The sequence below is a fragment of the Toxorhynchites rutilus genome, chromosome 3 (assembly GCF_029784135.1).
Source record: "Toxorhynchites rutilus septentrionalis strain SRP chromosome 3, ASM2978413v1, whole genome shotgun sequence".
NCBI lineage: Eukaryota > Metazoa > Arthropoda > Insecta > Diptera > Culicidae > Toxorhynchites > Toxorhynchites rutilus.
This window is the reverse complement of record NC_073746.1, coordinates 299768377-299838872: the sequence shown is the minus strand read 5'-3', so window position 1 is coordinate 299838872 and position 70496 is coordinate 299768377. Positions and strand designations below refer to the sequence as shown.

Sequence of the window (70496 nt, the reverse complement as noted above, 5' to 3'; positions counted from 1 at the left end):
GGAAATATCCTTGTAATTCGCAAAATGTGATAAGAGCAAATTGCTCTCGGGTTCTGATTTGTGCAATTGTTTATGGCTGACATGCCGATTGGACTTGAACAAAAATTGTCATCGCTGATATCAGCCGGAGACCACTCTGAAGATTTGAAGATATCTAGGTGGTCTAATGGCTGCTATTGTCCCTTTTCAAAACAAATGGTCAATATGAAGACATATTTCGCTATGTTCAATTAGTGTCATTGTCAAATAACTTGAAAAAAAAAAGGCCGCTGAACCTATTATAAATAGCACCCATTGAGTAAAATCATTCGAGGAAATCACATCAAAGGTTGGCCGATAATACCGATCGCGGTTAGTTTGTTTGTCGATCCCCCGATACTTGTGTTTGCATGTTCTTGTGTTATTAATATATTTTCAACTCAGCTTCAGTTCCATGTTTTATGATCACCATGGTCGCCGGTGCAGCACAGACCGTGCAGTTGCACTTCGTGGTTGACTAACAACATCCTCATTCCGAATGGCGCTCGAATCCGTGATCTTTGTTCGATAGGGTTCGATTCGGGCAATGTCGGAAAAAATTATGAAGATCACCGTCAAGCGAAAATGTACTTCTAATCAAGCCTATTTTTTAACCCTTCACAATGAAGACAAATTTACGCGAATTTTTGCGAACCTTTTTCGCCAACCAATTGGAACGAAGCGCGGAAGCACTCGCGAAAGAGCGAAAAAAGATGGAACTTCCCAAGCTTTTGCTTGAATTCGCGTTACTTTGACAGTAGCCTCTGTCCACATCAGAAAGCTGGTACAAGATAATCAAGATAGGCGCAACAAGATATAAAAATTTGCCTCGGCTTCACATCATTGGAATATTCGAGCTTGCTGCAGAATAATAAATATTTTTTCGAATTTCTGTTTATACCCTACTGAGTTTTCTAATATGGAATTGTATCCATATCGAGGTATACCGTTTTGTCTCAAATTCCGAACACTTCATTTTTAAATGTAAATTTACTCTACTCTAATATTTTAAATAATTGAACAATAAAAACCCTGACATTCTTTGTGGTATAGGCTTCATTTTAACATCATTCACAGGTATCGATACTACCTACAGCTTATAATAATAAGCATTTGCATAAAAGTGACTGTCAAAACCAGCGATAGAATGTGTGCGTTAGCAAATTCGAAATTTGAATCAAGTTTCGAAGCACAAAATCCACTTCTTTAGGAGTGTTATATTTTTCAAAGGAAGAATAGCTAATTCGCTTCAATTTCTGATTTCTTAATTTCTGAATCGGTCTAGTAGCTCAAAAGTTATGATTGAAAAAAACATACTTTTAGTTTTTCACAATGAACATGAATCTGTAAATTAATTCTATGGTGCCCAAATGAAATAAAAGGCTCTACTGTATCCAAAAACCACATTAATTTCGTGAAAAAGTACCATTTTGGGTAATGAGACACTGTTTAATGACCAACAAAGGAATTTGAGACAAAACGGTACCTGAACTCACATTTGTGAGTAATATGAATTTATTTCACCAATCTCGTACAACTTGTTTTCGTTGTAGGAACGATAGTTTTACAGATTCGCATGATTTCCTAATTCAATGTGAATGACTTTAGCGAAAACATTTCGCAGGAATCAATTCCACACCTGAAATAGTCGCTCATTCTGAAACAAACTTTATGAGAATGAGTGAGCTCGTCACGATATACACGCACATGCTGGTCAAATTGGCGATTTGAAATTTGAGCAGTCAGTGCAGAAAAATAGCCCATCTTGAACGCAAAAAGATGTAGAATCGGATATCTAAATGGCACTGAATTTTATAAACAAAGTCAGAGTTGAGACTCGCATGGAGACCAGAATATTCACAATTTATTTCGTAAAGTAAAGGAATGTCTAATCAGTTCTAAATTCAAGAATGTTGAAAGAACATTCAGCTAAGATGGTGTTGAATCCTAATCTAGTGAATGTTCCGAACTCGTTACACAATCACAAGTGATCCATTCTACTATTGGAAGTCTCCCGACTGTCCCGGAAAATACTTTAAAAGACATTGCGGATGGAAAAGCATCTTCTTTGGACAAATCGTGTGATAACTTTGCACATCCGTTGTTGAGATGTTAACTGAATACTGCTTTCTCCTAAATAAAACAATACTTCTCATATTGAGTAACATGAAACAAAAAAAAACTTCATTCTTTATACATTTCACATTCTCACAAAAACTCAATTAGAAAATTCCATCATTCTTTTGAATAGCATCAAACTAATAACAATAGTAAACTTAGTTCAAGTAGAAATAAAACTCCACCAACCAATGATAAGTGGAGTACTTTGCTTAGTGCTGGGAGCTTCAAGATCAATTTCTCATTGCACTTGGCACTTGAAATACACCCAAAGCGTGTTGTTTTGCTATCAAAATATCAACGAAGCACTAATGAAAACGACATAATGAAGGGCCATTCGAGGGAAGAGTCAATTTGAACATGATGAAAATTACAGAATTGAGCTTCTTGAGGAGGAGGACTGAAATTATAACACAAACAAGTGACAGTGTAAAAACTCAAATCTTGCCGACGAATGCTGGATCAAACGCATGAACGCATACTCAGGGCAATAATTCCGATCTGCTGGTATCAGGTCGGCCCAAAAACATCTTCGTTGTCCACCAAAGTCCTGCCCCGTTAGCTTACAACGGTTCTCTCAATCAGGAGAGACATGTAGATATTCAAATAATAATTTCCGTAAAAAATCATCGACATCGACTTCGGGGCTTTGATGAGTCCAATATTATATAACACTTAAAAACTACAGTGTGTAAAAAAAGTTGTTTATGAAATCGATTCCGCACTTGTTGAGGTTTCACATGGATGGAAAACTCATTCTGTGTTTGTTTCAATATTTTAGAACATGATAAACTATCGAGGTTCAATATGCTTTGTTTTCAATATGCTCTGTCAATTCGAGTAGTCGTCTTTGTCGGACGATTTGCCGGTGGCATGTTATATTACAGGACGGACTCGATCATATACAGAGAAAAAAAATCCGAGACTTTATATAATCGAGTCGAGAAAAAAAAATCATTCGTTTTTAATGCATCTACATTTCGTTTCTCTCACGTACGTATAACTCATCATCACGGGAGAACGGCTGATCAGATCTACGTCGTCCATATATTCTGTAAGTTTGTCTTCACCCAAATCAGAATGATAGTGTACTTTGGAAAATATTTGAGATGATTAGAAAAATTCGAAAAAATTGGCTATCTTAAAATAAAAAGGGAAAATTCGAAAATAAGAGGTACGCATATATGTATGTTCCGGTGTGAAAAACATCATTTAGATCAATTTTACAGATCTGAACGACAACATACAAACTCTCTTGAAGTATATTCCTTATGTTTGCCAACCAAAATATTCTCTAGCAATACATTATATGGCAGGACAACGTTTGCCGGGTCAGCTAGTTGAATATAAAAAAAGAATTGAGAAAATTTAGTACAGGACATGCTAGTGGAACATCTAAATTAGTGGATTCAAATAACATTTTGGATGTGAAAAACATAAAAGTTACTTATTTTTTAATGAGTTATTATTAAGTTTAACCCAAAAAATTAGATTAAACTTGATTGTTTCTATCAATCAAATTAAAGCTCTCTAATCGCTCTACAATTTGTTCTTTGACTCCCATCTTTTATCTTTCTAAATTTCGCTATAATATCGATATAAACAATTCCTGGTGAAAATTCAGGCAAAATTTCCAAAAATCATTATTTTTACCCCACCTGTTATTATAATAACCACTTAAACTTCACCTTAACGATGAAAGGCTACACTTTTTTTTTCTTAAAATAAGTAATATTTGAATATCAAGGAAAAAATTTCGAATTGAATCCAAAATTGTATGTAATCGAGTCCGATGTGCATCAGTTTTCCTACATTCAGGATGTACATTTAGACGTTAAATCGGGATTAATATGGTTCTCAGGTCAACGGGAGAATCTTTTTACATATGTTTTAACGCTGTACCACACAATAATTCAGTTCCCCCTTTTTTAGCCGCATAAAATTTGGGGTCTCCGTGGCCGTTATTCAATCCCAGAATTCTCCAATGATAGATCTTCTAATACGCCCTTTTCAAGGCATCGATTCAAAAATCAAACAATGTGCACAGAAATAATTTAAAAATTTTTAAACTATAAGGAAAACTCGATTGTGTTTTATTGTCTCTAGTGTTTGATTACATCTTTCTTCTTTCAAATTCATTGATACAAATGAACAAAACTTTTTTCTTGGGGTAATATATTCGTTCAGCCGCATGTTCAGTTGTAGCCTAAATATGTTGTCATATTGTCGTTCAGCTGTATAAACCAGTTCGGCTAAGAACTCGCAAAGGTTTCCTATGGTATTGGAATCTAAACTGCAAGTTGACCTCTCGAATCGAATAATAACGAATCCTTTGATCGCTTACAAATGTGAATCTCGTCATTGTCCAAAATCTCGCGCTGGCCTCACCCCGTCCTTCTGATTCAGATCATGCCAATAGATCTGAAGCAGTCCGAGTCAACCAGATTGATCTTATTTTCGTCAGAAAATACTACATTCCGCTATTTTGCCCTTCAACTTCTCCCGGTTCTGCTCCTGGTTGTTTGTAAACTTTGTCTTTCCTTGCGAATTTTTTCTCTTGGTGTTGGGTGGATTGTTCAAAATGTGTGCAATGTGTCTGATTGTTACTAAAACATCTTGTTTTGTTTTCATTTACTAGCAGTGTAGCCGATAATTTCATGTTGTCTTGTCTTATTTGGCCTTTCAATCGCAAGGATATTTTAGTGCGACCATTTGTTGAGGGTTTGATGCGATGTTTTGATATTGTTTGATATTTTTTAGACGAAAATTTCAATAGACTTTCACCAATCTTTCAGCTTTTGATGCGAAACTTTTCTTCATAAAGCGATGTTTTTATGCCTAGTCCCAGCTTTTAAAAAACAACATCAAGCCCAATTGTCCCATGTTGATATTCTATTCATAACTTTCCCACCATATATTTTTTGTAGATCCATATCAAAGAAATCGGTTGAAGCTCAAGCATGTCACGCTTTCAGCAGGGCTTATGAACTCATTTCTAGTTTGGAAGAACGAGCTAATTATCAAACAAATAAAAAAAAGTTTAACAGAACACGTGTACACCTTGTTAGCGAATGCCTAATAACAACGAGATTTATATTCTGCAAAGACTGCAGATCCCTTCTTCATAAAACGATGTTTTTATGCATAATCTTTCGGATAAACACAAAAAAAAACTTATTGTTTGTTCCCAGTATTTAAAAAAAACATCAAGTCCAATTGTCCCATGTTGATATTCCAGGCATAACTGTCCCGCCATGAATTTTTAAGTCTGTAACCAAGATTGATTGATTCAAATGAGGGGATCTTTTCACATTTCATTAAACAATAGTTCTTTGCTTATTAAAAAACCACGTATATTGCTAAACTGAAATGCTTAAAGCATCTGGTAGACAAATATTTTTTCGGAACATGGGACAACTATACGTAGAACGGCAGTCTAACCGCCACAAATTTCAGTTTCAATTTTATCTTCTGTTTCATCTTCAATTTTATCTACTGAGAAAAGCTGATTGCAAGAATTTTGTTTGATTTTTTGCTTCAGTTTTATTTTTTATGCATTCAACATTGTTTATTTTGCAATCAATTGTTGAATCAATCATCTCTCTCTTTAAAAAGTGTATTCTCGATAACATCGAAATCGGAAAAGTTAATTAGAACATTCGAAGAATTGTGTCTAGGACACGACCGTATTTTCAACGTAGGACTACGAAATTATTTTATTCAAAGCACGTGTTCATCACTCGGGATATAATCCCAAAAAGGAGCGAAACTTGATAATTATCTCTTGAATGAATATTCTTTTTGGACCTGGGAACGGCCGAAGCAACCCTCTCATTGCTTTTTACAAAAGCCAATATGAAAATTTTAAAACTAATTCTCAGCCTTAACGAACGCTGTTGACTTCTCGCTGGCTAGAGCGTTACTGAAATAGAAATCGCAAATGACATCCTTCATAATTTTGCCTCGTGAATTGATCCAGCTGGGAAAGGCACATGGAAGTTTCCTTTAGTTAATCATTCGATAGTTTGTTTCAGAAAATAAATACAGCGCGGACTCGATTATATACAGTTTTTGAATTCTTTTCACTGTATATAATCGAATCCTGTATATAATCGAGTCAAATTTTTTTTGCATGTGTTTTCCGTTTTTTGAAAATAAAAGAGGAAATTGATTTTTGATTCATCCCATTAAAGTCAGAAAACACCTTTCACACATGAAAAAAATATAATTTATCCAGATTCTCTCAGGAGGTGATAGGCGATCATATTTGATGAAAAAAATCCTCATTTCAACGATGGCAGAGTTATGGAACTTTTTTTTTTTTTTGTTTCGGTCCCTGGTGCCTCAAACTGGCTCTACATTAGAGAGTACGCTATGGAAGACGATTCTGATGCTTTCATTTGGAAGATGAGAAAATTTAGTGCAGGATATAGTAGTGGAACAACTAAATTAGTGGATTTAAATAACATTTTGGAAGTAAAAAACTTAAATGTTAATGATTTTTAATGTGTTTTTATTAATTTTATCCTAAAAAATTATATTAAACTAGATTGTTTCTATCAAATAAATTGAAGTTCTTTAACCACTCTACAATTTGTTCTTTGACTCCCAACTTCTATCTTTCCTAATTTGCCTGCAATATCGATATAAACAATTCCTGGTGAAAATTCAAGCAAAATTCTCAAAAATCACGATTTTTACCCCACTGTACATGTAAGAGCCACTTAAACTTTACCCTTACGTTGAAAGGTTACTTTCCTGCTTGAAATGAGCCATATTTGAATTAAAAAAAAATAATTTTTTTCCAAACTGTATATAATCGAGTCCAAAATTGTATATAATCGAATCACATATAATCGAGTCTGTATATAATCGAGTCCGACCTGTAATGTTCTTCATTACAATAGGTGCGTGGAAATATTTCCAATCGATTGGTGCAAACATCTATGTGATCTATCAAGTAATTTTCTAGTTATAAGCGTCCAAGATCTTTTATTTGTTTGTTACGTATTCATTTTTCAAGACTTTTATTTTACATCCTATACCTTCTTGTTGAACATAGTCTTTCATTGTAATTCGCACTGATTGATTTTTTTTCTATTACAGAGGCCTTAAACTTGAAAAAGACCTATTAGAAGATCAATCAATGGAGAGTCCTAGTATTGAAACCACGTTTGTTCGTTTAGTATGCGGACGCGTAGCCGTTATGGCTACGAAGACCCTCTATTCACACTGACCATAGGAAACATTATTATTTGTTCTTCTGTGTGGATAAGCGAATTTCATTCATTTTTATGCTTCAGGAATGTCGATCAACCGTTCTAACGTTGTAATCTGATGTTTCACAATGCGTTATTGAATTTCAAACTAATGATTCTCCCAGCTTTGAACAAACGCATCTATTGTATATCGATTTTTTTCCGATCAACACCGAAATTCGGAAACAGAATTGGAAGCATCACATAATTGTTTTCTTCTATATTTAGCCAGTTAAATTTTAGTGTTGAAGAATTTCCTAAGAATAAAACAGAGATTCAGAGTTGATCTGAAGCTTTGTCCTGACTGCAAGATACTAAAAGATGTTCTTAAGCGGGAAATCTAGATCCGCGCGATCACGACCGCGCAACGCGGTGTTATTACATGCAGCGCTACCTTCCGGTCGCCCTCCGATTCACCGTGTGTGTGTGTGTGTGTGTGTGTGTGTGTGTTACGAAAAATGTCAATTCCGCTGATTGACATATCAAGTTCGACCGCTGAGCCGCCGAGTAGAAATAACACCGATCGCACCGATTGATCGGGCCAAGACAGTGCGGCAGCGGTGGTGCAAAAGCCGGCGACGATCAGCACAGTGAAGAGAATAACACGAGAGAAAAGAGCTGTCCTGGCGTGAGATTCCCAGGGGTGAAATGGCAAGCAAAACAAACCCCAGTTTTGCTAACAATGGTAATCAGCAAACAAACAAAAAATGGGCGAAAAGAGAGCACACGGCGACGATATGTCAAACCGCTGGGTTAACGTGGATGCAATAATAATTGTCAGTGCACCAGTGGCCATCGGTAGGCGGCCAGGGATCGATGGAGGATCGCTGGAGACAGGGGTGCGTGTGTGTGTGTGTGTGGGTCGCTTCTGCTTTTGCGGCTTTAATTGCACAAACAAACGATTATATGTGGCAACAGAAAATGCGGCCGCTGGTGACTGGCGGCCACGCCGGCTAATCACTGATACAGAGAATGTATGTTTTGCACAAACAGAGCTGTCAAATTGAAAGTTTATCAGCACAGTGCACAGCGAAACAACAGCCAACAGGCACTTTACAGTTGTTTTATTAGTTGTCAATCGCCCGAGCGGTCCCCGGATCTTGTTACGTCTCCCTCGCATCGTCGCCTCCCCCACCCCCCGCACACACCCCACTGCTGATCCGGAGTGACATATTTGTTTCAGCGCGCTCTGTCTCTCTGCACTCGCGAGAGATAAGAGATGACGCCTCTTTTCAGCTTAAAGGGCATCGACAAAAAGCGGCTTATCGCGCTGGACGCGTTACGGCTGAATGCGAAAATAATAATTGAATTAAGTCCGGCGGGGCGATTATCAGCACTGGTGGTGACAGTTTCTGATGGCGAAAATCGCACACAGCACACACGATTGTGCCCGGTCGAGTGTGCAAAGTGTGCCGGTACATGATCTCATTAGTCCGAGCCAGCAGCTCGCTTCGCGGCGGCGTGCATTTGGACATAATTATAGACCAAGACCGGGTGGCGACCTTGCGGGCCGCCCTACCGTCACAAATCGTTCCCGCAAAGTTCCTTTCACACATTCTAAGCGCGCAAAGCCAGAGCGATACCGAATTGAACCGGGTACCCCCGCAGCAGCAACATATTTGAAAGTCGATCCGTACATACGCACAACCGGGTTCGATTAACCTGAACCAGTCACGACATTTTCGGTCAAATGTGAAGATGCCTAGATAAACAATAACATTCCCGCGATGATGTGACAGAAATATCCTCTCACATCTCAAACGCGGTCCAAAACGGCGGTGACAGCGCGAGAGAAGCAGACGCAGAAAAAAAATATGATGTAATGTTGTTTTGATTTGTCACCGAATGTGTGTTTCATTGTGTTTATTTACTCTTCGCTGCGTCGTCTCATCTCCCTTTCTATCTCCACTGGGCTCAGCGCAAGATATCCAACCGATTTGTTATTGTTATTACTGCTGATTTGTTATTGTTAGGGCCAGCTTTTTTTTTTCGTTGAGTCTCTACCTCTTTCTCACCTTCTATTGCTCTAGCTAAGTCCGCAAGGAGACGCGTTCTGTTGTCACGCACAAGGGGAAAAAATGTGTACTGTCATCTTCATCTGTTTACGAGACTCGAGGCGAAAAAGAAGGCCCCGATTTGTTAAGGTGCATTAAACGTTTTCGTTGATCTGTCGAACCCAACCCCGAGATCGGATCGGATTGGATTGGGCTGGCGTTTGGTGGTTCGCTGTCCGCGATCACCGCGGGTAGCGTTTTGGGCCGCTAAACGCACCACTCCTGAACCGCCGCGGATCGATCCCGGCCGGAATATGATTTGTCATTGCCGCTCGCTGACATTTCAGCTCTCGACTTATTCAGGTGCTCTCCCACCGAAGTTTTACGACAAACTCCCAGAAGCCCGGCTGTGGCTTCTGTGTGCTCCAGCGCGATGTTGTTTTTCGGGCGTCTTTTTTTACGATCTAGTCTCTTCGCGCCGTATTTGGGCAAACTGTGAAATAAAATTAACCAAAACCAGCGTGTTTTCGAGGTTTCTCTTTATCGCGCCCTGGAAAGCCGTGCGCGAGGGGTGGCGGGTGTCAAATGACACTGCCGAATCGACCTTGAAGCAGTGTCTCTGCGTCAAAACAGAGATCCGTCGTGATCCATCCGAAGGGGAAGGTGCGTAATTAAAACTCTTCAGAACCCATAACACATACGGATCAAATGTGAGCTCACATAAAACCGTGGAATAATTTGAATGTTGTGAGCCGCGCTTGGGATCGCGATTGAACCTAACCAAGGTTTCAAATCGATCGCGTGGAAGATCCCCCTCAGTTGGCGGATTGTTATTAATATTTTATTGAACGCGCAAGAAAGCGTCCGTCCGTCCTGCTAGGGACGGACCAGAACCCATCTCATCGTTTTTATTGCCCACCTTCGAGTCGCGTCCGGATGCGAGAGAATGTCGTCGTTTCCATTCCGTAAGCCTTTTATGACAGTTCTGCCATTGTCCCGAAACAGACGATTCATCACGAACAAAGGTTTCCCAAAGTTTGCGCTGTCGTTGTCCCCGCGCGCCGAGATGGGAAAGACACGACACAGAGACAAAAAAAAGTTGGTGACCAATCATAAAAGGACGGAACGACGCGACGGAGGAAAATAAATGATTATAACAAAACGTCGGAATTTTTAATTTATCCCTGCTCTCAGCGCTGTGTGTCACAGCTTCTGGGACTTTGGGCTGTTCTTGGGCAGCTTTTTTTTTAATTCCTGTCCGAGCCCCGATTCCACCGGTGGTCACCATAAAACGGTGATTTTTATTCCTTTATGGTTGCAAGCAGGGCGAGGGGACAAAGTTGCACTCACAAGGAACTGTGGGAAAAAAGAATCTTCGCTACCCCAAAGAACGAAAAGAAAAAGCCAAATCGCGCCGGTCATCATCAATTTATGACGTCGATAATAAGCGCGCTTCTTTCACTGCCCTGCTGTCAAACTTCCGCCGACGGCGGCCGATCGCCATTTTGGCTGGCCACAAAATGGTGTCCATCCGAACGCCACCCGGAGACAACAGCCGTAATCCCTGCGGCTTATCTCGTGTGGGGCGATCTGCTCTTTTCGGGTTTTGCTCTGTTAGGTGCTAGCAACAATTAATCTTTTTTGGACGTACACGACTTTGGGGATTGTCACGTTTATCGGCCGTGTTCGCACTCCTCTCGAGCGCGCACAACACCCCTCTTTGGAACCGGGTCCGAAAGACACAGCAAACAGAAAAACGGCGAGCGTCTTGATTAGTTGTCCGGTTACGGCGATTAGACAATTTATCAAATAATTAAGAGTGAACCATCGGATGACGAACGACAGCAAAGACGACGACAACGGCGCGTTGGTCACGACGCGGAACAACGTGGAAGAGATGAAAAAAAAACGCTGAAACATCATTATGGCGAGATACATATTTCGTTCTGTTCTTTTTTTTTATTATTATTTTTCATTAAAAATCCATCTTACAGTTCGGCAGTGTCAAGGCTGGCGGCAGCCGCACAGGGAATGACACACCAATTCATGGGCTCTTCCGCGTTCAATGTGCCCCCCGTCAATATGCCGTCTCACAGCCGCTGCCGTGTGGACCTCACCGCACCGATCCCATGACCAATTTCGATTGGCGACAAGATCTGATCCAACGCCACTCGCCATCGGGCGGGTTTATTGAATTACCTCCACAATGGTACGCTTCATTAATCTCGTATTAATCAAACAGACTATAGTTCTGCCACCACTCGACCGTAGGAAAACGACACCGCAAAGTCGCCTCCCCCTCCGTCCCGGAAAATTGCCCCGGTAGACGATGCCAAATTGAAATTCCAGCAAACACCATCATCCAACGAGATACGGTCACATTTTAATCATTACATGACTTAATCGACCCGAACGAATGGGAAAATGACGCTGTCAAAATGACACAACAGCCGGCGGGGTGACGCACAGCGCGAGGGGTCTCCCCGTCCTTTTCTAATAGGCATCCTCCCTCCCCCTCCACCGTTTTGCAGACACTTTTCGTTGTCACTTTTAGCGCGAGGACTTGGCGCTCTCGCATAAATATCCTATTAATTATTTTTTTTCCTTCTTCCTGCCTGCCTGCCTGCCTGCCCGTGTCCTCATCCCGTGTCCATCGTCGGCCCGATGCGATCGGCCCGGATCGGGTCGGACATTGTTTGATTACACCTCTGAAAGCGGCTCATTTGTCATAAAACAGAACCGGCTCGTAATTCATCTTTCTTGCTGCTCCTCGCCTTTCCGCCCCCGTTGCGCCTCTGCGCGGGCTCCAGAATAGGATTAAGTCAACACTGATTGAAATCGTTTACTCCAGTTTGGTTCGGACGATAGAGAGAGAGAGAGGGGGGGGGGGGCGCCGATAGGAGGACCGCCGTGGTCAGACGGCGCGCGTTTATATGTATGTGATTTATTCTTCGCGACCGTTTTCCCAGAACCCATAAAAGAACCCGCGACCACAGCCGGCTGTCCCCGGCCTGTTCGAAATCGAAAGTCGAAAGCTGTTCGTTGGTGCTCTTGGTCATCTTCTGCTGCTGCTGCTGTTGCTGCAAACCGATCGCGACACCGATAGCGCTCCTGAACTCTTGGAGCCGATTGACGACGCGGTGATGGGGTCGTAAAAATGCTCATCGAAATCGATCGAGTTTTAGTGTTTCTTTTGGGTCCCGCTGAAGACTGGGCTTTATTTCTGCTGTGCTCTCGGTTAAGTTGCTTGCATCGTGCATCCAAACCGTATGATGGGTGCTGATTGCAGATTTCAGCGAGACTCGATCCGCTGTTCCCGGGAATGGGCGCTCGTAAAGGCTGCCCAGCAGACGAAGTTTGCCCCGTTGACGCGAAATCAGTATGAGAGCTTTATATCTGCAAAATAAGTAACAAAGTAGGGGCTGTGATTTGTCAAATTCAACCATCCGTTGCCCTCTCCATTTCTAATCACTTCAAAAATGCGATTTCACGTGGATTCGAACAAATTTCGTAGTGTTTCCATGTCAATTTTATTTTAACACGGCTGAATGGACGCTCATTAACCGGGTATATTGTCATATTGCTGTCCATTTGCATAAACCAGCCCGATCAATAAATCCCAGAAATGTCCTGCTGAAATTTCCGATTGTTTTCGATATAATGAATTAAAACGTCTTCCAAAAGCTCCCCAGATACTATTCTGAACTCATCCAGATTGAAATGAAACAAATGGGAAGCTTGGCATGAACTAAAAATACTTCTATACCAGGGGTGGCCAAACTTTTGATCATTGCGGGCGACTAATTGCTCAAATGTCAAGCTGCGGTATACCAACATTGACTGTATTCACGAATTATTAGAGAATTAATACCGAAACTATAAACGATAAAACAAAATTTAAATCAAAGGGGAAATAGATGATACTAATAAATATTCAATGATATGTAGTTCAAAAAAAGAAAATAACTATCGATTGTTAAACAATTGATAAGTCAAATATTATTTTCTTTAGAGTCTCAAAATTAAATATAGGGGAATGTTTGTAATTAGGGGAATGTTTGAAGGTCGATTATTTTTCATATAAAATACACCCATAAAGTATCATTTGGCTCAATTCCCTCGAGGTATAAGAACTATTATTAGAGGAAATATGGGAGAAAAGGGGAATAGGGAGAAGAGTGGGAGTGAAACTATTTCGAGCAAGAGACTCAGCTGTACAGAATGAAGTGATGCCTCGGACTCCTAGAGCCAAAAAATTCTATCTATATTTTTTACTTATTCATACAAAATACTTAGTAATTTCAGAGGCAGGATGATAATGTTGTAATCTTTTTTTTAATTAAATTAGTAGATGAGCGTATCATTCAAGCTTCAATGAGTTTCAGAACGCAAATAAACTTGCAAGCTAAGAGCAAGCTTGCGTGTATGTATCAAATACAGATTCAGCTTGTACGAACTTAAGCGCGTTTTTGTTGATTTTTAAAAAAGTACAACAAATTTCTAGTAAAATATTTGTCATTTTTATAACAAGTTGGTTCACGTAACACAAAGGGTCGATATCGACCACTTTGAAAATCTCTGATCTAGATAGTAAACCAGTCGGCCGCAATAATAATAAAATTACACGTATTTCTATTTGAATTACTTCCTCTTGAATCGTGTTATCCGGATTCCCAGTTGTTTGTTTACAAAATTGAAATAAATGTTTAATTAAAAAAGCAATTTGACTTATGTCACTAAAGATACTAAAATATACAAAACATAGAAAAATACGAAAAATATGAAAATAAACATGTCAGTTGTGAAGCATAGATAGTGCTTGTTGTTTCAATAATCATCCTATTTTATAAGTTATGTGTAATATCTCGAAATGGTGTTCGTTCCGTCATGAGTAAAATTTTCTATAACTCTTTTCGAGGGCATACTTTAGAAGTACAGGCCGGACTCGATTATACGAATGTCACTATTTATATTTCGGGAATTGGCAACACTGATGTCATGTGAGTCCATCTGACGGTTCCATCGTAAAGTTTGACATTTTTGACGATATACGTACTCAGAACATTTTGTCATACGGACGCTATTTGTTTATTTTATATTTAGTTGAAAGTTTGGTCTCGGCAAAAAAATGGAACTGAATCGTGAACATTTTCGTGCGATGATTTTTTACGACTTTCGACGTGGATTATCACAACAGGAGTGCGTCAATCAACTTAATTTGACTTTTGGGGATGAAGCTCCATCAAAAACCACTGTGTATCGCTGGTATAGTGAATTCAATCGTGGTCGTAGTTCGCTGTCCGACGAGTTTCGTGAAGGTCGTCCAAAATCGACTGTAGTGCCAGAAAACATCGATGCTGTGCACGAAATGATCGTCATGTAACCTATTGTGAGATTGAGGCATCCCTAAGCATTAGTTCCACCAGCATATATTTACATGAATTTGACAATCGCTCAAAAAAAAGGCTCGTGTCGATTGGAATAAATGCTTTGAAAATTGGTTTAAGCGCATGTGTATCGATCATTGTGGCGAGTACTTTGAAAAACAATAAAAATATATTCGCAGCTTAACTATTTGTTTTTGTTCCTATTCCCGAAATATAAATAGTGACCCTCGTATACAGACCCGATTATATGAGGGGTTTAGAATGAAAGGGGTGTAAGTGATTTGATCGATTTTTCTACATCGACTCTCTCTTTTGGTCATAACTTAGCTGCAAATACATTCCCAGCTGTATTTGACAATGTGGAAGATAGTTCAGAACCTCATCTACCGGATTATATAGAAAACTTAAATTGGATATTTTTGCAGTTGAGTTATTAACTAAAGAAAAAGTTGATGAAGAGAAATCGATCAAGTCACTTACACCCCTTGCATTCTAAGCCCCTCATATGTGATTCGATTATATACAATTTTGGACTCGATTATATACAGTTTGGAAAAAAATATATTTTTTTCATAGCTCAAATATGACTTATTTCAAGAAAAAATGTAACCTTTCAACGTTAAGGTGAAATATAAGTGGCTGTAAAACAGTGGGGTAAAAATTGCTATTTGTGAGGATTTTGCTTGAATTTTCACCAGGAACTGTTTATATCGATATTGCAGCAAAATTAGCGAAGATAGAAGTTGGACGTCAGAGAACAAATTGTAGAATGGTTTGAGAGCTTAAATTTGATTGATAGAAACAATCAAGTTTAATATGAGTTATTGGGATAAAATTAATAATTACGCATTAAAAATTACTAACTTATATATTTTTCACTTCCAAAATGTTATTAAAATACACTATTTTTTAAGTTTCACTACTATATCCTGTACTAAATTCACTCATCTTTCAAATGAAAGCAACAAAATTGGATTTCGTAGCGTACTTTTTAGTGTAGATCCATTTTGAGGTAATAGAGTCTGAAACAAAAAAAAAGTTCTATAACTTTGTCAGTGTTGAAATTCGAACATATGCGTAAAAGGATTTTCTCCATAAAATATGATCATCTATCACCTCCTGAGAGATTCTGGAAAAAAAAATTTTTTTCATGTGAGAAAGGTGTTTTCTGACTTGAGGGGGATGAATCAAAAATCAAATTCTTATTTTCAATAAACGCAATCACCTTCTCGTTTGAATAAACTCTTTTTCCCGTCAGCCATTTTTTTTTTCAAGTTGGAGAACAAATGGTAGTCCGAGGTAGCCAAGTCTGGAGAATAGGGAAGATGCGAAACGAGTTGGAACCCCATTTCCATTAATGTTGAAGTGTAAGCTGATGCGTTGTCGTAATGGAAAATAATTGGGCCATTCGTGGGCGTTTTTCTTGCAGCTCGGTTTTCAAACCGTCCAATTACGATGAATAAAAAGCACCTTTAATAGTTTTACCCTTCTCCAGATAGTCGATACGGATTGTTCTCTGTACCAAAAGGCAGCCGCCATAATCTTTCCGGTCAAAGGAACGGTCTTCGCCCTTTTGGCGCAGGTTCGCCCTTTATAATTCATTGTTTAGATTGTTCTTTGGTCTCAGGAGTGTCATCCACAGTGACAAAACGGTGCTCAAAATCCTGCGGATTCTTCTGGAACACCTGCAAACCGTCCTTGCACCACTTCACACGATTTCAGTTTTGGTCGATCGTGAGCAATCGCGGCACCCATCCGCAGCTACCCGCAGCTTCTTCAAGTCCAAATGTTGATGCAAAATATGACGTGCCCGTTCGTTCGAGATGTCCGCAGCCCTAGCAGTCACACGCACATTCACCGTTCTGTCATTCATCACCATATCATGGATTTTATCATTGATTTATAGAGTAGTAACCTCAACAGCTTCACTTGTGCCGATATGGACACTCCGAAAATTTTAAAAGCGTTTATAAACTGTTCTTATTGAAGAAGTTGACTCTAATGTTTATCAAGCCTAAAGAGAGGCTTCTGAAACGTTTTGCCTTCCATAAAGTAATGGTCAAGTAATGTGTTCTCCCAAGAGATGTCAATAATCAGACATAACCTCGTAACGCATCAGTAGAGTCACCGATGACACTCTTTCACTGGATATAAAAAGTTAATTCTTAGGCCACGGTGACACTGCTTGCAGCTTCTTACGAAAATGAGAGCTGCACGAAACCCATACAATCGTGAGAAGTAAACAACTACATATAATTGAATTGGTGTGGTTACATTGCTTCCCCCTTGCTTCGTTGGAATTCGGCAGCTTCTATCGCACAAAATTGTTTGTTTCTCTTCGTCAGTTATCGTATAATAAAATTTTCGTGCGCACTCCGCCTTACACGAAACTGCCAGTAGAACTCGACTTTTTTTGTTTACAGCGGCCTAGGGTATGTTTCGCTTAAAAATGACGACCCTTTCCCAATCCGCGTTGATGACATTGAGCTTCGTTTACTAGTTTAGGAGAGCGTATACAGAACAATCGATTTTCAGGCAGAAAAAACACGTTCTTAAAATTAAAATTATGAATGAAAATCAACATTTCCGTATCAAATTAGTATTCTATTTAAATGAGAAGCACTTTTTTTGCAGGTGATGAAAAAATATCATAAGAAAATTGTTTTTGAAGAGAACTTCATATTATAATAAACTGTTTCAGTAACAATGTCGAAAATGTATAGACAAATGGTTAAATTAAAGTGAGAAATACGTGTTTCAAGTAATTAAATAACAGGTTGTAGAAAATTTTATTCAAATTTTAATTTTAACACTTTAAAAGCGGCTTCCTGTCATCTAAACCGATAGAGATTACACTAACGAGTTTGGGACCCAAATTATGGCCCCTAATTGAAAGTCGCCACCTGACGTCGACACTGTTCCACTGTTCGCAGTGTGTGTATATTTGAAACATATTGGACGTTTGCACTAGCCACGCATACAGCAATACAATGGCAGTACGACAACCCGAGTGAAAATGTTGGTTTTGATTAGACAATGGGTGCGGCTAGGCATATGTTAAGACAGCGAAGTTCGTCTAGGGACGTTTGTGTCATCTCAACAGAAATAAGAAGAACTTATAAAACAGCGGATCTGATTGAAAAAAAGAAGATCGTCTTTGAAGTAAAAAATCAAAAATACATTTATTGCTCAATCTAATCTCCCTCTAGTTGAATATAAGATACAACTTCGCCAAAGTTGCTTTAATTCATCTCAACAAAAAAATTTGAGTAGTTAAAATCGTAACTTTTCTTCGAATACCACACATCAAATATCTCGTCCAAATTTGCTCAACATTCTGCAGGATCTTTGTATGTTTAAATGCACAGAAGAATACTTTTTGAGTACTGTCGTTTGAATATACCCGGTGGACAAGTACCGAATTTTTTTTAACCATTTTACTTGCAATTCGGACGTAAGTTACATGCTATGCTTTCTTTCTTCGATGTTGCGTTGCATCGAGAAAGAAATAAATGGAGACAGAGGGGTAACCAATCTAAACCCCCTTTCTTTCGTTCGATCAATTCGAAAATTAATCACAAAATCAATGAGAATTTGGGAGTCATATTACTGCTGTGCCGATTGCTCGCGCCGCACAGCGGAAGCTTTCTGTGCAAAGAAATACGGGTTCGTTGAATAGAATAAAGGACTGTGCCATGAAATATGATCGATGTTCCTCTCTTCTGATTTAAGTGGTGATTTTGCACATGTCATGTTGCATCAAGCGAGGCTCGGTGGTTTCAATTTTTAGCAGCAATCACGATGGCGATGGCGGCGAGGGGATCCAAATTGTCTTTCCCAAGGCCGGAAGATGAGAGTTTAGGTTTATTTTCCCAAATTTGTTTTTTTCAAGACGAATGAACTGAAAAAGATCAAAAGGAATGGAGATGGAATTGAGAAATTGTGTAGAAATAACATAAAGACTCATCAGAATCCAACTAAAATCGAATCCAGCAATAACAACGCTAATAACAACATCAAAGGTTCTTTTCAGAACCACCAATATTTTTCCTGAAGAGTTCATTTTTCCCGTGAACTCATTCATTTTCCGGGTAGTGAAAGAACTTCCCAACCATATGACTCAATCGTTCCCTTGACCAGTGTGATGGAGCAATATCATGCAACAAAAGCACTTTATGTTGCCTTGATTGAGACTTTTCTCGTTTTTACCCTAAGCTCGATACAAATTGATCATTTGTTGACGGTAGCGCTCAGTAACGATAGTTTTGCCAGGTTCCCCATAGTAGATTAAACTCTTCTGATCCACCAATGTTGATGGTTCCTGTGGGAATACCCATGATCTTTAATGCTAACATTACGCTGTCTAAACATTACAAAACCGTTCAAACCACTGTAAATCGAACACAGGGCCCTGCTTCCGCCTATCTCTTTCTATGTGCTCGTATGATCATCACAGCTATCAGTGGGGTTCAAAAACTATGAAAGTACCCTCAGCTGACGTAGCTGTCAGTGAAGTTCAAAATCAATCAAACCGCCTACGTCTCAGCTGTTTTGGTGCTCGAGATGTTGGCATCAAAAACATGAGCTGATCAAACTTAATCACTTGTCAATACCAAGAATCCCCAGTACAAATGTCTTTTGATAAGCCACAAAAAAGATTCATCTGCTACATTGTACTGTAATATGATTGCAGTTCTCACTCGTCGTAAGAATCGAACAGTCTATGTAAAAAAGGCGATACACTTGCCCGAAAAAATCCACAATCATTATCAGCAATCAGTTAACCGCAGCGTCCAGCGTAAGAAAAACATCGACCATCTGCTGCTCTAATCAAATGTTATGATGATCATGGCGCGCGGTGATCCAGCGTGTTAATGATTTGCAGAAGAAAAACGAATACCAACAATGAAAAACAAAGAATCGGACTCCGCGCACGGAATCAAGCGCAAGCCCTGGTAGCGGCAGCTGTACGTGATGGATGACTGTGTTTGAATTGATTTCGAAACCTCGTCTCAACGCGTAATGTCACGTTCGGGCGAAAATTACCAATCATCAAATATGACCGCGATCTCGTTTTGGTTCGATCGGCGTCCATTTTGGCGTTTTTTTTTGCGCGTTTTATGTGTACTATATGGTCAATGCGGCGGCGACGGCTGCTGCGGCGGCTACAAGTCTGCTGTCAAATGTCACTGCCGACGAGGCGGCCGCTCTGCCGAAGAATGGTAATGGCGTTTAATTGGCGCGCCGCTGAATCAGGGGTCATCCCCATGCAAAGTGCTGTGCCAAAAATATCAAAGTGCAAACGCATCTTTGGCTGTCATTATCGAATAGACAGAAAAAAAAGTTCCATTTTGCTTTCGGATGCCGACAATGGATCCGAATGCAATCAGCGGGGCGCAATGATAGGTTTTTCGCTGCGCCAATGGAAAAACTTTTCCCAGTCGATACCGCGAAACGTAACGCCTAGTGCGCGCCGCCGATGGGCATACCCACTAATCACAATCATGTCGATCAGTGAGCATTTGCACGGCTAATAACATTATCATTTATCGCGAATGTGGAATTAATGCGTGGCGTGGTTGTCTCTGTTTCTACACCCCTCTCCAACATATATCTACAGTACTGGACCAAATAAAGTACGCACCTGCGGTACTTTCAAACCTTATTATTTTTGGTAGAACCTCAGGTAGATGGATATTCAAAGTGGTCTATCCAGAGATCGAAATGCTCGCCGATTTGAGACGAAAAACATCCGTTTTCACCCACCCACCCACAGGGAAAAATAGCTGAGAATATAGGAGGCGAGAGAATGTTATACGCTCACTTCGATTCTCGCGAGAAACGCAAAGCCGATTTTTATTTTTCGGTGAGTTATGATTGCCGAAAAATGGTTTCGTTTTCAGTGACTCCTTGATGCCGATAATGGTTTTTCACTTCTTCAGTACAGCTGAAAACATTGCATGAAAATATGCGGCAATATTGGGTTTCATCGTGAAGTGAACATGAGATGGATTAATATTTGTACAATTCAGACGCTGTCCAAATGCAGATCGTTTGGACGCTGTCCTAACAGATTAACGTTGGTAAAGTTAGCTATGATTTTTCGCTCCATATTTTCAGTACCAAATGAGAGACGAAAAACCATTCTCGTTGAACTTCCGAGAACGAGATTTTCCACATCTCTTTCTCTCTGAAAAAGAATTTTCGGTGAAAACGAAGAGACGAAAATATCAACAATACACGGTTCATCGAAATCTAGATTGATTGATTGAATATTTATCGTGCATCCGATTGGCTACAGCGACATGAGAACGATACACAAACTAAGAAGAGAGTTTATTGGGAAATTGTTATTTTTCATCATTTGATCCAAAATGAACCACAAATTTTCTATTGGATTAAAGTCCGGGTTTTGTGTTGGCCATTCCGATAGCTTAATACAGGAAGCACGGAAGTACGCAGTGGTTTTGTTAGCGGTTTGTTTGGGACCGTTGTCTTGTTGAAAACTGAACCTCTTCTCTAAGCCATTCTACAAATCTTTACCAGATATCCTGTTTCCGGAACTCTATCAGCTTGTCGATGAAATTTTGGGGCGAATTTGAGGCTGCAGAAATAAACATCAGCCAATAATGTATGCTGAATACAAAGTAAACAAACCTGGTAACGTTTCGGATCAAGGGTTATAGATGGTTATAACCCAATTTCTGCAGTCTTCTACGCACAGTTCGTTCAGAGATATTTATGTCAGCATTTTCACGAATCACTCGGCTGGTAGCGATGGGATTTTTAGTCACTTCTCGAGAAATTCAGCGATCATCGTTGGTCGTAGCTTTCCGCTTCCTTCCTCTACCGGTCCAATCCGCTACGGTCTCGAGCTCTTCATGCTTTTTGCATATTTTTCGTGCTCCTGTTTCACTTAAACCGTATTTTCAAGCAATTTCTCTATAAGAAAGACCTTCCTGACGGGGTTTAACTATAAATTTACGGATATCTACGGAAACTTGCTTTTCCCTCATATTATCAGATTGAATCGAGCACTAATAATGATAAACAAATAATCAAGCACATTGTTTTGACGTTTCTTTCCAGGGATAGGAATCTTTTTAAATTTTGAGGGGTAGAGCACTATTAAAAAAAATCTGAGCTAGGAAATGATAATCTAATTATGTTATTAACAATGCCTATCTAATTTTGTCAAGTACTGTATCACTCGGGGCTCGGACTAAAAAGACGCGTGCAGGGGAAAAAAGGATGCATCCGAGCACACGAACGCGAAATCACAGACCGAAAGCATCGGCAAGCACCGCCACAAAAACACCAATCACGACATCTGTTATTGAAAGTTGCGCCTCTCGAAGTCTTTTTTCTCCTCGGCACTATCTCTTGTCCAGCCGACGCCACCAGACCGAACTTAATTGCCGCTCATCATCATAGGAGGCGCTGCTTTCTTTGCTAATTGTTTAGCGCGATTCCGCGCGCGCTTCCCGCCCCTCCCCAAAACGAAAACAAACCACCTCAAGCACAAGCGTGTAAACAAAACAATTTTCGGCTTACCCATTCTCTTGTCACCAACGAGCAACGCCACCAGCAGCAGCAGTAAAATTAAAAGCCTTATTAAGCACAAATTACACATAATTGGAATCCTCCAGACGCGAACGCGAATGGAAGGGAACAGAACGAATTTTGGTGGTCCATCAAGTTTTGGTTTTCCAAACTTGTTTTCGTTGGGTCAGAATTTATTTCGTCACAACAAAATTTACTCGTATCACGCTAGATACGAGTAAGTTTTGTTTCCAAAATCCATTTGTTTTACACTTCTCGATCGAAATTCAACTGCTGCTGCTGCGGGCGAAAGGGAAACAATACTAATGAAGCGCGTCGTCGCCGCCTGCTGCTGCTGCTGCCGCCGTTGATGATAATGATGCTCTAGTGAAGAACTGTCAAATGCTGACGAAAAGCGACCCGCTCGAGGAGCGAGGGGCGCTCCGCTGGATATTATGGTGGGAAAGAATCGTTTTATAATGAGCTTGCATGTGAAGTGCTTTTTAATAAACTTAATATACCTGTTTAGATTTTCTCCCGCCCGCCCGACACAGTCTTGGTTTTTTTTTCTACCCGAGTATTTTGGGAGGCGCTGTCTGTCTGGACGAAAAATCCCGCCGATGGGGGGTTAGTAGTCCCTGAAAGACCCCTCTGATGATTCGGCGCACGCAAGCAGGAGTGCCAAAACGCGAGCTTCGCGAGCCGATTGAATTTGCATATCAAAGTGTTCGTTTGTTCACTGATGTTTTTTTTTTTGGGTGGGTTCAGCCCGGTTTGTCGGGAGAGTGGCGCTGGAGCGACGATTTACATCACTAATGAAGCATGTGCGAATTGATTGTGGCGCGTCGGATAAATCATGGCCCGGGGATTGACACCGCAGCGCGAGCCAGAGCGCGATCTGAAGTAATCATGTTTGTCATCGGCTCTAATGGTTCTAGGATCCCGAAGAAGAAAAACCCGAGTTATCTACCGGAAATGAGTCTAAGTAAATTCCACCCGGAGATGTTCTGATGGTGGTGATGGGGCTTTGTTTCGGTAGGGTTAAGTACATCACATTCAGGCAATTATCCGAAGAACAATCATCGTAATTGTTTTCAATCTTGGAAACAGAGTGAAACCCACAGACAAACGACACATCTGCCCGAGAGTTGTTCATTTTTATCGTCTTCTACTTTGCTTCCCATCGATGAGGAGGACAATTTTTGATGTCTGTGTGTATGTGTGTGTGTGTTAATCGTCGCACCGCGCAAGGTTGCTAGGCAATCAAATTATACGTAATTTCGTTACGAAATCTGGTTCTCGTCTGGGTCATAAAACATAAGCTTGAAAATTAAGGTGCACGAAAGATTATCCCAGGCGCAGAGGGAATACAGGGAACTGGCACAGCGATCTGATTTATGGACGAAGATGACACTTAATTAAGGGGTTTCGAGTGGCTCCTTTCGAGACTGTCATCCCCCGGCAGCAGACTAACGGGCGGTGGGACAAACAGGAAGGCAGGACAAACCAGGGCAGGATTTTCAGCCGTCAATGTTTGATGATTTAAGTTGGAATCGGATTGCAGGGGGCCATTGCACCGGCGAAGAGCACAAAAATACGGACGAAAAAAAAGCGATGACAGAACTTTTATCTATAAAAGTGTCTACAGGTGGAGACGAAAACAAATTCATTAGGAAGTCGCCTCTTTCCGTTTCTTGGCGGTGGTGGCGACGCCGAACTGAACAGCTGTCAACAGCTGAATGGGCGCAGGAAGAAACGAGCCAAAGTGTCGAAAATTAATAAGTTAAAGAAATAATCGTTTGCAGAGTACCGTTTTTTGTGTCCATTTGCTGCAACGTGATTGACAAATTTGTCCCTCCAATAGCCCAAAAATACATTAAAAATTAATTCTTCCATCGCAACGGTTGACACCTTGCCACTTCTGGATCAGGCCACCGAATGCGGCGGTCCAATTTTATTGATTTCTTCCCCCTCCCACCAGTGATCCCGCAGCCAGAACTAGCTGGCAAGCGCTCCCACAAAAGGCCATAAAATGGTGCTCACACACATACCCACAAATACCAACGAGAACCGAGCCGTGATTGATACTTTTTGCTGCCTGTTTTCTCCTGGTTCAGATCGCCTTACTTAATGCGGCTTAAGACCGTGTCTTAAACGCGTAGCTCCTGCGGATATTTGGGAGCATAATAACTGTCAAAATAGATTTCATTACAATAGATGTCACCTCTGTCTGGCTGCTGGGCTGGGACACCATATGAAGCGCAGGAACACAGAGCTATACTAGCAAAGTCCGGGGCTCTTTTGAGTTTTATTGCTTTATGGCTTTGAATTTTTGAACTGTCCGTCAGCGTTCGCCGCGTTGACCATGACCGTCTCGATCCGACTCGATCGACGGTCGATCGATCAAATGAAAAAAAACCGCGGCGATCTTGGAGAAGGAGGAGGAAAAAATCGCGCACGCACTTTGGATAATGAGCGAGCATGAAGTAATGATCCTCCGAGCTCCGGGTAGTGAAGGAGGGGGAGAGCGAGAACGCAATGCAGAAACAGGTTTTCCTCCCCACAAGCCTGATTTTTATGAGCTTCGATAAACCTCACGATGGAGCCCGATCGCAGGAGTGAGCAATAACAAATAGTAATAATCATGCAGCTCCAGTCTACTTTGTGTCCTACCCCGTGTCGCGATGACAACAAATCAAGTGCAGCGACATCTTTCGAGTGCGGGTATTACCTTCCTTCCCCTGCCATTCGCGCGTGTCACGCCTGAATACAACTGTCATTACACACAGCACCGGACTGGTTCTGTAATTACAGACCGACAGCAGCGCCTCCTCTCACGCTGGCTCCGCATTCAATACCGATGACATGCGACACGTTGGCAGAGGAAGAGTTGTCAACCTACACGATGGCGACGAGGAAGACGAAGACCAGGCTGCTGCAGTTTGACGCGGAAAAGCAGTCACATCATTTTTATTAATAGCCACTCAATCAGCGTGCCATTTCTTGCGCGCGATCAATTTGCACCGCACACCGGTCGTGCTCTGTGGTCGTTTCGTAGAATTCCACCTCGTCCAGGTCCCGCTCTGTCTGCCAGAGACCCGGTTCTTTCTGATTATGATTACCGGTCTCCCTGCCCCGGCGTTCGACACGTCGTCGTGTCGACCGCACACCCCGCACACATGCTGTTTGTTTCGATGAAGAAAAATGATTTACTTTTAAATGTCATTACACATCATCGACGCGGCATTTCGTTTATCTTCACCCCCTTCTCCTACCTATCCCTTCCACCCGACGAAGGTTAATCTCGAAATAATTGAAAAGCACATTTGTGCTTTCCAACGGCGCAATGTCTTCTGCTGCTCGCTCGCAACAGGGAGGAACGGAACTGTCACTACTGCCTCATCAAATGCCAAGTCCCTTTCGCTAATGGCAACCAACCGATGTTGCACCGCGCGCTATTCAGCTCTTGGCCTCTCGCCGCTTTTCCTCTCGCCTCACGCCCAACACAAATTGACAGATCGACAAACGAAACCCAAATGACATCGCTCGCTCGCTCGGTACTGATTTCACGGTGTCAGCTTAACAAATGTGTGACATTACCATTATCATTATCCGCCGGTTGTCGCTTTTGTCGAAAGCAAATTGCCGCTCGAAGAAGACGACTCAATTGCCTATTTGTCATACTTGCCACTTTATTACGGGTGAGAAAACCAAAACCGAACCCGGGGACAAAATTCGATTCCGATGATGCCACCGTCTTCACTTTCAATGAGGGCCGCCCTCCCAAGTGGTGAAAGTGAATTCGGAGATCGAAAGCAAAACCAAAAATGGCGCAGTCATGCAAGCACACACCGCCATTGTTTCGCTAATTTGACAGCTCTCACACAGCCAGGCGCCGGCGAAGGACGGACCTTAACCCCTGTTGAACCATCGCTGCTAGAGCGTGTTCCCAAAGGGAGCGCGCGCGATCCACCTTCGCTAAGAGAGATGCTAATAAACAATAAATATGTGTGATTTTCTTTCTCTCCAAGATGATTATACTCGGAGGCATTGTGTGTGTCGCCCCTCGACGATCCCCCAGAGGGGCTTGGGGGTAAGGAGAAGCTCGCACGATCGCGATGGCGATGATCATATCGAGATAAATGATGCTTAAACAATAACCCAACTAAGCAGGCGCTAATCAGTGCCGAGGGTCGCTGCACTTGTCGCTTCCACGGTGCACTCAGCTTCCGCCTTCCGTTTTTGTTGTTGTTGTTGTTTTTTTCTTTCTTAATTTTGACAACCGTTCACGGTCTAATCATATTTTTTTCTCACTCTCTCTTCATGCAATGGAAAGAAAGCGTGCCCGATATCGAAAGAAGCAAACACGCCGTTGTGTTTTCTTGCTCACTCGTTAGCATTAACGGGTTAGCCGTATCCTTGCCGACGGGTAAATGCAATTATTTCTCATTACTTATTCGCCTCCGTCGAAAGGCCCCTCGTGCGCCCCGGCGAAGGAGCGGCGAATTTCGTGCGCGCCACAGCCACCCCTGATCGATTGCACTCGTTTTCGTTTTAATTTCGCTACTCGGCCCAGCCAACTCGACGGGCAAAAATCGAATAAATATTTAATTTATTCTCATTTCTCTTCATTTACCTTTCGAGTGTGAGTTAGCTCCCAAACGCGGGGCCGAATCCTTAATAGTTTCGTTCAATTAGGAGTACCCCCCCCCCCTCACCAATCGTATTTCTGGAAGCGAAAGTGGCATTTCTTCTGGGAGAAACGGAACCCTTTTCGGTTGGTCCCTTATTTTACAACGTTTATCCGCACAACCAATAGCCTCCAGAAATCACAGAATTACTGCCCCTACCTGGACAAGACACACAAAACGTCATCAATTATTCATCGTTCTGCGGGGCAACCATCTGTCAGAGCCGGAGCCAGAGCTCCAGTTCTTGCGATGTTTATTTCGAGCGCCGGCGGAAACTTATCATAAACATAACCTCAATATGTCTCTCTGGCGTTCACAAAACCCTCTCGTTGTGTCCCGCGCTGGCTTGGGCGATCTAAAACAAACAATCGGTAGCGAGAATGACAATCCCATTTACACAGAGCCGCGGTTTAGCGCGCGGTCGCGGCCGGGACATCTAAATCACATTAGCGCTACAATCAATCAAATTTCCGGCCGCGTGGAGACCGGAAAAGTGCAGTTTATTTTTATTGAAAATATCACTTTAATCTGGCTTATCTTCACATGCCAGCGACAGTCACCCGCCATAAACAGATCAACCGTCCATTTCCGTCTTCCTTCGAGATGACACACTCTAAAACGTTTCCACCTTTCTTCGGGTTTGCTCCCCGTCAGTTCGAAACACATCGAAAATCAAACATACGATCGGATTCAGTCAATTAGTCTGACAAAAAAAATTGAATCACGAAGCGAAAACATGTGCTTGATGTGAGCGTCTAAAAATTGCAACTCATCCCTTATGGCGCACTTTCCTTCTCTCCAAACACGATCGGCGTTTCAGCCTGAGCACGATTTCACCCGAAAACGAACAACAACAACAAAAAAACACCCCGTTGATAACCACTTCTTCTAACGCAACGAATCTCTTTTTTTTCCACTTACAGAGCGATTGAAAAATGACACCCAACACTTCGGTCGTCTCCGTCGTCGTTAGCCAGCTGTTGAACGGCTGAACAAACCAGTCGACACACGACAGTCCCAGTCCCAGTGAATCAATCGAATCGACCGCTGTTTTCCACTAAACAAAGGACAAACAAACAACGCCGCAATCGCCCGACTAAACCCCCCAAAATCGACCCAAATGGTTATGTCTCCAAGCAGACGACTATCATCGCCAGGAATCGCCACGCATCCGATGAATATGCATCTGAGCTCGCTGCAACACTCTCAGCTGCAATTGTCCTCCCAAATGCATCAGAAGTTGGCCGCCGGACTAACGCCGAACCATATGAGTGGGTTTTTCAAGAGTCCGTCTACCTCCCCGAGCAGCGCCAATGCTAATATGAGCAATAGCGGCAGCAGCAGCAATAACAACAACAATAACAACAACAACCACCTCCACAGCGGTAGCAAGAATCAGAGCAATAACAACGGTGGTCACACCCCAACATCCAGCATGCCGTCGGCAACCGAACTCTCGTCCCATCCCCTGAACCGTCTGCAGTCAATGCAACCGTTCGATTTCCGCAAGCTCAGTGCGGCCGCTGCCGGACTCAGTGCATTCACGGCCGGTCTACCTCCACCAAGGCTGAGTCCAGAAGCCGCCGCAGCACATCACTTCAGCCAGCAGCATGCGGCCGCTGCGGCAGCGTACTCTCAGGCGACCGCCAAGCGTCGCGAATCGCAATCCTCCGAAGCGTCGCAAAGTGCACGCGAACACGCAGCCGCCGCGGCGAATTTCATGAATCTCTCGATGGCTGGCCACGGTCTGCCGTTCCAGATTCCACCACCACCTCCGCCCACATCGGTCGCCATGTCGCTCGCTAACTCTCTGAACCATTCGGCCGCCGCTATGGCAGCCGCCGTGTCCGGAAACCCTCTCGCCGCAAGCTTCGTTGCGCAATCCTTCCCAAATCTGCTGGCCGCGTCAGCTGCCCGTGAGCAAGCCCGCAGCAAATCTCCGCTGTCCTCGCACCATCACCATCCCCATCACCAGCAGCAACAACACCACCACCACCACCACAATCCCCATAAGAACCCCCACAAATCGGATAAACCATCGGACAAATCCGACCAGGAGAAGAACCACCATGGCAGTGGGGAGAACGTATTGAATCTCAGTCGAGATTTGGCAGCGGCAGCTGCCGCCAACCAACACCTCACCCGACAAGGTCTTCCCGGGCATGTGAGTCGCCTTGCGGCTGGTCTACCGCCGGGAGCTCACCTCAAGAAACCCCAATCACCAAACAAACGCCAGTGGGGAGCACTCCCACCCAACCTGGGCACTCAGTTCGTCAACCCAGCTACCGGCAAGAAACGCGTCCAGTGTAACGTGTGCTTCAAAACATTCTGCGACAAAGGTGCCCTGAAGATTCACTTCTCGGCGGTACATTTGCGCGAGATGCACAAGTGCACCGTGGAGGGCTGCAGCATGATGTTCAGCTCGCGCCGCTCCAGAAATCGCCACAGCGCAAATCCCAACCCCAAACTGCACTCGCCCCATCTACGCCGGAAGATTTCTCCCCACGATGGACGCAGCGCGCAGCCTCATCCCATCCTTCTGCCAACGGGTGGAATGCAGCTACCGAACGGACTCAACCCGCTGCACCACTTCGCACCCTTCCCACTGATCCCACCAGGCGATATGCGTCACCCGTCACTTTCCGCACTCGAGTTCAAAGCCAACATGGAAGCTAGCATGCACCGGCGCCTTCAGGAGCAGGAGAAACACCGCGAGCGGCATTCGCTCAGCCCGGAGAACTACCGCTACCGTAGCCCTCTCGGTGACGCCAGTGACAAGTACCTCTCGCCTGGACAGCACCACCTCGGGGGAGGTAGCTCCATCGGAAGCCATCTTGATGACGATGACGACGATGACGATGACCCGAACGGAATCGTGATCGACGGTAACGACGATGATGACGAAATGCATGGCTTCGACATGTCGCTCAGCTCGGAATCGGAGGATGTCAAGTCGTTCCGTCACTCGGGTACCCCCGAGACCGAACACGCGGAGTACGAAAACGAACGGCTAGCCGAGGAGCGCCACGATTCGCACGAGAACGAACCGCAAGATTTCAGTCTGTCGAAGATGAAATCGGAGAAGTTGTCGATTTCGTCGGACGGAGATGACGCTGCGAGCAACGTGGATAGCAACGAAGATTCGTCGGTTAACGAGTCGTCGCATGCGACGCGGGATGACATGAACGCCTTCCTGTCGATCAACAAACGCAAGCGGAAAAGTACGAACCCGACCCGATGTGCGATTCCGTCCGAGCGATTGTCCGCCGGTTCGGGACATTTGTCCGATGAGAACGATGAGCGGGAAGTGGAGGAAGATCAACCGGAGCCGTTGATCAAGAAGATCAAGATGGAGCAGCAGAGTGATAAACAAGAGTGCGAGGATTCGTCACGATCCAATGGTCCGAGCAGTCACCCAGAGCAGGAGCCTCTGGTGCGGATCAAAACCGAACCCAGTGAGCATCAGGACGAGGCCGAGAATCTATCACTGGATTTGTCGAAGAAGCGTTCAACGCCCGATGTGAATGCAAATGAAAAATTCACCAAATATTCGATAGATGTGAAACCCGCGTCGGAACTGATGGAGAATCCGATGTCGTTGGTGCATCCGAAGCGGGAAAACGAATCGGGTGACCAGGAAGCGGAGGATTTGCGACGCCCGGGCTCCGCCGATAGTAAAAAGAGCAGTGGGAGTTTGGATTCGGCGAACACTTTGCGGCGGTTGGAAAATCTGTCCCAAGGGCCGCTGAATGAGATGATGCTGCAACGGGGTGGACTACCACAGTTTCCTCCGCTGAGTTATCTCATGAACGCTGCACCACCCAGTCCTGCAAGATCGCGAAGTCCTTCACCAAATCCGAGGTCCAGCCCCCACCAGGACGTTGACTCCGATGACAATGTCGACTACTGCGAAGAGGGCAACTGCTTCAGCGATCCCAACGTACCTCTCGACAAAGATAACCCAAAGAAATGTTCCGCCTGTGGTCGGATGTTCCAGAATCACTTCGCGGTAAAGACTCACTATCAAAATGTGCATCTAAAACTGCTGCACAAGTGCAATATCGATGGCTGCAATGCGGCCTTCCCATCGAAACGAAGTCGCGATCGCCACGCATCGAACCTAAATCTTCACCGCAAGCTACTGTCCACTAGCTCCGACAGCAGCGAAACCATGCTTCCTATGGAGAAACAATTCACCGCATTCCCGGGACCACTTCAGACGGAATTCCTCGCCAGACTGTACGCCGACTCGCAAAAGTTCCCGATGAACTTGGAGGCCTTCAAGAGTCACCTCCCGAATGCGGGTGCTTACGCCGATCACTTCCTCAACGGGTCCGGCCAACGCTTCCCTCCAGCCGCAGCCAATCCCTTTCTGTTCCCCCCACTGGGTGGACTCGCTGGCTTCCCAGGACTCTCGCAGTTCTCACATCTCCTCCCCCACCCACTGAACGGTATCTCGTCCCAGCTAGCCGGCGGTCGCATGTCCCGTTCCGACTCCCCCATCTCGGCCTGTTCGCCACCCACAGCCACCAACATTCCATCGCCTATGTCCCAGCATCAGGATGCGGAACAGGATCGGCCCACGGCGAGCACCTTCCTAAGCCACAGCCGTTCGCCGGCGGCCACACCTGCCGAGGAGGCCCGCCGGAGCCAACAGACGCCGGATTCCTTCTCGTCGTGACCGTCGCCAGCGGTAAGATCCGTGGCGGAAACGGACAGCTGGCAATAAACCCCCATCGGAAAACGAAACACAAAAAAAAAAAGAACAAAAATCGTCATTCCGCTAATCTCTATTAGATTTAATTGAGGCGCAACCACGCCAAGCAATGTTATCTCAGCAATGAAGCAATTCAAGAGAGAAAAAAAAGCACTCGAACAGCAGAAGTTTGTTCAATCTAGGACCGATCGAGGATGATGATGATGATGGTGATGGAGGAAGTCTCTCCTCTAAAAAAAAAACGTGATCTCGTTTGACTCTCTGTTTTTTTTTTTCAATTATTGTGTAATTTAACGTTATCGTAAATTAGTTTCCGTCTATCCAGCGAACTTTCGGCGCGGAGGCGTTGTGGAAAACTATAAAAACAAACGCGGTAGCCGCTTGACCTGATAGCGAGTTCAGACGTAAATCACACTTTACTGAAGTGACCAGTGATATATCTATAATTACTAGAATTCCGGAGGCGTCTGCCCGGCTCCGAAATTTTGGAGCAACCGCTTTCGAGAGCGGTGAAGAAGTAGGACAAAATAAAATACTGATTTCGAATTTCTTACGGTTAGGATTTTAGCAAACTTTAGCAAACATACAAAAAAAAGTGGTATAAATGAAAAGCAAACCGAACAAATAAACAAAAATGTAGCTTTCATAAGGTCGTAATTGTAAGCTTCTCCAGTTCCTAAAACTCTTCAAGTAGTTTTTTGTTGTGTAATTTATTTACTTGAAATGGAAAACTTTCCCAAAAACCAACAACGAACAAACTGATCAACGGAATATGATATTGATTTTATTAGGGTTTTATATATACGAGTACAGTACTTTTCCTGTCAAGAGTGTATTATTTCATCGAGCTGTCACCAACACCAAATTCTTGCACGAATGCACCCCGCCGCCGCCGCGAGCGGTGGAACGGGGCTAATTCAAAGCAGAAGAAAACATCAAAGAATCTTAACGAAATGAGAACGAAACTCTAGCTTAAGTATTTTGTAGGAATATATTGATAAATGGTGGAACGAACTTTTCATTTATGGTACCTTCATTATATTTTAAACATGAATATTATTTTTTATTTGCTTTAAGTCGCACTGACACTGACAAAACGGTGAACAATGAGAAAAAAAGAGAGAAAAGGCGAATGAATCAATAAAAATGTGCAATATTTTTGTCCTCTTTTGTGCTCTAGATAAATAATAGTCTCTTAGGGTAATTGATGACGCAAGCATAGTTACAATACTAATTGTAGTAAGTAAAAAATAAAAACAAACAAAAAAGCAAAAACATGTTAGATTTAATCAGTCTGAAATAAGAAAGAGAAGAAAAGCATGCATGAAATATCATAAACAAGTTTTTACCGCCTAGGGAAAATTATCGCAACAAATACAAAGCATTGTAAATAGTCTATAAATATTGGTCTATGAAGGCGTAGATAATTACTACAATTGATATTACCGGATAAGCGAACTTCATTCTAAATGAAGACCACGAACATGGCAACAAACAAATGAAAGAATAAAAAAGAGATACAGTAATGTAAAATACAAAACAAGCAAAACCCTTATTCATACGATAAACGAAATGCAAGTTGAAATATCAAAAATATCAATAATTATACGAGGAAAAAGCAAACAAGTATCTTTAAGACACCCCCCACTCTTCTGAAAAGTTTCACCGACTTTCGGCTAATTCTCTAGGCTTTTTATTTTTATTTGTCGCGATCGCACCACTGCAACCGATCGACAAATACCCCGCAGGCTGTTACAAATACAAATCGCGATAAATCTATCAGTTTTTATAATAAAAACCATTTATATTTATTTTTTAAAGTGTCCCTTTTTAGGCTCGTCCCAGCAGGCGAGTGAAGTGAAAACAAACTGAGAAAAATCTTCTTGAAAAAAATGTGAAAATAAATTATTTTTATTATTACAAAAAATAAGAAACAACATGTCTTATCTTTACTCACCCCCCGGTCAGGATGACAAACACTATCAACTCTTCCGCACTATCCATATTTTATTTTATGTCGTCGTCATGGTTTCGCATCATTTTGTCACGCCCTGGCACTTCTCTCCACATTCGCACAAAAACACACACAAACACGGACAGCGATTTGATTTTGGAGCTGTCAACCTTCCCAAGGCCAACTGGATTTGCTCCAACACGATTTGAATGTCCGAGAAAATTCCGATAGCTTCGACAAAACAGAAACGAGAACGAGAAAAAAACGGCACAACAAATAACTTACAACAACACTCGATAAGGGGAGGGGGATGGCTTGAAAGTAGTACCTCAATCACGCCGCCACCGATGCTTTCAAGTGTCATTCCGAGCGTGCATTCTTCAAACGTCATTTGTATTACAAATACAATTTTTTTTTCTTCCAAAAGCAGTCCCGATAACTCCCCGTTCCGACACGCAGCGTGACACTTGACAGCTGAACGACGAACGATGATGAGGACACAATCCTCATCGCTTCATGTCTGCTGGATTCTCTTCTTCGGCTGCCGCTATATTTCCTGCATACCTTCGCGAAGAATATCGGGCGAAAACAAAAGGGTTGTGCGATGGGGAGTGGGCCAGCATATTGAGCAGCAGGAGGAGCAGGAGTAAACAAGGATTGATTCGTAGTCGCGGCTGTCACTGCGCTGTTCCATTCGATCCGTTTGCTGACGTATTTTTCGTAAGTCTGTCCCAATAATGAAGCACACCAAAAAACGGTTCCTTTCGAATGGGAGTGACAGTCTTTTGATTGTAGAAAATGAAGCGAGACAGAGAGAACAGAATAAAACAAAACAAAAAACGGGAGCCAATATGGCGTGTCCGGGTTGATGGCTTACAAGGATTTAACAAGTCCATTTTGACAATCTCTTACATGCTACGGGTTCGAGGAATCGATTGTTGCACCATTTGGGTGCCCTTCCGTTGTCATGAACATTATTGGATGTAATTGTAAATTGTTTCGAAAGTAATTTGTTTTCTTGTTCGTTTAACCTCATAGTTTTGGGAATAGGAAAATTTTAAAAGAAATCATGGTTTACCAACAGACTTCCAAAAAAGGGTAGACTAGAATAAAAAGCAGATAAAAATCGTTTTTTTTTTATCATTCATGATTTTACAACATCATCTTGAACAATATTTAAAGATTTAGAATAGGCAATTAATCGAGTCGAACGTCAATTTGTGCGTCTGATTGAGGGTGGAATGATCCAAACTTCAATTTCAAAGTCAAAACACCTCTCGTTTAATAGGTGTGCACGTGTACAATGATTACAAAGTTGACCAAATTTTGATACTTCTACCCCTTCATTCCGGTATTGCAATCGGAATTTTATGTTTACAATCTGATTCTGATTAATTTCGGTGTTGCAATCGGAATTTTAGAGTAACTATTCATGTCTGTACTATAAACCAGTATACCAACGAGTGATTCGATTGACTCGACCGCTCAAACGCTACTGACTCATCTGTCAAGAAGTTCATTTTGATTTCATTGTTTGTTTTATTTGTTTAAAGCATCGATGCTAGGCAGCGCAGTCTGAATTATCATAGCTATGTTAAATTCTAAACTAAAACCCTCGATTTCATTTTTAACGTTCTCAAAACAAAACAAACAATTGTAAACATTGAACTTCATGACTCCAGGAATGTCAGGTGTTTGTTCTAAATGTCGTCACAAGGAACTGTCTTCTAAAACAAATCAAAAATTATAAATGTTAGCCCATGAAAAGACCGCGTTGTCGACAACGACAACATATGTCAACGGAATTACTTCATTCGAATCGCTTGATTATCACTTCGAATAGTATTTTGTATTGGAACGAAATTTTAGTAAATGCTGATTAACGTGGTTTTGCACTGAAAGCTAAGGTGGACCGTTAATATTCCGATACAAAAACGAGAAATTCCACCAGTTCCATCCCCAATCAGGCAGCCGCTGACCCGACCCTCTCTCTTGGTTTTATAAAACTTGGTACTTATGATGGAAACTACCTTTTGAAAATTAATGAACTATTTATGAAAAATAACATTTTAAATGCACTGTTGAAAAATCTCACTCAAAAATTGAATTCAATGTTATAAAATGTTCTATCTCAAAACAATGATTGATGTTTTGGACATGATGAAAGTCACAGCACAACTAGTGCCGAACGAACATTTGACCAAAAATGGCACGAATGTGATTGAACCAGCACCATACTCTACAGACTTTGACTTTTTTCCTATTTCCGAAACTCAAATTACAGCATTGAAGACATAAAAACGAATTCGCTGCGTGACTAAAGGGAATTCCCATTATTTACCGAGTTATAGTCATTTTAGTGATGCGTATGTAATTTGCACCCGTGGCCGAGTGGTTAGCGTCTCACATGATCATGCCGGGTGTTCGGGTTCGATTCCCGTTCTGGCCGGGGGATTTTTCGTCAGAGAAATTTCCTTCGACTTGCACTGTGGTCACGCGTATTCTAGAGCTTGCCCCTCGAATTACATTCAAGGCGTGTTATTTGGCTTAAGAAATCTCAACTAAGTATTAATGAATGACGCTACCCTGGGCCCTGTTGCATAATTAGCCTAATCAGTTTAGATACAAATTACAAGTTACAAGTCTAGGGGCTAAAAGTTCTAATATTTTGCGTTGCATAACAATCATACATCGGTCTAATAATATTAGTACTTGTTTTATTGAAATTGCGGGTCTACTTGAAGTTGTTTTTTTTTTATCTGTATTATAGTGATTTTCAACTCATTTTGGCTGGTTCGTCACTTGTACTTCCATTTTTGGAAGAATGTCGGGAGTGAGAATTGAACTCGTGACCTTCAGCGTGAGAGGCATGGATGTTACCACTACGCCAGATCGCCTCCTCACTTGAAGTTGTAGAAAAAAGTGCAAGTCGAAACTAATAATTTGCTATTGTATTTTGTTTATATAACATTCACTTGTAATATGTAACACTAATAATTAGTGTAAACAACTTGTAATATTACAAGACTAATATTATTAGTAAAATTTCGATTATGCAAGAGGACACAAAACTTCAAGCGCGTTTTTCTCGAAATCAGTTTTCACAAGCTGACGCACACGATATCTCAAGTTTTGCTAAACCGATTTATTCCAATTTCAAAGTGAATAAATCTTTAAACATCTCTCTATTACTTGATCTAGTAAAAAATATATTTATTTAATTTTACTATTTAAAAAAAATCGTCATTGCTGTCTATTAGGTTCTACATATGCACCTGTGAGTTACAATATTCATACATCACTACGACACAAATGCAGCGTTCGTTCTACAGACACTGTGGAGAGACGAAATATTGCAGCTTAAGCTGCTACCTCTGATAACATATTTGGAATAAAAGGAACGATTCGTGATTTATAGTACATAGCCTTGTCTATGGCTTTCATCAATGGCATTCCACCATTTGTATTTCAACTTTATACCACGTTATCGATCGTGTGAATCGAAGGCTGAGCATGCAGTGATTCATCTACGGGCGCTCAGGAGATAGCAAATACTGCTGTTCAAGCGCGCCCACTAAGCAATCTCAATTATTTGGCGAATCATCAAGGATACGGTAAGAAGAAGAGAGCTCCAGGTAAATCGAAGCTCTCTGATCGGGATAAGCGAAAAATATCCAGAACAGCTTCGAATACTTCAAAATCGTTTAGGCAAATAAAGCAAAAGTTCAATTTAAATATTACTCGGGTGACTAATCGTCAAGTTTTGTTAAAAAATCCTAACATAATTAGGGCTTTCAAAGGTTCAAGTTCCTCATCTTACACCATCTCACATCGGAAGACGTCCAAGTTTTGCCAAAGCTCACATTAACCGACAGTGGGACATGGTATGTTATGACAAAAAATGTAAAAAAATACATTTTACTATAAGGTACACCGGGGCAAGTTGAAACGATTTTTTCGAAGTTCAATGTTTCGAAAAACATCAATTTTGAAAATGTTTAGTTTTCATATCAATTGCTTCAACTTGTCCGTAGAGAGAGTCCGGATTGAGCGGTGATGCGAACAAGATGTGCCCGTTGCGCTTGGTGCTGGAGTATCGGTATTTGTGCGGCGTTTCGTTTGAAAAATTATTTTAATCTCGTGGAAAGTGTTCTTCTGCCTCGGCATATTTGAATCCAGTAGTGTTAGCTAATAATACCAGGATTATTTTACGAAAAAGTAGAAATGAAAAAATTATTTGCCCGGCGAATGTTTTCATTTTCTCATGTTTAGTGTGGTCGCGTTCGCTGCTCTCTCGATTTCTTGTTGCTACTTGTCCCTTTTCGTCGCGTGTTCATCGTATGTGTCAGTGTGTGTATATGTAATGAAACCGTTTATATGTGTTGAGTTGTGTTTTATTGAGATGATTCCGGTTATGTGAATATTGCGCTGCAGTGTGTTGATTATTCGAATTTTCCGATGCTAAGTGTGGTAAAAAGTGTATTACTGTGCTAACCGCGTGAATCGACTGTATGTGTGCGTTAAAGCTGCGCAAATAGTCCGTGCATTGAAGAATAATCCAATCGGTTTCAAATTTCCAATTGGAAATTGATGTGTGAAGTGAATAAAAATCGCCCAGTGCGAAAATTTTGGGTTAGCTTTGTATTTCAGTTTCTTTTTTTTATTTTTACGATAGTAAAGTGCGTGTGTGAAATGCTTACGTTTCGAGTGGTTTTTAGCAAAATATTTGGAAATTAGAAATCGAATTTTTGCAGTGATTGTATCACCATGCCCTAACAGATGGACTGTGGTTTCTTATGACAGTGTTTATATTTTGAATCCATATTTAGTTTCATATTTTAGATTATAGATTATATATGTATAAAGTATTTTTGTGTTGAGTGCATGATACCAGATGTTAGAGGTGATGTCTTTCTCTGGAGAAAAGAGTGGAAGCTTTCTCGGAGAGTATATGAGAAAGAGAAGAACAGCACAGGGTGTACCATGCAATGAAAGATAAGTAGTAATAATAAAAAATTAAATTAAAATTTAAAATCACAAATCATATGGTTCAATTTAACGGAATATATCGTCAGTATGATCGGTTTTGGAGGGGTTCTCTCGATTGCCTTCTCGGGTGTCCCGAGAATGGCTCTTCGCCGTCGTAATTAGATATCTAATCGCAATGCCGCAGAGTGGTCTTTCGGAGACCTGAGGGAGAGTTGCCGGGAGAGCTCCTCTGGGACCAATCGAACCGGCGCAAAAGCGTACGCGCGATGAATAACGGAAAATGTCACCGGGACGTGTGTTTCCGGAGAAGTTTTTTTCGGTGACCTTCTTAGGTTTTCCAAAGATAGCTCTCCGTCACCGCGAATGAAGATCGATACAGAGTACACTTGTTTCTAGGAAAGTTTTCTCGGTGACCTTCTATAGTTTACCAAAAAAAAAATTACGAAACATTTCGTCGGGACGATTACCTTTAGATGAGTTCCGGCTATTACCTTGTCAGGTTTCTCACTGCTAACTCTTCGTCGACGCTTTTTAATTTTACACGTTCTCCTTCTCAGGATACCCAAAGATAATCTTTGCCGCGTGTTGAGATTTTTTGTTCCCAAATGAGATTTTCAGATATTTGTTTCGCGGAGTGGTCGATAGTTAGCGTTTACATAATCACATCACTTACCACAGTGAATCCTGATTCTTACCTCTGCCCACTAACAACTATTCCTCCCATGATAATCGCTAGGGAACCACGCTATAGAGGCGACACTTCTGGCCTTCGGCCAGCGATTATCATACTAACATTCCTTCCCTTCCCCTGGTGACTGTAAGGACGTGGCCGGCGTCGTTATTGACCATTTAAAGCTCGAATCACCGAAAATTGCACAACGAGAATGATTTGCTAGTCCCAAGCGTCATTCTGTGTGTTCTTTGTGCATTTTGGTTGGTTCAGGTCAATCACGGAGAGCAACTACGAATTGTACAGTCTACCCAAGCTCAAGCTCAAGCTCAAGCTCAATTGCTTCAACTTGTCCGTAGAGCGGGGTAAGTTGAAACGCAGAACTATCATGAGTTTAATGTGCGGTTTTGCTTCTCGAACTATCTACAACTGATTTATGAAACACTGAATTGAAGGAATTACATATGAACATTTGGAAAAAAAAGTTTTGGTACACGTGAGATGTGGGGAAGTAGTCTAATATACACAAAATGGACACCATATACTAGGAATTAATATACGAAACAATAACATCAAAAATACTATTTTGGACACTTTCATGTCAGAAAGCCACTCGAAACGGCCACTAATGAGGTTCATGGGATCATTCAAATATTCAAATATTACGTAACGCACTCAAAAAGGGAGAAGGGGACGGCTTGTTGAAACTTGTTAGGAAATAAATCCAACTAAATCTTAACATTTTTTATGCAGAAAATTGTTCTCATTAACTTATTGAGAGTAAAAACAAGTAAAATCGCAATTACTCTCAATAAGTTTATGAGAACAATTTTCTGGAAACAATGTTTAGATCCAAACGTTACAACCTTTTTATTTATATAAGAAAAATAATTTGATGAACTTCAAGTAAATTAAATTTTATGAATCGGCCCTTTCCTATGTACAAAGTAAGAAATAATTGATAAAGCATAACTAAGACTTGTAGTCACTCTATGAATTACATCGTCATGAAACGCGAAATCAAAATAATTTAAGAACAATTAATCCTAGAACCAACTATATTCGATTTGGTTGTATATATCCCGCAATTATGAACTTTAATAATCTACGAATGAGCTTAAACAATGTTTCTCCGATTTACACATTCATGTTATGTTATGTTATGTAGAGAAGAGAGAGTCTAAAATAGTAAAAAAATCGTTACGTAATATTGGAAAGACCCCTAGTTGCAAACTTAACAAATTTTACTTGTATAATGTCTGTGTATTCATAAATTATGTACGAACGAAATATGAATGATTCTTATTTTTTGATTTATCATCATTCATTCATACAGCAATCACCGAAAAATAACGTCCGGCATCTGCAGCAATGTTTGAAAAATAGACGATTTTCACAGGTTTCAAGTTACCTCAGGGTTGAAAAAAAACATGGGGTTAGTTTAAGTTTCAGTGATTCAGAGCAATACGGAAAAAGATTTTTCAGTTTAGTTTTCAAAACCACTACACTTGATCATCCCTATTTGATTACCTGACGTGCGATTCTGGCGATATTTTAAAAAAAATCAATGTTTTCGGACCGATTGAGTCAGCGCGCAAATATGTTTGTATTGATTTCACGGAACAAGGAAAAGTAAACGAAGACGCGGATTGCTTTAAGCATTCCAATATTCTGGTAATGGCTGTCATAAGGTGGGTTGAAAGATAATGTGTACTATATATATTTTTATTACGTCAACTCATCATTCCTAGCCTAGTAAAAGTTATGATTTCCGTTTTAACTTACCCCGAATTTCAACTTGCCCCGGTGTACCTTATACCATAACGAAAAATTCTTCTATATATAGGTTATCTTCACTGACCAAAAAAAAATCAATTTGGATGATCCTGATGGTTTCAACGGATACTGGCGTGATTACGGCCAGTAACAGTAATTTTCAACCAGGAATTTTGGTGGAGGATCATGCATGGTTTGGACGGGATTCTGTGCAACCGGAAAGCTCAAGATAGCTTTCCTATCTTCCAAGGATTACATACAAGTTCTGGAATACTTTCTCCTACCGTTTGTGCGTGGATACCGTCACAAAAAATAACATTCCAGCAAAACAATACTACTATTCATACCACCAAAGAAACTAGACAATGGATTGAGGATCAAAAACATATTTTTTTGGACTGGCCGGCTAGCCCTCCAGACTTGAATCCTGTTGAAAATCTTAAGGGGGTCCTTGTACGCAGAATCTACACTGAAGGAAGCGGTACACCACGATTGAAGAGCTCGAGGTCACAATTTCGTATAAATGGTAAAATATCGAGAAATCCGTTCAGCAGAATTTGGTAAATAGTATTCCAACACGAATTTTCAAGGTTATTAGTCGAAATGACAAGGTTGCCAATTATTGACATGTAAATCAGCCGATCGTTTTGAAGATTTTAATTGATAATACTTATGAAACTTGAAATGGTCTTATAGAAATTGGACAGCTGAAATTATCATATTTAAGCACAATGAATAAACAAACAATTCTTTTGAACTAAATTGACGTTAAATATACTTTATTCTAAGCATTCAACAATTTATGAATGTATCTTGTTGAAATTCCAACGGTCGAGTTCCCGGCAGGATCGCACTTAGCTTCAATGGTTGTGATCGGGCCAATCGGCATCATTCGGCATAATGTAGACGCGCCTTTAGCGATGAGTAGAAACTACAGAAAACGAGTAAACAGATTCAACAGTTCTTAACACTCCTATACTCGCGCATTGGTCTGTCAGACCGAGAAATCAATAATTCGTTCATTTCTCAAAAAATATCAACACTACGACTTTGCGATTCTCTCTAGCTTCGTTATTCGTCGTTCGTCATCGTTTAGCGTATCGCATGTGTTGGTAAAAAAGGGTCGTGTGCCACTTTTTTAACACTTTCGGTCTGACACACCGACGCGAGTATAGGAGTAACTTTTTTGGACAAGTGCCATTTTTCATATTCTAGAATATTGTTGAATGAAATGTATAAATTAATGATAGTGGCGTGGAATATTTATTGAATATAATGCATAAGATAATGACCGGATTATTCTTATTTGATTTCAGTCCCTTTTGTAAGTGGATTGAACGGATCCATATATTAACTATTCGTCGATATATTCGTCGTTAGATTCATACGTTCAAAAGCAAAATATGAATGTTTGACTTTCGTATAGTTATTCGCTAAATATAATGGCCATACATATACACACTTGTGAAAGAATTGCACTTGTGGAAGAATTGTAAACAGTAAACTATAAACTAATCGGTGGCTTATGGTAATTTTTAACAGTTACAGTTTCGGGGATATTTCTTTTATAATGGACAATATCTACAAGAAAACAAGAAAAAGAAAAGGAAGTTCCTAGAAATCCTTTTATAAAAGATTGTATATCTCGGTCACACGGCCGCCTATTGTTGCAATAAACAACGTTGCGCAGATTGTGGAGAGAGTCATGATGGGACTTCTTGCGCAAAAGAGCGCAAGTGTCTTCATTGCGACGAGGCTCCACATGATCTTTCTCAATGCCCGGTGTACATACAACGAGGGGAATAACTCAAGCGTTCCTTAAAGGAACGTTCCAAGCGGACTTATGCAGAAATGCTTAAGAGTTCCGCTTCAACGACTCAGGACAATCCCTACTCCATTCTGCAGAACGACGAGCCTGTTGCTGACGCTCCCAATGCAGGAAGTTCCGGTACATCGCAGGGTGCCATTAGGAAAAGAAAAATTACTTCTTTTCCATCACTCCCCAGAAAGAAGACCGAAACTTCCCAAGTTGGAATGAAACCTCGTATCGAACGTGCTGAGAATAGACCGAAGCAAGTACCTCCTGGGTTAAGCGGTTCTTCTACGCACCAGGGGTCCTCAGCACTTCCCGGAGCAGAGCCCAACACGTCTGTTCCTTTTTCGCGGTCGAGGCAACAGCCACAATCTGGCTTGCTTGCGCTTTCTGACCTGGTGGACAATATTTTAAATGCTTTAAATATAAATGACCCTCTTAAAAGCATAGTATTATGTTTGCTCCCGATTGTGAGAACATTTTTGAAAGAAAAATGTGGTTTTTTAGCAGCGTTCATTTCCCTCGATGCCTGATTCAGTGCAAGAGGTCAAGGATTTGACCACTGTAATACAGTGGAATTGCAGAAGCATCATCCCTAAACTAGATCAATTTAAATTTTTAATTCATAGTTCTAACTGTGATGTATTTTCCCTCTGTGAAACATGACTTTCTTCAGCCGACGAACTGAATTTCCACGATTTCAACATTATTCGCCTCGATCGAAATGACTCGTTTGGTGGCGTACTATTGGGGATCAAAAAATGTCACTCCTTCTATAGAGTCACTCTCCCATCGATGACAGGCATTGAAGTTGTCGCTTGCCAGACACAAATCAATGGCAAAGACCTCTGCATTGCCTCGATATATATTCCTCCAAGAACTATGGTTGGCCGCCATCAGTTTTTTGATATTATCGAGGCACTGCCGGAGCCGCGGCTAATCTTAGGTGACCTCAACTCCCATGGAACAGCATGGGGTTCACTCTACGATGACAACCGTGCCACTTTGATTTATGATCTGTGCGACAACTTCAAATTGACAGTTTTGAATACTGGGGAAGCAACTAGAATAGCCAACCCTCCTGCACGGGCAAGTATGCTAGACATATCACTTTGCTCTTCTTCGTTATCCCTGGATTGCACGTGGAAGGTAATCCAAGATCCCCACGGTAGTGACCACCTGCCAATAATTTTATCGATCACCAATGAATCAGGTTCTCGTGAGTCAGTCGATATTGCGTATGACCTCACGAAAAATATTGACTGGAGAAAATTTGCAGAAATAATATCTGAAGCACTTGTTTTAATGCATGAACTTCCTCCACTCGAAGAGTATAATTTTATATCGAGTTTGATTTACGAAAGCGCACTTCAAGCTCAAAAGAAACGTGTTCCTGCTACCACTTTCCGACGTCGTCCTCCATCACTTTGGTGGGACAAGGAGTGTTCAAAGGTCTACCTTGAAAAATAATCCGCTTTCAAAAAATTCCGGAAAACTGGACTAGCGGAATGGTTTCGAAAGTACCAAGCTCTAGAAGCCAAACTAAAAGGTCTGATTAAAGCAAAAAAGCGTGGATATTGGCGAAAGTTCGTCAATGGTTTGTCAAGGGAGACCGCTATGAGCACTCTTTGGAATACGGCTAGGAGAATGCGTGGCTGGACATACAAATGAAAGTGAGGAATACTCTGACCGTTGGATTTTCAAATTTGCAAGAAAGGTTTGTCCCGATTCCGCTCCTGCACAATACGTCGTACGCGACATTCCACTTCAAAGCGATTATGAGAATTTTTCGATGGTGGAATTCTCAATTGCCCTTCTCTCATGTAACAATTCAGCTCCGGGGTCGGACAAGATTAAATTCAACTTGTTGAAGAATCTTCCCGACTTGGCGAAACAGCGTTTGCTGAACTTGTTCAACAAGTTTCTGGAGCTGAATATTGTCCCACATGACTGGAGGCAAGTGAGAGTGATAGCCATACGAAAACCCAACAAGCCGGCTTGCGATCACAACTCGTATAGGCCGATTGCAATGTTATCCTGTATTCGTAAATTGTTAGAGAAAATGATTCTACTTCGTTTGGACAAGTGGGTTGAAGCGAACAATTTGCTGTCAAATACGCAGTTTGGCTTCCGCCGAGGTAAAGGGACAAACGATTGTCTCGCGCTGCTATCTTCTGAAATCCAAATCGCATTTGCTCGCAAAGAACAAATGGCTTCCGTTTTCCTCGATATCAAAGGGGCATTTGATTCAGTTTCCATGGAAATTCTCTCAGAGAAACTTCATAATCGTGGACTTCCACCAATTCTGAATAATTTCCTGTACAATTTACTGTCAGAAAAGCACATGTTTTTCAATCATGGCAGCTTGAAATCTTCTCGATACAGTTTTATGGGCCTACCACAAGGCTCCTGCCTAAGCCCCCTCTTGTACAGTTTTTACGTCAATGATATAGATGATTGTCTAACTAGAGATTGCACGCTGAGACAACTTGCAGACGGTGGAGTTATTTCCATCACGGGTACTAATCCCGTCGTTCTGCAAAAGTCGTTGCAAGATACCCTGAACAATCTGTTCACGTGGGCCCTCAAGCTGGGTATCGAATTCTCTACGGAGAAAACTGAAATGGTCGTTTTTTCTAGGAAGCACGAACCCGCCCAATTCCAGCTTCACCTATCCGGCAAAACGATCAAGCACTCGATGTTTTTCAAATACCTTGGAGTATATTTTGACTCTAAATGTACCTGGGGAATACACATTGCGTATTTGAAACAGAAATGCCAGCAAAGAATCAATTTTCTCCAAACAATAACCGGAACATGGTGAGGTGCCCATCCAGGAGACCTCATTCAAATATACAAAACAACGATATTATCAGTGTTAGAATATGGCAGTTTTTGCTTCCGATCAGCTGCCAGGATTCATATTCTCAAGCTGGAGAGAATACAATATCGTTGCTTGCGTATAGCCATGGGGTGTTTGCATTCGACACATACGATGAGTCTCGAAGTTTTGGCAGGAGTACCCCCGCTTACTCTTCGGTTCACAGAATTATCCTACAGATTTCTCATCCGTTGCAAGATCATGAATCCATTGTTGATTGATAACTTCGAAAATCTACTCCAACTGATTCCTCAGTCAAGTTTTATGTCTATATACCATGAGTACCTTACCCACGACGTGCACCCTTCACCAGGCATCTCCAACCAAGTTTGCTTCCCATACTTCTGCAATTCCTCTGTCATTTTTGATCTGTCCATGCGACAAAAAATCCATGGAATCCCAGACCACCTACGCTCCGATTCTATTCCGCCGATATTTTCGGCAAAATATGGGAAAGTTGGATCTGATAAAATGTTCTTTACTGACGGTTCATTCATAAACGGGTCCACTGGCTTCGGCATCTTCAATGAAAATTCCAGTGCCTCTTTCAAACTCAAAGATCCTTGTTCCGTGTATGTCGCTGAACTGGGTGCGATATACTACGCACTGGGGATCATTGAAACATTGCCCATCGACCACTATTTAATTTTTTCAGACAGTCTCAGCTCAATAGAGGCAATCCGCTCAATGAAGGTTGATAAACGCTCATCTTATTTCCTAACTAGAATAAGACAACTATTGAGTGTTTTGGTCGAAAAATTATTCAAGAATACCTTAGCATGGGTTCCCTCTCATTGTTCGATTCCGGGGAATGAGAAAGCGGACTCGCTAGCTAAGGTGGGCGCTTTAGAAGGCACACTTTTTGAAAGGCAAATTGCTTATAATGAATTTTTCCACATTCCTCGTCAGTATACGCTCGTAAGTTGGCAGCGCATGTGGAGTGGAGATGAGTTCGGTCGTTGGTTACACACGATTATCCCTAAGGTCTCGACGAGGGCATGGTTCAAGGGATTGAATGTAGGTCGTGATTTCATTCGCGTGATATCTCGGCTTATGTCCAATCACTACAACCTAAACGCGCATCTCTATCGCATTGGGCTCGCAGCAAACAATCTTTGTGATTGTGGCGATGGCTACCACGACATCGAGCATATTGTCTGGTCGTCTATCCGGTTCCATGCTGCTCGCTCTCAGCTCTCTAGAGCACTGAGAGCAAAAGGCAGACAATCGGATATCCCCGTCCGGGATATCTTAGGTAGCCGTAATCCTTCTGCTTCATCTATACCTGTTCCTCAGAAACGCCGATGTCAACGTTTAATGATGTTTCCTTCGTTGTGTCCCCGTTTTATATCCCTCCTATCAGATCGATAAACTTTTACTTAGTCGCGGCAATACATACACACACTCTTTACAGATACACGGGCCAAAGGTTGTGCAGTCCACTGATCATTCAACAAGAGCCAAAGGTTGTACCGCTCATGACAACTCTACACGAGCTGATGATTGCGCCGGCTAGTGACCATTCTATCCTGGATTCCTCGAGTCGAGAAGACGCACCACGCTAGATATGAGGTACAGACTAGGGGGGCGTTGCTGATTAAGGGTCAGCTGCATCCCAATAGGAAGTATCCCGTGTCGGGCACACGCACAGAGCATTGGAGACAGCAACATCCGAATTACGAAAACACTTGTAATACTAATTTCGAGCCAACCGCGAGTAATCGGTTACATATTACTAACATAGATAATAAGAAAAATTGTCAAAGTATTGAACTCCCGGCCCCGTGAGGCTAACGCCATATGAGCCTTGATAAAAATATATATTTTGGAAAAAAAAAAGATTGTATATATATGCCCCATCTAGAAAAAGGCATTAATTTTTAGTTTACCAAGAATTAAGAGACCAAAAATATTAGAAATATGCAAACTTTATATTCCAGAACCTTTATCATCTAGAATACGTTATACAATCTTCTCTTTGATAAAAAAAAACCCGAAAAACATGCAACAACTGCATGAAATGTAAAAAATATGTTTACTTCGAGCATGTTCCGATTCATACTCCAGTGAAACCATAATCGATTAATATGTTTTTATGTTATTTTATAGCTCTTTATACTTCCATGAATTATATTCAGTTGCTTACTTTTAATTAATAACAGTGAAAAATTCGAATTTCTTTATTTGTGTTGGAGTATCAAAAATTACTCTGTTTTGATGAGGCTGAATAAGATGACTATTGAAACATAATAAAGACAAAGAAAACATATTTTTAGGAGTTTTTTCATTCAATCATACCCTCTTCTTCAAATAAATGCCAATAAAGCCTGAAAAATACACAATGGCAACATTACAGAGAAGTTTAATTTTCGGTCTGTGACACCGTGCGCGAGTATACGTGTTATGATTTTGCAGGCGAGTATAGGAGGGTCAAGAATGTCACATACTGTGGTTTCCCACCAAAGACATGTTATCCTCAAAAGGTGAAAGAGTGATCTACAAACCCTATGAATACCGCTTTTATGTTTTGATTCTTAGAAAAAATCTCAACCCCTTTATTTGATTCGGACATTGTTGGGGCGTTGTCAAAAAAGTCTGAACTGAAATCTCCATGAAATCTAAACCGACATGTTACTCAAACCAGCAACCTTTTTCCCATCCAAACAAGAAAGGTTATTTCACATGGATTTTTCATAGTCAAATTCCTCTCTTAATAAAACCACCAACCACCGAGTAGAGGAGAATGAGCTTTCATGTATATAGAGGCTCTATAATATACAAAAATAAACAAAAAGGAATCACTGACGGTTGACGTTCCTTTAAAACCATTAATTTATTCTTCGAAACAATAACATATACCTACCATTCTCCTGGATGACACCCAGCGCGGGCCGCCCCCTCGCCCTCCGTACACTACGCCACTGTGTCTAGTGAACCTGTTCACGGATCAAAACGGTGTTTCTATGAGTAATAGATAACGATACTCAATATAAACGGAAGTTGTCGTCCATGTTTGGAGAATGGTTTAACACGTTGAGTGCTACGGTTTTATAGCGAATCTATGGAAATTTTTAAACGTATTAGGGTCATCGTTTCTAATCGTATTGGAAGGTATTTTTGTTCGAAATGAAATGCTTATAAGCTTATATGCTCATATTAGTTACCCTTATTAACATATTTTATACTGTCAGTCACCGATGACTGACGCAGTCTGAGCGAAAATTCGGTGTCAGTTACCGGTGACTGGCGTGGCAGTTAACGTGTTAATAGAAAACTCCATGTATTGAGGCACTATGTAGATGTGAAAGCAAGAGCTGTTCTGTAGGTACAAACAGAAAGATAAAAGACGGATTACGCCAATTTGATTATTTGTACGGTACATGTAGGCAAAAACCAGGACTACATGTTGAGGATTGTTTCGAAAGATATCGAACAGAGAATAATTATGAAATACAATTTTTATATAGGGGTTTCCATTTCGGGCTTCCGAAAGTATACAGCCCTGCGCTGACAACCGTTTGACATAGCTGTCAACCAAAGCGTCATATCGTTAGTTGAATGTCTGCCATTTTACAATATGGATCGTTTTAGCATCGCACAACGTGTTAATTTTGTTAAATTATACTATAAAAATGATGAAAAACCGGCAAATGTTTTTCGAGCATTACGGGCGGATTTTGGTCGTCATGGACGGCCTACAGAGCACACAATCGCTAATGTAGTGCGTAAATTCGAACAAACTGGATCCGTAGCGGATATTGTGAAACCTGTGCATCATCGTAATGTGCGTTCGGCCGAAAATATTGCTGCTGTTGCTGCCAGTGTGGAGGATGACCCGAATGTTTCGATTCCACGGCGTGCTCAGCAATTGGGCTTGTCAAACACATCATTGTGGCGAATTTTGCATTTAGACTTGCACCCACATCCATATAAAGTCCAACTGGTACAAAAATTAGAGCGTGGTGACCATGGAATGCGTCGGGCATACGTCGATTGGGTGAACGAACAACAGCAGCAAAATGCTGAATTTTCGCATCAAATTTTCTTCAGCGATGAGGCACATTTCGAGTGATTGTTGATTGTTGAGAGGCAATTGCATCCGCCAAAAGTCACTGTTTGGTGCGCATTATGGTCTGGTGGAGTCATCGGGCCGTATTTCTTTGAAAATGAGGACGGCGAGACGGTAACTGTGAATGGTGAGCGCTATGGCCGCAAGTTAACCGATTTTTTTGCCACAAATTGAAGATATGGATACGGATGACATGTGGTTTCAGCAGGACGGCGCCATTTGCCACACAACACGACCGAACATGGCCATATTGCGAACGAAATTTGAGGGACGCGTAATTTCGCGTTTTGGTGATGCCAATTGGCCGTCCAGATCATGCGATTTGAACCCGCTAGACTTTTTTTGTGGGGTTATGCGAAAGACCGTGTCCATGCCAACTCTCCGCAAACTCTTGAACATTTGAAAGACAACATTCGTAAAGTTATGACCGAGATACCGCCCCATATGTGCCGAAAAGTCATCGAAAATTACCTGTTCCGGATCAAGGTGTGCGAGGAAGCCCTAGGTGGACATTTGAATGATGTTGTATTTCACACATAATGGCATAAACCAAACTTTAATTTGAAATAAAAGTTTCATCGAAATTCGAATTCTAAGTGTGTTTTATTTTAATTTACTTTCGAAATTTAAAGTTGGAAAACCCTGTATAAAAAGCACATTAAAACACATTGTTCAGTAGGTATATACAGTGTCGGACAATAGAATAGGACCACAGCTCAATCCAAAACAGAAAGTGATAAAACTTTGAGAAAAAAATTTCCATTTAAGTGCATCAAACCATTTACAAATTGTAAATTCCATTCTTCGAAGAAATTAAAATCATCCGTAGTTAAACCAATTGTCCTTTATTTAAAAATGCGTTTTAAGCATACTTACTGACTAAAATAACGCGACATAAAATAGGACCGCCTTAGAATTCATGGTAAAAAAAATTAAAAAAAAAGGAAATTCATACCGTGATCGATTTGCAGGGTTAGTACTTGGTGGTATAACCCTTATTACGCATCACTTCTCGCACCCGGTTCGGCATCGACTCCACCAGCTTTTGGCACGTTCTCAGCGGGATAGCGTACCACACCGCCTGGATTCTCTCCCACAGCTGCTGCTTGTTTTTTGATTTTTCGGTGTACACCTTACGTTTAACTATTTCCCATAGGTTCTCTATGGGATTGAGATCAGGGGACTGTGCTGGCCACTCCATAACGTCTACCTTATTATCCTGGAACCACTTTTTAACCGTTTTAGCGGTATGTTTGGGGTCGTTGTCCTGCTGGAACTGCCACTTTAGGGGCATCTCCCACTCGGCGTGTGGCAGCATTACTTCCCGAAGTATCTGGGCGTAGAGATGCTGGTCCATAATCCGGTCGATCCAGTACAAGGGACCCACCCCGTACCAAGAAAAGCACCCCCACACCATGATGTTACCTCCTCCATGTTTGAATGTTTTAAAGTGGCAGTTCCAGCAGGACAACGACCCCAAACATACCGCTAAAACGGTTAAAAAGTGGTTCCAGGATAATAAGGTAGACGTTATGGAGTGGCCAGCACAGTCCCCTGATCTCAATCCCATAGAGAACCTATGGGAAATAGTTAAACGTAAGGTGTACACCGAAAAATCAAAAAACAAGCAGCAGCTGTGGGAGAGAATCCAGGCGGTGTGGTACGCTATCCCGCTGACAACGTGCCAAAAGCTGGTGGAGTCGATGCCGAACCGGGTGCGAGAAGTGATGCGTAATAAGGGTTATACCACCAAGTACTAACCCTGCAAATCGATCACGGTATGAATTTCCTTTTTTTTAATTTTTTTTTACCATGAATTCTAAAGCGGTCCTATTTTATGTCGCGTTATTTTAGTCAGTAAGTATGCTTAAAACGCATTTTTAAATAAAGGACAATTGGTTTAACTACGGATGATTTTAATTTCTTCGAAGAATGGAATTTACAATTTGTAAATGGTTTGATGCACTTAAATGGAAATTTTTTTCTCAAAGTTTTGTCACTTTCTGTTTTGGATTGAGCTGTGGTCCTATTCTATTGTCCGACACTGTATATCTAAAGTTCACAAAGAATTAAATGAATCTTGTTTATCTTTCATATTTATCTAAATTTCCGCAAAAAGGTCAATTTAAAGATAAAAATCATTTATCAATATATAAAAAGACACATCTCCATTAAACTTCTCTTGATTACCATAACAAATTGAGACCATTAAAACCTAAAACCATCAAATTCATAAGTAGGCGGCACATATCAATTCGCTCACCAAATCCCATATTGTCTAGTGGTTAGGATATCCGGCTCTCACCCGGAAGGCCCGGGTTCGATTCCCGGTATGGGAAGCTTTTTATTAATCGGTATTCACTTTACAAGCCGAATGAAATTCATTTTCACCGAGAAAAAGAAAAATTGTTATTATCATACTGCCATCTTGAATAAAAAAAACACACAGAAAAATTATCGTCTCAAATTACCTTTGCCTTTTATTTTATTCATTATCAAGAATCGGCAGTTCCGCGTGCAGCGGTCCACCTTGCGCGATTAAATCTTCCGTCTGGCCACCTTCACCTTCCCTTCAACAGCGAGTCACGACATCGCGGTAAGCAAGTACCGCCCGGTGACGTACACACATAATTCCAGCGTAAAATATTGTCGCTAGTATATTAATTTCGCCCCGCCTTAGAAAAACCGCACCAACGGCAACGAAGCTAAGTGGTGTCCAACCCAAAGATAGCTTCAGCTTTCGCTTGCTGCTGCTGCTGCTGTCGCCCCGTTTTGTTGGGGCTTATGTTTTCTCATTTCTTTGGTTCCCGCGCGTGTGTGTGATCGTTCTTTGACAATTTACCGTCACAATCGTGCTTTATATACATCTACGCTCACACACGAAAGCACCCTTCAGCCAATTATTTTCCGACGTGGAAAATGTCGCGACCGGTGGACACTGCAGCTGCACCCTACGCTTGACACTTGCACGGCCTGATGTCGCGGCCTACTACACACCGCACACTACAAGACAGGGAGAGAGAGAAAGAGAATAACAAACGAACTGCAAGAAGACTAAAATTAATAACACCCTTTTGCCAATAAGGAACAACTGCCAATGCAAACGTGCAAAGGCACTGTTTACAGAGAGAAGCCAACAGGAAAGGTGAGGAATTAATGACACTGTCACGACAAGTATTGCGCGCGAATTCCAATCAAAACACCACAGCTGTCGTTAAAATTGGTAGAAGTGAACAGCGTGAGGGAATTTTGCAACCGGGATTGTACGTGACAGATTGAAGTCGATCGCGGGAAAAAGTGCTGCTGCCTTATTATCACCGGGTTTCATGTCTGATGGTTTGCGAGAAAAATTGTGAAAAGAAAAAGTAACGAATTCTACAAAAAGAAAGTGTTCCCATACCGGGAATCGAACCCGGGCCTTCCGGGTGAGAGCCGGATATCCTAACCACTAGACAATATGGGACTTGGTGGAAATCCCAGATGAAAAATAGAACCAAAACGCTCACCGGGAAAAAGTGGGGCTTCTTTCCTTCATACATTTCACATCTTATAAGAACCGACATGTGTAGCCAAAACAAGAATACACACGGTGCTGTTTCCAATTCGAACTTTTTCAATTGGAATCCGTTTGTGATTAAATGAGAATTTCTTTACATAGATTTTTTTCTAACGCCACCTGACGGAAGCATTATTAGATGAATATTCGCATTCATGTGTAAGTGGAATATGCATTAATACGCGCTGGTTGTGCAAAAAATTGTCCACAGTGGACATCTAGGGCAACTATGACTTCACTAGAGTGCTTCCATTCAGAAATTTACCAAAAATGAATCAGTTGCTCATCTGTTTGGCGACGAATATTTTATTGCAAACTTTCAAGATCTACAGATCCGACTCGATGCTTGGATGAACTTTAAACTATATCTCGTAATCTAGTATGGTACCGTTCTGTTAACATATTTCCGAAGCCGAAGTGTTTTGATACTAGACGAAAGAGCATGAGATTGTTGGCTATGAAAACTAACAGAACCTCATGATTTTGAATTAATCTCCAAATATCCAACTGCGGTAACACATAAAAGGTGTTATTCGCTTCATGTGTAGTTCGAAAGAACATCGATAAACATAGCAAGGAGGCACTCACCACCAAAGGATACCGATGCTACATCACCTGGCGGTGTAGTTGTTACGACCCACCACAGGCACTGTTCCAGACTAGAATAATATCGACGAGGCAACGAGGAATTAAATAAATAAAGGAACAAAACAGGTATAGTCAATCCTAATTTTAGCATTTTAATGAAGTAATTGAGAATTTCATTTACAGCTCGGCCCCTATTATATGCAGTCTCTGATTTTTTTTGACGTAGGACTACGTCTAACCGGAAGATATAAGGGGTGAAATGGAAATCTAGGCACTGAACAAGTAGGAAAAATGCAAGATTTGGAACGCTTTGGAACTCGAGCATTTCTCAATAGATCGCAAAGGTTTTTGCATCAATTGATAGGAAATATATCTACGCATCTATCATAACGAATAACATTTCATTTTTCTTGAGATAAATAATTGAATAATTGTGAAATATCAAGCATTGTCCAAATGCACTATGCGCCCATTTTTGATTGGTCCATTTTGTGTTCCTCAAATCGTACCGACCAAAACGGGCAACCAGAGCAGCAGCGAAATAGAATGAAGCACGATTGGAAAGGAAAAAGAAAAAAAATGAACGAAACATTGGTCGCAGTCTCACACATGCGTAATTCTCGAGCCAGCCAGTCTGCTTAAAATCCCCGCTCCGCTGCCGTAACGATCATTCTCATTCAAACCGTACACCACATCGTTTCGCATCACATCACATCAACAAACCAACACAAGCAGCCATGTCTGGACATGGCAAAGGAGGAAAAGTGAAGGGAAAGGCAAAATCCCGCTCGAACCGTGTTGGTCTGTAGTTCCCCGCAAGGGTAGCTAGGCCAAGCGCCGTCGTATCAGTGCACCAGTCCACCTTGCCGCCGTTATATAGTTTCGACCGCCGAAGTGATCGAGTTGGCTGGTAAAGCTGCTCGCGACGATAAGAAAACCCGCATCCAGAACAGAACACATTCGGTTCGGTGGACATCAAGACAACAACAGGCAGTTGCAGCGTGTGGCAAACGCAATCGCAAAACGGCATCAGGTAGCAGAAGAAAAAAGTTTGTTCTTTATACAAACTGCTTTGGTGGCAAATCCAGAACAAGACGGCATCGAGGGCGTTCGAAATGGTTTTTTTCAAAACCACGAGTACTAAGTTTTCTAAATTGGAACCATTCCATAAAACAAGGCGCTTTTCAGGGCCATTAAACCTTCCAAAAAAGAGTTTAGGAAATACAGTTCAATGCTTTCTAAAACATTATCCAAAATAATAATAAAACACAAATTGATTTTTTCATAATTTGTTTGCCAGGATATGATGAGTATGTGAATTTGGCAGTTCTGAGCTTATTGATTTTCACCAATTCTTAAATTGCTTCTAGATTGAAAGTACAGTCATTTACACTAATCTCGACATTTAGCTAATTGGACGGACCTGTAATGCGACATATTTAGTTGGACATTTTTGTAAACATAGAGTTCGGGGTTCAAATTATGACCCCACATTGAAAGTCAACACTGTACCACTGTCATCGCAAATGTTCAGTTACAGGTTAAAATCGCAAAACGGCAGCAGGTAGAAGAAAGAAAAAGTTTGTTTATACAGACTGCTTTGGTGGCAAAATCAGCCACCGTAAAACACGGCGCTTTTCAGGGCCATTAAACCTTTCAAAGAAGAGTTATTAAAAGTTTTTCACAATACCAATGCATTTTAAAGTGACATATTATGACATATAATATAAACAGATTTTTTTTTGTTTATGCTTGTTCTTGACCTTATTGGTGGTTGGGGTCTTTTGAATTGATCATTCAGTTTTCACAAACCCATGCATGGTTTCCGAATTAAAAATGGCTTCAAATTACAACACATTGTATGCAGGATGGCATTAACGAATTTTCTCGGTAGCAAGAACTGCTTTCTTTGGTTGATAACTGATGTTGAAAATTGACTGATAAAGAAATAACTAAGGAGCAACACGATGAGCTATGTATTTCCTGCTGCTCTGTTCTTATTTTAAAGGACTTTAATCCGAAGGTCATCCGTCCCTGTATTTACTGCTGGTTTTTCAGAACGCTTATAGCTCGTTTATTTCTCGACAGATCGTAGAGGTCGTCTCCAAAACCTCAGTTCTTTTTCATGTTTATTTACTTTGTTTGCGGAGACTACAAATCTGCCCGGCGTTGAACATTTAATAAGTACAAAGCCTTCAGAAAAAAATCAAGAATCAACTATAAGATCGTGAGAAAAAATTGAGAAAGTTTGTAAAAAAAACGCAAAAACACAACACCAAAGGTTCTTTTCAGAACCCCCAACATGTTCATAAAGAGTAAACAGTAAACTAATCCATATTTCAGGTAGATAGGTAGGTATTCACGTAGGAGAAGAAAATAAAACAATATATTTAAAATATATATTTAACAAAAGCTGTCCCCTTTGTATAGTCCTACGTCACTCCGGTTATGTCCCCGACATTACCCACCCGTCTTTTTCTCTGTATATTATGCTGTCAAAAAAGTCCTGCGGTATTTTTTTTGAATTTTCATTTGTTCATAAAATTAGTTACAATCATCTGTTTTAAGTCAAATATGCGCCGTTTTGTTCGATGACTTGTTCCCAACGAGATGCCTTCATAAACTTCATAATACCCCTGTTATAGAAGCTCGCTTCCTTATTGGCAAAAAACTCGGATAGCCAATTTTCACAGGCCTCTTTTGTGGCTAACTTCTGACTACCTAGCTCGTTCGCAATGCGGCCTCTGTTTATCAAAGATGGCCTCTTCTTCATGAGTGCTACCTTCAAGCGGTCCAGTTGTTGGCAGTACAGGTCCGAATTGAGCGTTTGGCCATAGGGAAGCAGCTCATAATAGATTATTCCTTTACAATCCCACCAAACACACAGCAGAACCTTCCTGGCAGTTAATTAGGGCTTGGCCACCGTCTGAGCCGCTTCAGCGGGCTTCGACCACGACCGTTTGCGCTTCACGTTGTCGTAAGTGACCCACTTTTCATCGCCAGTCACCATCCGCTTCAGAAACGGGTCGATTTTGTTGCGATTCAGCAGCGATTCACATGCGTCGATACGGTCAAAGATGTTTTTTTGCGTCAACGTGTGTGGCACCCATACATCGAGCTTCTTTGTGAATCCAAGCTTCTTCAAATGGTTAATAACGGTTTGATGACTTATCCCCAGCTCTTGGCCGATGCTACGGCTGCTACTATGCCGGTCTTTCTCGGCTTATTCAGCGATTTTGTCGCAATTTTCGACGACAGGCCTTCCGGAGCGTGGCGCATCTTCGACGACCTCTACACCAGAACGAAAACGTTGAAACCATCGTTGTGCGGTGGAAATGGAAACTGTATCGGGTCCATAAACTGCACAAATTTTATTGGCAGCTTGAGATGCATTTTGCCTTTGTCATAGTAGTACTGTAAAATATGTCGGATTTTCTCTTTATTTTGCTCCATATTTGCGACACTATAACTCACGAACGACTTAACCAAACAAAACACTGTCAAGGACTATATTATAGCGCGCAAAAATACCTTTCCAACAAGCTATAGTAAAGGGTGTGTCACATCAATTTGCATCACGGAATAAACGCTGTATAAATTTAATTTTTAGGAATTATATCTTCAGCTTTCGCTTATAATCAGATAAGAGTGTATAGATCACGTTGGCCATGCTTCACTCTCAATTTTTCGTAAATTTGGAAAAATGTCGTCGAACGAAAAAGAGCGTCGTGAATTAATCCTGCGCACTCATTTCGAGAATCCGGAGTTGTCACATCGGGACATCGGTAAGATGCTGGGAATCGTCCAATCCACGGTCAGCAGAGTACTAAAACGATACTTCGAGAACCTAACCATCGACCGGAAGGTGAAGAACGGCAAAAATGGATGCTCCGTCAGTGAAAAAGATCACAAGCGCGTAGTTAAGCAGTTTAGACGTGATCCGAGAAGTTCGGTCCGGGATGTCGCCAATAAGCTGAATTTGTCAAGTTCATTCGTCCAGCGGACCAAGCAGCGGGAGGGCCTGTGTACATACAAGGTTCAGAAGGCTCCTAACCGCGACGAAAGGCAAAACATGGTGGGGAAGACGCGAGCCCGGAAGCTGTACACCGAAATGCTGACGAAGCCGCATTGCCTGGTAATGGACGACGAAACCTACGTCAAAGCGGACTTTCGTCAGCTGCCGGGCCTGTTGTTCTTCTCCGCAGAGGACAAATTCAGCGTTCCGGAGGAGATTCGCAAGCAGAAACTATACAAGTTTGCCAAAAAGTACATGGTGTGGCAAGCGATCTGCTCTTGCGGAAAGCGGAGCGCCCCCTTCGTGATGACCGGCACGGTAAACGGGCAGGTTTACCTTAAGGAGTGCCTACAGAAGCGCTTACTACCACTATTGAAGCAGCACGAGGGCCCGACCATCTTCTGGCCGGATCTCGCTTCGTGCCACTATTCAAAGGACGTGTTGGAGTGGTACGAAGCCAACGGGGTCACCTTCGTGCCAAAGGAAATGAACCCGCCCAACGCGCCGGAGCTTCGCCCAATAGAGAAATATTGGGCGATTATGAAGCAGGCCCTCCGGAAGAACCCAAAAGTTGTCAAATCGGAGGCGGACTTCAAGAGAAAATGAATTTCTGTTCAAAAAAAACTACAACCTGACGTTGTACAGAACCTTATGGACGGGGTAAAGAGGAAGGTGCGAGCATACGGGCTTGGACTCGAAGTATAAATAAAAAGAAAATGTCAAAAGTTGATTAATAGTTTTTATTTTACTGTCTAAAATTTTCAAAAGGATCGGTCTACTGAGCGAATTTCTACAGCGTTTTTTCCGTGATACAATTTGATGTGACACACCCTTTATGACTCGATACAATGAATACAACTAGAACTACGCGCTTACAACGACACCTCGCGGAAATACCGCAGGACTTTTTTGACAGCCTAATATAATCGAGTAAAAAAACATGAAGTGGGTTATATCTATGGTATAACCGCAAGGGTGACGTAGGACTATCGTTGATTTAGAGATCATTTGTTTGAAGTTGAATCTCAATCCATTCTGAATGAATGAATAAATGAATATTTGGGGGACTTCGAAAACGAGAGCGTTACGTTGGAGGCACAAGGTTTTATGCATCCAATATAGAATACGAAAAACCTTGTTCTGAAGAATAATCTTCAGAAGCTAACCTGCTAACTGTACTTGATTGACAAATCACAAACCCAAATGTATTATATGGATATTTTATGGATAGAAAACATTAAAATAAACTCTTTCGCCTTTATGTAATTTTCAATTCCAAGGGGAACTGGCAGATTATTTTCCAGCAACCATTGGATATTTCCACATTTTCCTCGATACTGGAAGCCCACCAGTGGTTAATACTAATTCGATAACCACCTGTTAATAGCACTTGATTGAAACATATTTGGTCAGAGTGTTACATGGATAGAAAACATTCAAATAAACTCTTTCACATGAATGTATTTTTAAATTCCTAGAGGAACTGGCAGATTATTTTCCGGATCTTTCTCGATACTGAACGGCATCCAAACGGAAAGAATTCCGTGCGTGTATGTGTATGTGTAGCGGCTGCTTCGATGGTCACCTTCTATTCTCCTGAAGGATCGGCTTCTCTGTGCTCCCTCACAGTTTCAAACAAACTGCTTGCGTTTCAGGGCAGATCTCGATCCTTCGCCGACCAGCACCCTCAGCAACGATGTTGTCTTGTCGATGTCCTCACGAAAAATGAATGCGTCTCACCACCAGAATATCGCTTAAGTATGCTTTTTGTGCGTGACTGAATCGAGAGAAGGCGTGGTTTACGATGGCAATTTGGAAGGCAAACTAGAGGGGAATGAACTCTCTGAGCTCGGAACTTTCGGCGACTGAGCAATAATCGATTGCGGGCGCATACAATATTGGATACGCAAATATCCTACTGATGGGGAAGAATAATCTTCAGAAGCTATCCAGTTCATTGCGATTGATTGAAAAATCACAAAACTAAATGTATTTGGTCACAGTGTTACATGGATAGAAAACATTCAAATAAACTCTTTCACATGAATGTATTTTTAAATTCCCAGAGGAACTGGCAGTTTATTTTCCAGAAATGATTAGATCCTTCCGGAATTTTCTCGATGCTGAATGGCATCCAAACGAAGAATTCCGCGCTTGTATGTGTGTGTGTGGCGGCTGCTCCGAACTCTTCCCGGGGAACCGTTTGTGGCATCACTCTCCTCCTGATGGATTCTCTTCTGGCCTAAGGTGCACAAACAGGCTCTTGGTGGCACCGTTCATCCGCGCTTTCATGATAAACGAAGAGCTTCACCACAACAGCGACAACATGCTCCAATCGCTGTTCAATTAGAACTGAGTGGATTTCCGAGCGGCGCTCGCTTATATACTGATTGGTGATTTCAATAGCTTGTTTTGAAAGCAATTTTAAGACTATTGAAACAAGTTTTTGGATCAAAAAGTAACAAGTATAGAACGCGTAGACATTTTATATTTCGAATGAAGTGTTTATCATACCATTTCGTTCAGTTGTTTAGGAGCTATTAACGCTCAAAATCTCGATCTCCGGCGTAACGCTTTCGTTTTCGAAACTTTGATTTTACACCCCGGTATAGAAATGAAAGACGTAGTCCTACGTCAAAAATGTTTTTATTGGTTTTTTTCCAATATTTTTCGTTTTTTGAATATAAAAGAAAAAAATAATTTTGATTCATCCCCTCAATGTCATAACATACCTTTCTCATATAAAAAATCCAAATTCTTTCAGGAGGTGATAGGCGATCATATTTGATGAAAAAAGTCCTTCTACGCATGTGTTTAAGTTTCAACAATGAGTTATTGAACTTGCTTTCGGCTGCTTTCGGCTGTGTTTGAATTAATCTGGCTCTAATTGCAAAATTACGCTACGTAGGACAATTCTGTTGCTTCCATTTGAAAGATAAGAAAATTAGATACAGGATACAGTTATAAATCTTTCAAATCAGTTGATCTAAGTAACATTTTATAAGAGAAATACTTAAAAGTTTTAGAGTTTTTGTGTGTTATTCTTAATTTTATCCAAAAGATGCATGATAAGCTTGAATGTTATAAACATAAAAATAATTTTGAGTGCCAAAAAGTGACAGACGAAAAGAACCAGGCCAGGAGACGTAAGCTCACTGTGACTACGCATCAGAACAGAGAGAGGTGTGAGAATGCAAGAGCGAACAGAAGGTGCTCGCCAGCGCACAGAGTTTCTATGAAACGGTCAATAGCGTCAAGAGCAGGAATTTCCTTAACCCGTCTATGTGTAACGACAAGGATGGCAACCTGTTTACTGACAGGCAGACGGTTGTAGCCAGATGAACAGACCACTTTCAGGCATTGTTGAATGGAGAGAAAAAAGAAGAGCGAATCAGGAACAGAATAACGACTATGAGCGACGGACAAGCTGTGGAACCACCAACACAGGACGAGATTAGAAAGACGATCAATGAGCTGAAAAATGGCAAGAGCGCTAGGAAGACGGTATCCCGGCAAAACTGACTATCTGACTGACTATATCCGTATTCAGTTAGTAATGACTTTTGGCTTCTTCACGCAGTTTCTCCGCCAAAACGACTAAACAGTCAGTCGGGCGTTTAGTCGCTATCTCCCTCTACCGACTCGACTATATCATTTCATTCTTCCCAGTCAAATTGTCCTCATTGCATTTTGAACTGACTTCCCCAAAACGAATTCGTTCCTCTCTTTCTCTCTTCCATGTACGTGTGCATGCATCGATCAAGGCGCCTAGAAGTATATCCTAAGGTGGGCCAACTTGCTAAAACCTCTCTTCAGCCATCTTAGAAGTCTACTGTGTTTTGTTTGTAAACAAAACACAATAGGCTTGTGCCCAAGCTCGCTCGTGATCAGTCTGTCTCTTTCACACTTCAAGCAAATAATTCTCCTTCTGCTTTCTTCTATACTGTTTTCATATACCGCTCCCCTAACCAACTTGGTGTCGAAACGGCCTCACCTTAGGATATACTTCTAGGCGCCTTGGCATCGATGTTCGAGTTCAACGTGGTTTGACATACGCTACAGGTGAGCTAGATTATTTTGTATCGTACACGAAAATTACTCACACGTATAAAATAGCGTGAAGTGTGTGTGTGCGCTATTTTGCACGCTATTTACTAATACTAACGCGAGGACCTTTATAGCATACTTGATGAATGTCTAAGTTCGTTGGTTTGAATTCACGATGAGTAGACAATAAACCGTCTATTGATGAGGTAACTTCTTTTTTGCATCAGAAATCATGTTTTCGTTCCTCTTTATACGGACGTAAAAATAAGATTGCGTAGGCGGGTATAAAATTAGTGTCAGGGGGAAATGGAAGTGTGGATTGAAGTCAGTTGAATGTAAAAGGCAGATTTGTTTTCATTATTCGAGTCAGTTAAAATAACTACTGGCTGGACTAGTTCACCAGTCATCCTCGCTAGTCAACGCTAGTCAATTCATTTTCTAGACAAGTCACTTTTTGTTGGAGGCGACTGCCGAAGCAGTTCTAGTCGAAGCGAAGCTACGGAGAGTAGAGTCGGTCTTCATTTTTCACCTTCGAAGATTTCGGGCCCTGGCTGGTATAGAGTGACATGTGACAATGATGTGCGCCGTGAAGTCAAAAGGCGAATTGCGGCTGCTAGCAGAACTTTCTACGGATTACTCAGCCAGCTGAGGTCTCAAAGTCTGCAAACTCGCACGAAACTAGCGCTGTATGGAACGCTGATTCTCCAAGTTGCTCTTTATGGACATGAAGCAAGGTAGGTGATCGACGAACACTTGGTGTTTTTGAGCGTAAAGTGCTGCGTTCAATACTCGGCGGTAAACTGGAAGATGGAATTTGGCACAGAATCATGGATCATGAACTGTATCAAGTCTAGAAATATGCTGATATAGTGAAGATAATACAACGTGACAGGTTACAGTGGACTGGGCATGTGGTCAGAATGTCGGAGGAAGAAGGCGTTGACTCCGGGGTAGACCCCGCACCCGATAGTTATGTGCTGTAGAGGAAGATGGACGGGCCGTCAGTGTTCGAGGCGACATGAGAACGGCTGTACGAGACTGACGATACTGGACATCAATAATTCATTCGGCGTAGGTCCGATAAACGGGCACAAAAGTAGGGTAAGTAAGTATGTAAAATATTGCTAATATAACAAATTAGTCCATTACAGCTCTAATCTTCATTTAAAACATACGTCTTTTGATGTGTGATTTTTTCAGAAATTGTAGATTTAATTTTTTTTCCATACTTCGGAATTTATGATTTTTCAAATTGTATTTTAAGACCCAGCACCAGGGTTGACATATTAAAATATGTGTTTTTGGTCTTTTTATCTGTGTTTTTTCCTCAGAACATCTGTATCGAAATCTGTATTAACTCTTTGCGGTCATTTGTCTGCTCTCAGCCACCACTGCAAAGAAATATACTAATATTATAATTTATGCAACAATGTATCAGTTCACACTTTTTCCAAACGATTTTTTATGCGTTGTGAACTTATTCGCAGAACTGTTCATTGATTGATCTTCATTGATTGATTGGTACAGACAGAAGAAGATATATCAGTGCTGCCGTGATCTCGCAAAAATACCAAATCCTTTCAAACCAAATCCTTTCAAACGACTGCGAAGTTTTATAGAAATGTGGAAAAATGACCCCGTAAAAGCTTCAAAACGGAATGGCGTAAGCGCCATTTCCACTGTGATGTGGCGCAAGCGCCATTTCCCTTATAATGTGACGTAATTTGGAATCTGATGCGATATGATTCTTAATCCGTTCTGATGGCATAGAATGAACGAGAAGGGACAAAACATTTCAAATAACAACATCAATCAAGGGACAAAGCATGTCGATGTTCACTTACCTCACTTGCTCAATGTCTTTTTCGGATGAATTGAAGCTGAGAGTTGATCGAAGGGTAATGTCTAAAATCTTCATCGAAACGCATCTTGTAATAAAACTCAGAAAATCCTCGCGTAAACTGTATTTGCTTTACATCGGATAATTTCAGACGGCATTATCTTGTTCAACACGGATGTTTTCAATTGCATTTTGGATTGGAATAGAAGATGCTGTCAATAGTTATTACAATCGGGTTCTCAACTACGTTGGCCCGCTCGACACACACTACAAAGACGGAAAATGTGTAGAACTCTTCTCTCTGATGCTACCTCTTGCTCCACTCAACGGTGGCATGTTGTAGAAAATATTGGAAACAGATTCTCCCATACTTTGATGGATGAACGCCAATCGGTTCTGGAAACAGCGATTAAAATTTGCTGATTCCACAACAAACTGGCGTTGGTAACATAGCTTAAATAAAACTGCATTTTTTCAAAAATCGTGCCGATGGCAATGTTTTTCCATCAATTGTACACAATTTGTACAGATTAGATTTTCGTAATGTACGCGTATGCTGATTATACATGCAATTTTGCGAAAAGTCTCGTACTGAAAATGTCTCCCTCTGGCGCTTGCGTCACTTTGCGAGATTACGGCAGAGTGCGTTTCATCACCTGAAAATCCATTTCAACTTTCGAACAAAGATCAATTTCGTTAGCGCAAACATCAAATGTGTTAAAAACGATTGTCACTTTGTAATTATTAATTTTCCGAATTTTCCCTTTTTCCTTCAGAGTTTTCTGAAAATTTTCAATTGTCTTGTTTGGTTGCCAAAAACCCAAAAACCCTCACATCCCAAATTTGTCCAAAAAAAAATCCATTTATATATCTCGCGTAACTTTTGAAAAGGTCTTATGTAACATTCACATCAACTCGAGACGAAAACGAAGTTAAAGACCGGAACATTTTTCCGCGAATTGTTTCAAAGGGAATCGATCTTCATCACTACTTTTATCACTAGCAGCCAATAATCATTTTGAAAAACCAATCGTAACTGTTGTAATGTGATTTCAGTTTGAAATTGAAGCCTCCGAGCGAAAAATGTTACAATGGACGTTTCGACTGACGGCTTTGTACATTGAACGAATTATGTTGCACAATGAAAATTTGAAAATAACTACTAAACAACGATCTAAACACTTGCACTTCGTGCTGAAAGCAGATCTTTATTGTTATCACTCGTAGAATTGCACTTAAAACGGTATCTACACCCGAAAATAACAGAAACTCAAAATATCCAAAGTGCAACTTTCTTGTTGTTTTGATTGCTTTGTTGCTTCGGACGTATCGAGCGTCAGAGGAAAGTGGCGTCCGAAGTAACAGTTGAGTGCTCAAAATTAGAATCTGTACATTTGACATATTAGGCTGTCAAAAAAGTCCTGCGGTATTTCCGCGAGGTGTCGTTGTAAGCGCGTAGTTCTAGTTGTATTCATTGTATCGAGTCATGCTATAGCTTGCTGGAAAGGTATTTTTGCGCGCTATAATATAGTCCTTGACAGTGTTTTGTTTGGTTAAGTCGTTCGTGAGTTATAGTGTCGCAAATATGGAGCAAAATAAAGAGAAAATCCGACATATTTTACAGTACTACTATGACAAAGGCAAAAATGCATCTCAAGCTGCCAATAAAATTTGTGCAGTTTATGGACCCGATACAGATTCCATTTCCATCGCACAACGATGGTTTCACCGTTTTCGTTCTGGTGTAGAGGTCATCGAAGATGCGCCACGCTCCGGAAGGCCTGTCGTCGAAAATTGCGACAAAATCGCTGAATTAGCCGAGAAAGACCGGCATAGTAGCAGCCGTAGCATCGGCCAAGAGCTGGGGATAAGGCATCAAACCGTTATTAACCATTTGAAGAAGCTTGGATTCTCAAAGAAGCTCGATGTATGGGTGCCACACACGTTGACGCAAAAAAACATCTTTGACCGTATCGACGCATGTGAATCGCTGCTGAATCGCAACAAAATCGACCCGTTTCTGAAGCGGATGGTGACTGGCGATGAAAAGTGGGTCACTTACGACAACGTGAAGCGCAAACGGTCGTGGTCGAAGCCCGCTGAAGCGGCTCAGACGGTGGCCAAGCCCTCATTAACGGCCAGGAAGGTTCTGCTGTGTGTTTGGTGGGATTGTCAAGGAATAATCTATTATGAGCTGCTTCCCTATGGCCAAACGCTCAATTCGGACCTGTACTGCCAACAACTGGACCGCTTGAAGGTAGTACTCATGAAGAAGAGGCCATCTTTGATAAACAGAGGCCGAATTGTCTTCCATCAGGACAACGCCAGGCCACACACTTCTTTGGTGACGCGCCAGAAGCTTCGGGAGCTCGGATGGGAGGTTCTTTTGCATCCGCCGTATAGTCCGGACCTTGCACCAAATGACTACCACCTGTTTTTGTCCATGGCGAACGAGCTAGGTAGTCAGAAGTAAGCCACAAAAGAGGCCTGTGAAAATTGGCTAACCGAGTTTTTTGCCAATAAGGAAGCGAGCTTCTATAACAGGGGTATTATGAAGTTGGCATCTCGTTGGGAAGTTATCGAACAAAACGGCGCATATTTGACTTAAAACAGATGATTGTAACTAATTTTATGAACAAATGAAAATTAAAAAAAAAAGTCACAGGAGGGTTGTATCCAAAACACGACCGCATAGTTGACGTAGGATTCCGTTAGGTTATCTGCTGCATGCTGATTTTGGATATGTTTGAAGAATTACATTGTTAAACTCTTCAATAATGATTTGGGTCCGTTTTGTCTAGTTGTTAGGTATTGTTTGTTCACTTCACCAGTGTCCATAACCGAGTGATAATGATAGAAGGATGGTGATTATGCTGAAGAAGATGGTGCGTATCACGTACCAAAGCCGCCCTCTTTGGTCCTGGACTAGATGGCTCCTGTGTTATGTATGGATGAAATAAAGAAAAAAAGCTCATCAAAGCAATATAAGATAATTATCATTATCGAACACAATTTTTCTCACCCGAAAAAATGTGTTACTATAGTATAGAGAAAATATATTTGAAATGGAAAATTAATTTCATTCATTATTTTTTTATTTTCTGAGTGTTTATTCAATCCATTTCTTTTTCGTTTTGAACCCAACGGAACACGATGCTGCATGCCTCAATGCGAATTTCAATTATGCTAAGAGCACCCAATATGATATGTAGAGCATATGTGAAATCACTTTCTCGAATATTCCTTCATTTTTCCAATTTTGCTCGTCGCATGAACTTTCCTTGGGAGAAAGAAAATCGTTTCATATTTCAAGTCATTTTAACACAATAGCTACCATACACAATTTTACACTTACAGTTGTGCTAAAAGTTTTACGAAGCAACCAACATAAAAGGTCCAAATTTAAATTTTGTTTATATTTTATCAAGCATAAGTTCTATTCAGTTCATTGAAACATCATTCTTCAATCAACCCATCGAAAGATTCTTATTGGAACGGAAAAACACTCGTTCATCGCTCCCAACTTATTCGCCAGCACGTATGCAATCAGCAATGCCCACGCTAGTTACAATGAACACTATCCATTTGTGCGCGTCGTTAGTTAAACTATCGAGGGTATTTACATGCTGATTTCCCCCAAACACCTAGGATTTGAAGGAAGGAAGGTATTGTATTATAGAGACTTTAGACTTTTGCAGTTCATTCGTCTCTAGCCTTGAGAAAGGCCCTTTGAAAACTCTACTCTACTCTACTCCAGCGCTACCACCTCCGCCCTCTTGCCTTGAGAAAGCCACTCAATCCCTCGCCGTCCAGCTCGTCCAGCAACGATGTTGTCCAGTCGGTGTCCACACAAAAAATGAAGGATTTGAAATCTCTGTTAGCGAATACATGTCGGTGGGAAAAAAGCACCCCCTACTTTCATGTATCTGCAATGCCGATTTCCGCCAGGCAGCTTGGTTTTGATGTCTCTGTTAGGGACCCGCCGCATGTGTCGTCAATTTCGACCAATCAGAAGTAGGTATTTCCGTTGGGATATGGGTTGAGATTTTTCAATTATTCGATAGTTAGTTTCATGACATATATTGTTTTATTCAATGTAAAAAATTGTTATGGAGTGCCGAAATTGATTGACGTAAAAATCTCATCAATCCATCGTGAAATGACTGAGCAGTAAGCATTTGAAATTGGACAATTTTCACGATGCGCTCGATTTTCGATTTTCAATTTGTACCCCAATATGTTCCCGAAAGACGTAATCCTACGTCAAAAAAACGGTGGATGGGTTATACCTATGATATAACCGCAAGGTTGACGTAGGACTGCCGTTGGTAATCATTTGTGTTTTTTCAATTAGTAATAATCGCACTTCGAATGTTCCTCATTGGGTAAATTATTGATTAAACTAGTGAATGAATGAAACAATTTACGAATTCAATTGCAAACAAATCCCTATTAAATTCATGTATTATAGTAGTGGTTATCGCCGCAAATAGTTATCAACATTTTGCCTAATCATCTAACGGTATGCGAAGAAGTTCAGTGAGCTGGCGACATGAAGAAGCATGCAGTCTTGAGTAACCGAACCAAAGCGTTGTATTTCTACCCGCTTTTGTAGACCGTGTTAGCAAAACGCATTCCGGAGTGTAAAAATGCATGGGGGTATAAAAAGTACTGCCGAGATTTGGAATGCCGGTTTTCCAAACTTTTTGGTTTCTGAATCTGTGTTGGAAAAAAGACGGGTGGGTAATGTCGGGGACATAACCGGAGTGACGTAGGACTATGCAAAGGGGACAGCTTTTGTTAAATATATATTTTAAATATATTGTTTTATTTTCTTCACCTACGTGAATACCTACCTATCTACCTGAAAAATGGATTAGTTTACTGTTTACTCTTTATGAATATGTTAATGGTTCTGAAAAGAACCTTTGATGTTGTGTTTTTATTATCACTCGATATTCCCATCTTGTTCGGCTAAACCTTCCTGTTTAGCGATTTGTTGTCACTCGCCACAGCTTTCACAGTTGGAAAATTTCTCCCCATCCAGCTTGTGACATATTTTACAGTAAATTACATTCAATGGCACGTCGCATTACCACCACTCAGTGCCGGATTGGAGGTAATTTTAACCTGTAATTGAACATTTGCGATGACAGTGGTACAGTGTCGACTTTCAATGTGGGATCATAATTTGGATCTCTATGTTTACAAAAATGTCCAACTAAATAAGTCACATTACATGTCCGTCCAATTAGCTAAATGTCGAACTAATTGTAGATTACTGTACTTTCAATCTGGAAACAATTTAAGAATTGGTGGAAATTGAATAATCAGGAAAGTCCCCAACTATCAATAAGCTCAGAACAACTGCCAAATTCACATACTCATCAAATCCTGGCAAACAAATTATGAAAACATCAATTTGTGTTTTATTATTATTTTGGATAATGTTTTAGAAAGCATTGAACTTTATTTCCTAAACTCTTTTTTGGAAGGTTTAATGACCCTGAAAAGCGCCTTGTTTTATGGAATGGTTCCAATTTAGAAAACTTAGTACTCGTGGTTTTGAAAAAAACCATTTCGAACGCCCTCGATGCCGCCTTGTTCTGGATTTGCCACCAAAGCAGTTTGTATAAAGAACAAACTTTTTTCTTCTGCTACCTGATGCCGTTTTGCGATTGCGTTTGCCACTCGCCATTCGCTGCAACTGCCTGTTGTCTTGATGTCCGCCGAACCGAATGTGTTATGTTCCGAATGCAGGTTTTCTTATCGTCGCGAGCAGCTTTGCCAGCCAACTCGATCACTCCGGCGGCCGAAACTATATAACGCCGGCTAGGTGGACTGGTACACAGGTACCAACGCGCTCGACCTAGCTACCTTTTCCGGTGCAATTGGCGGATACACCTACGGGAAATTGCAGACCACCACGGTTCGAGCGGGATTTTGCCTTTCCCTTCACTTTTCCTCCTTTGCCATATCCAACCATGGCTGCTTGTGTTGGTTTGTTGATGTGAGGTGATGCGAAACGATGTGGTGTACGGTTCGGATGAGAATGATCGTTACGGCAGCGGAGAGGGGATTTTTAAGCTGACTGGCTGGCTCGAGAATTACGCATGTGTGAGACTGCGACCAATGTTTCCCTCATTTTTTTCTTTTTCCTTTCCAATCGTGCTTCATTCTATTTCGCTGCTGCTCTGGTTGCCCGTTTTGGTCGGTACGATTTGAGGAGCACAAAATGGACCAATCAAAAATGGGCACATAGTGTATTTGGACAATGCTTGATATTTCACAATTATTCAATTATTTATCTCAAGAAAAATGAAATGTTATTCGTTATGATAGATGCGTAGATATATTTCCTATCAATTGATGCAAAAACCTTTGCGATCTATTGAGAAATGCTCGAGTTATAAGCGTTCCAAATCTTGCATTTTTTCCTACTTGTTCAGTGCCTAGATTTCCATTTCACCCCCTATATCTTCCGGTTAGACGTAGTCCTACGTCAAAATGTGTTTATGTACTCGCAGCTTGCATCTCATTTGCAATGCCAATTTCCCAAGGCTCCATGGTTTT

At 41.4% G+C, this 70496-nt stretch overlaps 1 protein-coding gene and 2 non-coding genes across 3 annotated transcripts; 2 read left to right on the top strand and 1 right to left on the bottom strand.

Annotated features, from left to right (window-relative positions):
• The first annotated feature begins 27908 nt into the window (after window positions 1–27908).
• LOC129774732 (uncharacterized) lies at window positions 27909–33613 on the top strand. The gene has a single exon (XM_055778649.1). It carries the CDS (start codon window positions 28129–28131, stop codon window positions 31687–31689), a length of 3561 nt encoding a protein of 1186 aa, XP_055634624.1. The 5' UTR covers window positions 27909–28128; the 3' UTR covers window positions 31690–33613.
• An 18531-nt stretch (window positions 33614–52144) lies between these two features.
• Trnae-cuc (transfer RNA glutamic acid (anticodon CUC)) lies at window positions 52145–52216 on the top strand. The gene has a single exon. It is a non-coding gene; the product is annotated as a tRNA-Glu (tRNA).
• A 1052-nt stretch (window positions 52217–53268) lies between these two features.
• Window positions 53269–53340, bottom strand: Trnae-cuc (transfer RNA glutamic acid (anticodon CUC)). The gene has a single exon. It is a non-coding gene; the product is annotated as a tRNA-Glu (tRNA).
• Window positions 53341–70496: the final 17156 nt, after the last annotated feature.

Bases quoted from the DNA above. Each gene is read 5' to 3' on its own strand.
- LOC129774732 (XM_055778649.1), top strand. From the start codon at position 28,129: ATGGTTATGTCTCCAAGCAGACGACTATCATCGCCAGGAATCGCCACG.